The sequence below is a fragment of the Muntiacus reevesi genome, chromosome 6 (genome assembly GCF_963930625.1).
Source record: "Muntiacus reevesi chromosome 6, mMunRee1.1, whole genome shotgun sequence".
Lineage (NCBI taxonomy): Eukaryota > Metazoa > Chordata > Mammalia > Artiodactyla > Cervidae > Muntiacus > Muntiacus reevesi.
This window is the reverse complement of record NC_089254.1, coordinates 101,496,955-101,569,043: the sequence shown is the minus strand read 5'-3', so window position 1 is coordinate 101,569,043 and position 72,089 is coordinate 101,496,955. Positions and strand designations below refer to the sequence as shown.

General features: G+C 38.2%; 2 protein-coding genes and 1 pseudogene across 2 annotated transcripts; all 3 read right to left on the bottom strand.

Moving 5' to 3' along the window:
- Positions 1–7,532: 7,532 nt before the first annotated feature.
- Positions 7,533–8,465, bottom strand: LOC136171125 (olfactory receptor 2A2-like; annotated as a pseudogene).
- A 24,795-nt stretch (positions 8,466–33,260) lies between these two features.
- Positions 33,261–34,193, bottom strand: LOC136171021 (olfactory receptor 2A2-like). The gene has a single exon (XM_065939723.1). It carries the CDS (start codon positions 34,191–34,193, stop codon positions 33,261–33,263), a length of 933 nt encoding a protein of 310 aa, XP_065795795.1.
- Positions 34,194–57,254: 23,061 nt separating this feature from the next.
- On the bottom strand, positions 57,255–58,187 carry LOC136170976 (olfactory receptor 2A12-like). Its single transcript, XM_065939662.1, has one exon. The coding sequence runs from the start codon at positions 58,185–58,187 to the stop codon at positions 57,255–57,257; it is 933 nt and encodes a 310-aa protein (XP_065795734.1).
- Positions 58,188–72,089: the final 13,902 nt, after the last annotated feature.

Below are 72,089 nucleotides of genomic sequence, written 5' to 3'. Positions count from 1 at the left end.
CATTGCCAACAAAGGTCCATCTAGTCAATGCTATGGTTTTTCCAGTAGTTATAGATGTGAGAGTTGGACTATTAAAGAAAGCTGAGTTGATGCTTTTGAACTGTGGTGTTGGAGAAGACTCTTGAGAGTCCCTTGGACTGCAAGGAGATCCAACCTGTCCATCCTAAAGGAGATAATTCCTGAGTGTTCATTGGAAAGACTGATGCTGAAGCTGAAACTCCAATACTTTGGCCACCTGATGAGAAGATCTGACTCATTTGAAAATACCCTGATGCTGGGAAAGATTGAAGCTGGGAGGAGAAGGGGACGACAGAGGATGAGATGGTTGGATGGCATCACAGACTCAATGGACATGAGTTTGAGTACACTCCAGAAGCTGGTGATGGACAGGGAGGCTTGGCGTGTTGCAGTCCATGGGGTCACAAAGAGTCGGATACGACTGAGCTACTGAACTGAGATGAATTATCTACTTGCTAGATCCAAGGATCAGTTCTTAGTCATCATCTGACTTGACCTGCCTGTGGCATTTACCTTATTCACTGGCGCTCTCTCTTTGAAACATTTCTTCACTTGACTTTCATAAAATGACAGTCCTCCAGTGGTCTTTATACCTTTCTTGTTACTCCTTCTCGGACTCCTTTCCTGGATCCCTATGCCCCTCGTCAATGTAGAAACACTGGCATTGTTAAGGGTTTTTGCTTTGTAGCTACTTTCTACTCACTTTCTATAGCACCTCATGAATCCCAGGCATTTCTACACATTCCATATACTGATAACACATAAATTTATATCACAAGATTTCCTCTCAAATTCAGTTGTCCAAAATCAACATTTATCTCTTGTGCATCAGTGAATCAACAGATCCTATGACCTCCCATCTCCTAGAGTAATTCCAGTGCTCAAAAGCCACCTACAAGGAGCTGATTATAAGATTTTCTCTCATGTATTACTCTCTCCTTTGTCAAGTGAGTGTCTGGTTTACAATGTACGCCATTATTTATATATACATACATATATATTTTTAAAACTTAACTTTTATAAGCTTAATGTTTCTTTTTATTTCTTACCTTCTTTATTTTTGGTGATTGTAATACATAAATTTTTGTATTGCTAACAATAATTAAAAGAATTCATTTTCTTTTCCAATGTTGGTTGTAAAATTCATACTAGATTCCTCAATTTGTATTAGAATTTATGAGTACAGGATCTATGCTCTCCTTAAGTTCTAATCGAAACATCAAAGTTGTTTTTTTTTTTTTTTTTTAATTTTTTTTATTTTTCAGTGGGTTTTGTTATACATTGATGTGAATCAGCCATAGAGTTACACGAATTCCCCATCCCGGTCTCCCATCCCACCTCCCTCTCCACCCGATTCCTCTGGATCTTCCCAGTCCAACAGGCCCGAGCACTTGACTCATGCCTCCCACCTGGGCTGGTGGTCTGTTTCACCACAGAAAATATACATGCTGTTCTTTCGAAACATCCCACCCTCCCCTTCTCCCACAGAGTTCAAAAGTCTGTTCTGTACTTCTGCGTCTCTTCTTCTGCCCTGCATATAGGGCCATTGTTACCATCTTTCTAAATTCCGTATATATGTGTTAGTATACTGTAATGTTCTTTATCTTTCTGGCTCACCTCACCACTTCTGGGCATACACACTGAGGAATCTAGATCTGAAAGAGACACGTGCACCCCAATGTTCATCGCAGCACTGTTTATAATAGCCAGGACATGGAAGCAACCTAGATGCCCATCAGCAGATGAATGGATAAGGAAGCTATGGTACATATACACCATGGAATATTACTCAGCCGTTAAAAAGAATTCATTTGAATCAGTTCTAATGAGATGGATGAAACTGGAAACATCAAAGTTTATACCGTAACTGTGACTTTCTTTCTATACGTCATATGTATTTTGTTCCTGTAATCCTGTCTACTCCTCTCAGAGGCTTTAAGGATGCTAGTTTTCACTGTGGTTTCAGGTTGTTATTTTCTATGTTACCACACAGAGCTGGAATGATGATCAAGCAAGCAAGTCAAAACTCCACAGGGCTCATGTCTTATTAAGGGAGAAGCTTTTTGTTGGATGACCACCCATCAGATTTTTGCAAGCCTTTACTTTCTGGTTTTAGAAAAACATGACTTTAACAAATTTTGTCAGTGTTTCTTTTGGTCTTCTGGAGCAGAAAATTTTTGGAAATCTTTACTGTGATATTCCTATTGACTGTTTTTTGAAATGAAAGTATATATTCTGTCTATTTAGAGACAGCATAAACTATCTTTACAGTATATAAGCTTAGATAAAATTTAAGACTCTTTTTTAGACTTTCACCTGACAAAAACTCCTACCTTTTTAGGAGCCTGGAAAGTAGGTTCTGTGGTTCAGAAGACTTCTTACATTTCAGGTCAAATGTCCCCTTCTCGATGATTATGTCACAAATGTTGGAAAAATTTAGCAAAGAGGAGTTGTCTTTTTGCTCTGTTGAATTCAATTTGCTCGTCATTAGCTTGGTTTGTGGATTAAAGAATACACACACATACACACACACACACACACACAGTCTTTGTCCACAAAATGGTATTTATTTCCCCATGGTTTTAATTAATTTTTAAGGTGAATTTTGATTATCTGCTCCTTTTAGAGTATCTCAGAGATGTGTAGGCTTGGGGGATTGGACTTCTGATAAGGACTTATAATAAGGACTTCTGATGTGATTTATTGTGACATCTTAAAATACTAGTGGTACTGAAAATATAGTAAGATATTTTTGTGTAATTACTGAAATATGATCTTATTTTCTGGAAGATCTCATTTTTAAGATTTACAGTTATGAAAAAGAAATCTCTTCCCTAACTTGAGAAAAAAGTGTACTGTCATTTTTCATTTCAGGGTGGAAATTTTCCAATACTATATTTGATAAGTGACTTCCATATGTCATTTCTTGGCACACTTTAAACTGACAATTATTTCTTAAAGCTCTTACTGAAAGTTTCAGTTTTCTAGTGATGCTATAGCAAAGTCCTACCCTGGTGATCAGAGGCCAGTGTGTTGCTTGAACATAGAGAACATTTTCTAGAAAAACCACATGTCCAAGGTTGTGAAACATTATCAACCTACCAAATATATGGTAACAAAAACAGCAAATTGTGGAGGCAAATGTGGAGATAGAAAATATGTTCCAAACAAAGGAACAAGATAAAGTTCCAGAACTAAGTGAAGTGGAAATAAGCAATCTACCGAAGAAACAGTTCAAGGTGATGATTGTAGGATGTTCAAAGAATTTAGGAAATGATTGGATGAATAAGTGGGAAGTTTAAAGTTTTTAACAAAGAGTTTAGAAAAATGCATAAAAAACCAATTAGAAGAAAAAAAAGAGCTGAGATGTAAATACCTTAGGAACAATCGAGATTAGATGATACAGAGGAATGGATCAGGAAACTGGAAGACAGATTGGTGGAAACTGCTGGAGCTGAACAGAGAAGAGATGAACAAAAATAAATGGGAACAGAGTAAGAGACCACTGGACAGCATTAAGAGTACTAACATTTGCATTAGGGAGGGTCCCAGAAGGAGACAGGAAGAAGGTGAAGAAAAAGTATTCGCAACTATAACAGCTGAAAACTTTATGAACCTGGGAAAGGAAATACAGATTCCAGTCCAGGAAGCACAGAGAGTGCCAAGGAGAATTAACCCAAAGTGGACTACATCAAGACTTGTGAAATTGTAAGATGCTGATGAGAAACTGAAGATGACACAAGCAGGTGGAAAGATATACTGTATCATGGATTGGAAGAAGTAATATTGATAAAATGCCCATACTAGTCAAGACAACCCATAGATTCAATGTAATAACTATCAAAATACCAATGGAATTTTTCATGGAACTAGAACAAATAACCCTAAAATTCATATGGAAATACAAAAGATTCCAATAAACAAGACAATCTTAAGAAAGAAGAACAAAGCTGTAGGTATCACAGCCCCTGATTTCAAACTATCCTACAAAGCTACAGTAGTGAAAATAGCATAGCAGTGGCACAAAAAGAGACAGACACATCCATGGAACAGAACAGAAAGTTCAGAAATAAACCCAGAGTTATAGGGCCATTAACTATGACAAAGAAGGCAAGATTTACAATGGGGAAAAGACAGCTTCATCTATAAACAGTGTTGGGAAAGCTGGAAAGCTACATGCAAAAGAATCAAATCCAACTATTCTCTAGAACCATATACAAAATTAAATTAAAAATTACTTAAATAATTAAATAGGAGACCTAAAAATACAAAGCTCCTAGAAGAGAGGAGAAGCAGAATACACTCTGGCATAAATCATAGCAAGAGTTTTCTTTAAGAACTGTTCCCTAATATAAAGGAAATACAAGCAAAAATAAATGAGACCAAATTAAACTTAAAAGCTTTCACACAGAAAAGGAAATCATGGACAAAACAAAAAAACCTATGGAATGGAATAAAAGGTTTGCAAATAACATGACCAGTAAGAAACTAATATCCAAACCTCTGTTCATGGGATTTTTCAAGAAAGAATAGTGGGGTCATTTGCCATTTCCCCCTCCAGGGGATCTCCTCAACACAGGGACTGAACCCACATCTCCTGTGTCTTTTGCACTGCAGGCAGATTCTTTACCTACTGATCCATCAGGGAAGCCTCATGTATCAGCTCACTCAACTCAATATCGATAAAATGAACAATCAAATGAAAAAAATGCTGAGAAGACCTGAACAGATATTTTAAAAATGAAAATATACAAATGGTTAATAGGCACCTGAAAAAGGGCTCACTATCACACTGATTATTGGAGAAATGCAAAGAAAAATCACAAAGTGGTGTCACCTCACATCTGTTGACATGACATTATCAGAGACAAGAAATAATAAATGTTGATGAGGACCTAGAGCAAAGGGAACCCATGTTCATTATGGTGGGAATGTAAACTGTTACAGCCACTATGGAAACTATACAATGGTATATAGCATGCAGCAATAAATAGAGTGAAATAATACCACTTGCAGCAACACGGACGGACTTGGAGATTATCATACTAAGTGAAGTAAGTCAGAATGGGAAAAACAAATACAATACAGTATCACTTTTATGTGGAATCTAAAATAGGACACAAATGAACCAAACTACAAAACAGAAAAAAATTCTCAAATATAGAGAAAAGATTTGTGGTTGTCAAGCGGAAGAGGGGTGGGGGAAGGATGAAGAGGGATTTGGAAGTTAGCAGTTGGAAACTGTTATCAAATGGATAAATAACAAGGTCCTACTATATGGCACAAGGAACTATATTCAATATCGCATGATAAAACATAATGGCAAGGAGTAGAAAAAAGAATGCACATGTGTATACATGTGTGTAACTGAATCACTTCACTGTACAGCAGAAATACATTGTAAATAAATTATACGTCAATTTAAAATGTATAATAGAAAAAATAATGATCAAAAGACAAAAAACTTCTTGCTCTGTGATAGACACTGGTAAGAATATAAAAACTCAAGCTGTAGAATGGAGGAAAATCTTTGTGCATATAGGAACAATAATTTGATTCTGAAATATACAAAGAACTCTTAAAACAAAATAGTAAGAAAACAAGCAATGCTATTTAAAAATGGGCCAAAAGCCCTAACAGGTATCTATTCAAAGACAGACAGACAGATGGTAAATAACAGATGAAAAGACACTCCATATCTCTGTCATCAGGAAAACACAAATTGAAACAATGAAATATCACTATACACTTAGTAGAATGGCTAAAATCCAGAAAATTGACACCAAACAATGATTAGGGCATGAATCAACAGGAACTTTCATATATTGCAGAAGAAAATTCATTTTCATTCAAGAAAATGATATAGTCACTTTGAAAGTTTCACAGTTTCTCAAACAACTAAGCATCCTCTTAACAACAGGATCTACCAATTGCACTGCCTGGTATTTATCCAAAGGATTTTAAATTTATGTCAACACAAAAACCTGTACAGAGATGTTTAAAGTAACTTTATTCATAATTGTTTAAATTTGGAAGCAATCAAGATGTCGTTTGGTAGGTAAATGGATAAACAAACTATGGTGCATTCAGACAAAGGAAATATATTCTGCATTAAAATGAAATGACCTATCAAGCAAAAATAAAGACAGAGGAAACAGATGCATACAGCTGAGTGAAGGGAACCAATGTGAAAAAAAACTACATATTTTTCCTACCATATGATATTTGGGAAAGCCAAAACCATGGAGGGAATTGGGCTTCTCTGACGTCTCAGACAGTAAAGAATCTGCTTGCAATGCAGGAGACCCAGGTTTGATACTGGGGTTGGGAAGGTCCCCTGGAGAAGGGAGTGGCTACCTACTCCAGCATTCTTGCCTGGAGAATTCCATGGACAGAGGAGCCTGGTGGGCTACAGTCCATGGGGTCACAAATAGTAGAACAAGACTGAGTGACTACCTTTTTTCTTATTTTCTGGAGGGAATTAAGAGATGAGTACTTGCCAGAGATTTGCAATGAGGGAGGAAAGAAGAGGTAATCATTTAGGGCAGTGAAAATACTGTGTATGATAATATAATGGTGGATGTACATACTTAAACACCCATGGCAACACACAGAAGTTCAAATGTACATTATGGACTTTGGGTGATGATGATTGTTCATATAGGTATGTGAATAACACATGTGCCACTCTGAAGGGGGATATTGATAACGGGGGAGGTTATACATGTTTGGAAGCAGAGCAGAGGGTATCTGCAACTTCCACTCAATTTTGCAGTGACTCTGAAATTGCTCTAAAAAATAAAGTATTACATAACAGTGGGGGAAAGATGTAAAGAGACATCTCACCACAGAGGATAAACAGATAGCAAGGAAATAACTACTAAAAAACTCAACATTATATGTCACCAAGGAATTTCATTTGAAAACAAAAATGAGATACCAGTGCAGATTTATGAAAACTGTGAAAACCCAAAATATCCCTATACAGCTGTAAGTTTGGTGCTTGTCATCTTTCTTAGAGATCCCAACCAGGAGTCCAAACTGGCATTCCCATTGGTGCTCTGAGTCAGGCAAGACAACTAACAAATCCTCAAGCCATTCCTTGAAAATCCAAGAGTAGTCTGCAAGATCCATTCTTATTTTTTCCCTTGAGGGAGTGTTGGGAGTTGGAGATGTTCTCCTGATACTGACACATTGCCAGGAAAGGGAAGCAGGTATGGAGGGTAAAATAGCATAAACTTGCCTGAATGCTTACTGTATTTCTTCTTGGCATTGTGCTTTACTGGGGTGCAGCACTCTATCATCCAACTTCTGGTGTTTTCACAAAGGAAATTAGGTCTGTATGTTCTTGTCTCCATGGAGGAATGGAGGCTTAGGGATTCCTAATCTTCCATCATGCTGATGCTAATGTTCTTCATTAAATCATGCCTTTCTGGGGAATTCTGAGTTTTCTTGCACCAGCAATCACATCTCTGAAGGGGAATGAATGCTCTGAACCAAAACTGGACCCTGCCTCACACTGTCCTCTTTTTCTGCAATACTCTGTGGAAGGCAGCCTTCACCTGAGCATTCCTTACACTGTAGACAAGAGGGTTCAGCAATGGGTTGAATAGAGTGTAAAACAGGAAAAGGATCTTCAGGTGTTCTTCTCGTTGACTGTTGTCAGGGACCATGTAAACGACCATGGCTATGCCAAAGTAGAACCCAACCACACAGAGGTGGGAGGAGCAGGTGGAGGAGGCTTTCTTGCGGCCCTCCTTTGACTGGATCTTCAGGATGGCCCAGAGGATGCGCACATAGGAGACCAACATCAGGGCAAGAGGCCCAACTAAGATAAGAACACCATCAGCAAAGAGGAACATTTCATTGATCCAGATGTCACCACAGGCCAATTTGAGGACAGAGCGAATGTCACAGAGGAAGTGGTTCACCTTCTGGGGCCCACAGAAGGGTAATCTTAACAAGAGAAATACTTGGACCAGGGCCAGGGCAAATCCATATGCCCAGCAAGTGATGGCGAGGATGGAGCACACTCTCCAGTTCATGATAACCGTGTACTGGAGGGGATGGCAGATCACCACATACCTGTCATAGGACATCGCCAACAAAATCAGACACTCTACTGAACCAAAACTCAACATGAGAAGCATCTGCAAATTGCATGGGACAAAGGAGATGGTTTTCTTGTGTTTTGCTAGATTTGCCAGCAGATTGGGCAAATTGCTAGAAGCACAGAACATGTCATTGAGGGTCAGGTGGGAAAGGAATAAGTACACGGGGGAGTGCAGCCTGGGATCAAAGACAATGAGTCCCAATATCATGCCATTTGCCAGCAGGTTGAATGTTTATAACAGGGAGAAGATTCCAAAGACAAGCAATTCCATGTCTTCAGTGAGCTGGAATCCTACCAGGATGAATTCTGAGATCTCTGATCGGTTGCCCTCCATTGCCAGTGACAGTCTGTAAAGGGCTGATGTGTGATGGGATGGTCAGGGCTGGATAGCAATGAAGACAGGAGTTATTTATGTGAAGCAAATTCAGAGGAAGCTCATGTTGTCCCTACATCACTGAGTTTTTTTCCTCCAATGTTCCCTTGCCTTATTTTATTTATTTTTTTTTTTACTATTTAATGTGAAGTAATTCAAATTTTTAGACAAGTATCAGGGATTATAAACAATACTCATGTATACATTTCACCAATTCTTCATGTTTGCTTTATGACATCTTTTGTCTTTATAATATTAATTCTTTTTAGACCACATATGACTAAAATGCTACCATAATCACATATTGACAATTTATTCCCAAACTTTTGAATTTTTTCTCCATAACATGCAGTCACTAGTCTGTTTTCAGTATGATTACCAAAAATTTGGAAACGTAACTTTAACATGAGTCACTACACTAAATACAGCATTTTCTGCCTCTTAGTCCAAGGTTCAAATCCAATATCACATATCATACTCATTTTCTGATCTCCTGTAATCTTAAGTAGTTAGTCTTTCTTGCCTTGACTCTCATACTTCCAAGTTCTTGTTTTGTCTAATGTTTCTCAACTGTGGTTTTCCACTGATTCTCCCTATTTTGTTGAAATGAAAACTTTTGAAAGAAAAAAGTCATTTAATTCTTTCCATTAATACACAGATAATGTTGATTTGTCACATTGGTGATTTTCATGTGGATGACTAGGTCAGGATGCTCTCTCCAAGTTATTTCCATTATAAAGTTATTAATCCATAATTTTGAAGTTCCTTCTTCTTTCAGCCTTAATAAATTATTTACACTCATCTTTTAGATTTCCTACTTCAGCCTTGGAATGAGTTATTTCACTAAAAAATATCTCCTTTTATTGAAGAACCATATTTTCAAGGCAATATCTGCTTTATTGAATGTTAGTTATTTTTTATCATGATTGTTACCAAAATTCTAGTATGTTCTTTAACATGGAAATAATTTGGAACAGTATATAAATTGTTAAGGGGATAATGTATTCTCTATTTTATGGTTTAATCCTAATACATCTTTATTGACTTCTTTTAGAGAAGCAAATATATTTCACTAAATTAATAAAAGTATTAAAGAAAATGATCTCAATATTATCATTATTATCACTAACAAGATTATGACAGCATACTGGAGGAGATGGCAGATCATCACATACCTGCCATAGGACTTGCCACCAAAATCAGGCATAGTACAAAAGCAAAGTCTGTACATTTACAATTTTTCTTTTCTTTGTATTCAGAAGTCATAGACTCTTGGAAATTTCATGCTTAGAGATTAAAGTCTCAATAGTTTTTTTCATTGTGTGAGCATGTGAAAGTCGCTCAGTCGTGTCTGACTCTTTGTGAATCCATGGAATTCTCTAGGCCAGAATACTGGTGTGGACAGCTGCTTCCTCCTCCAGGGGATCTTTCCAATCCAGGGATCGAACCCAGGTCTCCCGCACTGCAGGCAGATTCTTTACCAGTTGAGCCACAAGGCAAGCCGAAGAATACTTAAGTGGGTAGCCTATCCCTTCTCCAGCGGATCTTCCTGACCCAGGAATCGAACCGGGGTCCTAGCACTGCAGGTGGATTCCTTACCAACTGAGCTATCAGGGAAGCCCATGTGAGCACAGTGACATCTATCTATGTGACATGAGATTTTGACATCAAGTTTTCTTAAGTCTCATAGAAAAACATGAAATTGGATAAGATGCTAAGAAATAATACCTAAATGAAACACACAGATAAAAGTGATCATTGTTAATAATTTATATACTGTTTTCCATTATTAGCTGTACATAAATTTTACATATGTAATTAAAATTATATGAGCAGTATTCCTTATCTATTTCTTTCATTGAGAATAACATCATGTCTATTTTCCATGACAAATATTTCTCCGCAACATACTCTAAACAGGCATACACTATTTTGCTACATATTATTTTATTTAGTATATTACCTTCTGACTAGGTTGTATGTGAGATAATGCTAGAGTGTCTAAATTTTATACATTTTTGTGTATACTTGTTTACTTATACAAAATTCCAGGATGTGGAAGTTCTTGGTCAAATCTGTTCCTTCCTTCCTGCCTTCCCCTTCTTTACTCTTTTCCTTCCTCCCTGCCTTCCCTGTCTCCTTCTATGCTTCCTTTGATTCTTCTTTCTACCCAGCTACCTACCTATCATTCTGTCAACTATCTATTTTCAGATAGTCTAAATAAAATGTCTCCTTTCCAATAGAGTCATTAAAATAATAGCAGCTCAGGAAAATATGGTATGAATAACAAGGATATGCTATTCTCTATTGGGGCAGTGTAGTAACTGAGCTAGGGCGTTTTAAGCTATTTCTCCAACCCTAGTCAGTGAACCTGGCACTCATCCTATCCTATTTTGTAGTAGGACAATTACTTCTATCAAAACAATAATCCTGAGTCTAATAATTATCCATATTGGATGACAGCATATAAAAGTTTTGGTAAGAAATGACTATATTGCAAAACTCTTACCTATTTCAAAGAAAAAAGTTTACTGTAACTATTACCAGAGTTCTGTTCTCTAGTACCTGAGGTTACTCTATGAATATATTCATCTGTTACGTTCTTTCACCATGTCAGTGCCTTATCCAGAAGAAATGCCTACATTTGAAGAACTATAGCCAGATTACTCTCAAACAATACAGTTGGGCTAACATAAAGGACCACCACTCAATCACATTAGGAAATGATGTTGAGAAAGCTGCTGAGGAATAGAAGGCCTTGAAGGATCATCTCAAAGAACTTGTCTTTATTTTGACTAACTCAAAAAAACTCTCCCAGGGTTGATGCAGCTATGCAGAAGGCACTTGTTAAAAGCATTTAAAGGCAAAAGTATCAGCTGCTGCTGCTGAAAAACAGTGAAAGGGTTAGTGGCTAGTCATGTTTGATTCTTTTGTGACCACATGGACTGTAGTCCTTCTGGCTCCTCCATCCATGGGATTCTCAAGGCAAGAATACTGGAGTGGGTTGCCATTCCCTTCTCAAGGGGATCTTCCCAACCCAGAGATCCAACTAGCGTCTCCTGCATTGCAGGGTACATGAGACAAGGAATAAAAGTTGGAGCTAACTATAGACTAACTTAAAATTCTGAGTGGAAAAACAGGAAATAAGATGATTTGGAAATAAAAGTAATTTGAATAGCTCCAAGACGCTGCTGGGAAACTAAAAGGCTGCACATTTGACCAGCATGGGGAAATTGCTTACAAGGAATCTAAAAAGATGTCCCATGTCTGTCTAAACTTCAGATTGTAGAAGCAGGAAATTGTCCAAGTTGTTAATGACCCGAATGAGGGACGAAGGCATGTCCAAAACACATAAAGAGAGTCATTTACAAAAGTAGGTAAGGAGGCTGAAAATACATACAGAGCTGCTAGATATGTATACTTATATCAGTCAATATGCTTGCTTGTTCAATGAATTACCAGAGGCTGAAATACCCTTATAAGATTTGATTCTTTATCAAGAGATCATGGAGTAGGGTGAAGAAAAATAAAAACTCAAAAACACAAAACGGCAAAAGAATGGATGAAAAAAGCCAAATTAAAATCAGATAATGTTAATAAAACTCTTCTACTCAAAATGTGCTTTAAAAAACAATTTTCAAGCACAAATCAGTTTAGTGCTAGAGATATGCAAGTTAAACAACGGAACCCTATATTTACTTAAGATGAAACTGAATGGAAGAACAGATTTACAAATAATCTAATGTAAGCATATCAAACCCAATGAAGAGGATAAAGTACTTAACATTTAAAGAGGGAAAATAATGCAGTGAAAGATTACATTTAATAATCTACCTTGATCTCAACATATATATACAAGGGATAAATTATTTGGGGGGGTGTTTTGCTCTACTATATTCTACCTATTTTTTTTTTCTAGTTGTACTGAGTTATAACTGACATATAACACTTCAAAAGTTTAAGGCATACAGTATAATCATTTGACTTGCATACATCGTGAAGTGATTACTGCAGTAAGTTTATTGAGCATCCATAATTTCATATAGATGCAGGATAAAAGAAAAAAATTACTTTTCCTTGTGAGCACTTTTGGATTTTCTCTGTTAATTTTCAGATATAATATATAGCAGTATTAATTATATTCATCATGTTGTATAATAAATTACATCCCTAGATTTATAACTGAATATTTATACTTTTGGACCACCTTCATCTCATTTCTCCTTTCGCATTGCTACTTCTAATCTGATCTCCTTTCCTATATGTTTAGTTTTTTGCTGGTTTGTTTTTAAGTTGAGGTATAGTTGACCTTCAACACTATGTTAGTTCTAGGTGCTCAACAGATGGAGAAATCCTTTAAATCTTAGTTTTATAGGCAAGAATGATAGATTGAGAAGCTAAATATAAACATGATAAAATTTCCAGAGAAAGATAAGGATGGTAAAGAGGTAGTATTAGAAGAGATTGCATCAAAAATGTTCCAAATTGAAGGAACTTGATCTCCAAACTGATAAAAATGTATTCTGAAATAGTACAATTAAGATAATGCATTCATAAGGACACTGAAGAACTTCTGATAACTGAAGATAAAATGAATATTTAGATCAAAAATTTGCAATTATGATAAAAAATAAATTTTCAATAAATATAAATTAACAATCACACATATTTGAATCAAGACAATGGTACTGGTGTTTCAATAAATAATGCTGGATCAATTGGTTATCTATATGGATAAAAGTTAAAACATGACTTCTACCAGTATACAAAAAGTTAGGTAGGTTTTAGACTATAATGATTAAAAACAAGCTTTGTAGAACATTAGTTAGTAACTAATTAGTGAAAAATCTAAGAGGGAACGGAAAATTTTTGAAACAATTAAAACAGCATTAAACAAAAGATTGAGAAAATTAAGAGCTAACTCCTGTTTATGTAGAGGCAACATTAAGGGTAAAAATGAAATCCATAGAAAGGAAGGGACTATTTATAAAAGTATAACTAATCGAGGGCTTATATTCAGAATATTTAAAGGATTCCTGCAAATTGTTAATGAAAAGATAGATAATCCAATCTAAGTGGACAAAATACCTGAACAAACATTTCACATGAAAGAACATCCAAATGACCCACGGGCTCATTAAAAGATTAAGAGGTACTAAACCAAGTCACCAAGGAGATAGAAATTAAAATGCAAAACACAATGAGAGTAAAAATCCAAAAGTCTGAAAGTACAGGAACTTGATACGACTCTGGAGCAAGGATGAGTTACTATTGAGAATGTAATTTTGTGCACCCATTTGGGAAACTCTGGAAGAACTGACTGTTTTTAACATATGTATACCAATAATTCATGGGTTCTACTTTCAGATATGCCCCAAATCAGTGCATATATATATATATATATATATATATATATATATATATAAATTTATATAAAGATTGTATATGAATATTCATAAGATAATTATAACTTCTTTAACTATCTTCAAAGGGAAAATCCTATCATAGCTCATTAAAGAAGACTGAAAGACGGACTTCTCTCTTTACTTGACCACACAGTCCATGTGACCACACAAATATTTACTGCAGGGGCTCGTATAATTAGTCTTAGAAATGTATGATTTAATTTATTCCTAGAAAAATTAACTCTCTTGATGAGAATAATCTGGTCTATTTATACATGCAAAATTTTTTCTCTAGATATAAAAGAGTCATAGGTGCATTCCCAAAACTATGTGATCGACACTGACATCCATAAAAAGTTCTTTGATTTCAAAATATTTGAATAGCAATTAACATTGTTTGTCCTTGTAATTTGAATGAAATGGTATAAATGAGAAATCTGAAAATTTACAGCAAAGTATTTTGGTAGTAGAATAACCAGTTTTCTACACATACCTTTAATATCTTTAAATGAACAATCATGTCAAGATTCTGTCCACACAAAAAACTGTCTGTGTCTGTGAATATATTTTCCCATCATGAATTAAATGAATATAAACATTGGTTCTAGTTAAAGATATATCTTGGCTTGGGTTCCCCCAGAAGCCAAACCTGGGACAATTACTCAATTGCAAGTACATTTTAGGAAGTAATCACTGATGATACAACTAGATGAGTGGAAAAGAGAGGCAACCAAGAAAAGAGAGTCACTTAAGTTTGGATGATCAAGTAAGACAAAACTGTAGATCTTAATGGAAGTTAGACCTTAATGGAAAAATCCTGGAGCCAGAGAAGAATATATATTTCATTGCTAACCTACCTGGAGAGGAAGGGAGCTGGAGTGTCTATATACAAGCTAGTATCCGTTATTGGGTGAGAGCTCTGAGGTGGGTGGACCAAGAATTAGGGCTTTTTTCCCCTGTGTGATGGGCTACTAAAGTGCTTCTGGTTTCTGGGGGAACTACAGGCAAAGAAATGTAGGTGGAGCCATTTGGAGGTCAATTCAGTGTGCGCTGAAGTGGGAGGGCCATTATGTACGGGCCACCTGCAGCATCAGCTATGAAATTCCTGTCTGTACATCACCTCTCAAATCCAAAATTTGATTGTGCGTAATCAGGCAGAGGGATAGGTGTGGCTTTCTGGTTTTAAATGAAGAGGATAATTGTCAATTTAAAATTTTAAATGAAGAGGATAATTGCCAATTTAAAATATTTTCTAATGATTTTTTAAAAAGTAAAGTAGAATAGATATCCATAGTTAAGTGAAAAGAAAGTTTAATTTAATTTCAAAAGTTGGTTTTACTTATATTCAGCATACAGGTCTTCTTTATATCACCTATCTTGTACCTGAAAGAATTTTATAAAACTCTATTTCAATAAAATATAATCTAAAGTGTATCATCTAATATTAGCTCTGTTACTTACCACTAGCAATATGAGAATTTTTTTTAAGTGCATTACTATGTGTTGAGAATAATGAGGCAAATTTATGTGAATGATGTTTCTAGTCTGTTCACTACATGAAAGGTGATCAGCAGATTTTCAACAATAGGAAGGCATATTTAGGATGAGAATATATATTGTGCATAAAGACCACTTTCAGGGCACTCGTCAAAGAAGATAGGCTTCACTCAAAGCCTTAAACTTCATAAAAGTCTAATTTTTAATCACTAAAATTGGGGTAAAACAAACAGATAACAGACACTGATTTTAAATATGAACCCTAAACAATAAATAAATATGAACCCTAAATTTAAGAAAGAGCAAATACAGCATAACACAGATACTGATTTACTAACTTCTTATAGTGACACATCTCTGTGTTTCATGCCAGGGAGACTAAACCACAGGATTTACCATTTGATAGTTTATAAGCAAGATGAGTCAGCCAGCATGTAAAATTATTCTAAGGCCCTCATCCTATTTCAGAGCATCTCTCTAAATTCAAATTTTAGTTACTAATGTTACAGTTAATGTTAACATATATATCAAATGTTATTAGCATCAGCACAAACATTAAAAGTCTACATGGTGGTTGCTGGTTTAATTGCTAGCTCTGGTCTGTCCTCCTGTCCTGCACTGTCTGTTTAGGGATTTAGTGACTAAGTGGCTAATGCAAAGAAATAGAGAAAAACAATAGAATGGGAAAGACTAGAGATCTCTTCAAGAAAATTAGAGATACCAAGGGAACATTTCACACAAAGATGGGCTCAATAAAGGACAGAAATGGTATGGACCTAGCAGAAGCAGAAGATATTAAGAAGAGGTGGCAAGAATACACAGAAGAACTATACAAAAAAGATCTTCATGACCCAGATAATCATGATGGGGTGATCACTCACATAGAGCCAACATCCTGGAATGTGAAGTCAAGTGGGCCTTAGGAAGCATCACTATGAACAAAGCTAGTGGAGGTGATGGAATTCCAGTTGAGCTATTTCAAATCCGAAAAGAAGATGCTGTGAAAGTGCTGCACTCAATATGTCATCAAATTTGGAAAACTCACCAGCGGCCACAGGACTGGAAAAGGTCAGTTTTATTCCAATCCCAAAGAAAGGCAATGCCAAAGAATGTTCAAATTGCTGCACCACTGCACTCATCTCACACGCTAGCAAAGTAATGCTCAAAATTCTCCAAGTCAGGCTTCAATAGTAGGTGAATCGTGAACTTCCAAATGTTCAAACTGGATTTAGAAAAGGCAGAGGAACCAGAGAGCAAATTGCCAATGTCCTCTGGATCATCAAAAAAGCAAGAGAGTTCCAGAAAAAGGTCTACTTTTGCTTTATTGACTACTCCAAAGCCTTTGACTGTGTGGATCACAACAAACTGTGGAAAATTCTTAAAGAGATGGGAACACAAGAACCACCTGATCTGCCCCCTGAGAAATCTGTATGCAGGTCAAGAAGCAACAGTTAGAACTGGACATGAAACAACAGAATGGTTCCAAATTGGGAAAAGAGTATGCCAAGGCTGTATATTGTCACCCTGATTATTTAACTTATATGCAGTGTACATCATGCGGAATGCCAGGCCAGATGAAGCACAAGCTGGAATCAAGATTGCCGGGAGAAGTATCAATAACCTCAGATATGTAGATGACACCACCCTTATGGCAGAAAGTGAAGAACTAAAAAGCCTCTTGATGAAAGTGAAAGAGGAGAGTGGAAAACCTGGCTTAAAAGTCAACATTCAAAAAACTAAGATCATAGCATCCGGTTCCATCACTTCATGGCTAGTAGATGGGGAAACAATGGAAACAGTGAGCGACTTTATGTTTTCGGGCTCCAAAATCACTGCAGATGGTGACTGCAGCCATGAAATTAAAAGATGCTTGCTCCTTGAAAGAAAAGCTATGACCAATCTTAACAGCATATTAAAAAGCAGAGACATTACTTTACCAACAAAGGTCTGTCTAGTCAAAGCTTTGTTTTTTCCAGTAGTCATGTATGGATGTTGAGAGTTGGACTGTAAAGAAAGCTTAGTGCCAACAAATTGGTGCTTTTGAATTGTGGTGTTGGAGAAGACTCTTGAGAGTCCCTTGGACTGCAAGGAGATCCAACCAATCCATCCTAAAGAAAATCAGTCCTGAATATTCATTGGAAGGACTGATGTTGAAGCTGAAACTCCAATACTTTGGCCACCTAATGAGAAGAACCCAGTCATTGGAAAAGCCCTTAATATTGGGGAAGATTGAAGGTGGGAGAAGGGGATGACAGAGGAAGAAATGGTTGGATCACATCACCAACATGATGGACATGAGTTTGAGTAGATTCTGGGAGTTGGTGGTAGACAGGGATGCCTGGCGTGCTGCAGTCCATGAGGTCGCAATGAGTCGGACATGACTGAGCGACTGAACTGAACTAAGTTTAATATAGAATTGGCCTTCTATACAATTCACAACTTGACATATAAATCAAATCTCCAGCAGTTTTTTCTTGTCTTTTCCTGTCACCAATAATACCCTAACAACACTGCCTGACTCTTTGACTTCCAGACTTGTGCTCTCAAATGCCTGTCTTTCTTCATCATATCTCCTCAATATCTCATATTATCTTTAGATATACCTCTCAAAAGAGTCTATGTTTCTAACCTTTATTCTATAATCCCGGCATACAAAATGCCAGGCTAGATGAATCACAGCTGGAATCAAGATTTCCAGGAGAAATATCAATAACTTCAGATATGCAGATGTGTGTTTGCTAAGCTATGTCAGTCACATCCAATTCTGTGACCCTATGGACTGTAGCCTCCCAGACTCCTCTGGACGTGGGATTCTCACACAAGAATACTGAAGTGGGTTGCCACTTCCCCTCTAGGGGATCTTCCTGACCCAGGGATCAAACCTGCATCTCTTAAGTCTCCTGCACTGGCAGGCAGATTCTTCACCACTAGTACCACCATACCACCTAATGGCAGAAAGTGACGAGGAACTAAAGAGCCTCTTGATAAAGATGAAAAGGAAAGTAAAAAAGCTGGCTTAAAAATCAATATTAAAAAAATTAAGATCATGGCATCCTGTCCCATCACTTTATGGCAAATAGATGGGGAAAAAATGGAAACAGTGGCAGATTTCATTTCTTGGGCTCTAAAATCACTGTGGATGGTGATTGCAGCCATGAAATTAAAAGACGCTTGTTCCTCAAAAGAAAAGCTATGACAAACCAGCTGCTGCTGGTTTGTGACTGCTAAGTCACTTCAGTCGTGTCTGACACTGTGTGACCACACAGACCGCAGTCCACCAGGCTCCCCTGTCCCTGGGATTCTCCAGGCAAGAACACTGGAGTTGGTTGCCATTTCCTTATCCAATGCACTAAACTGAAAAGTGAAAGTGAAGTCGCTCAGTCGTGTCCGACTCTTAGTGACCCCCCCCCCCCCTCCCATGGACTGAAACCTGACAGGCTCCTCTGTCCATGGGATATTCCAGGCGAAAGAGTACTGAAGTGGGGGTGCTATTGCCTTCTCTGACAAACCCAGACAGCATATTAAAAAGCAGACACATCACTTTGCTAACAAAGCTCTGTATAGTCAAAGCTGTGGTTTTTCCAGCAGTCATGTACAAATGTGAGAGTTGGACCATAAAGAAGGCTGAGCACTGAAGAACTGATGCTTTCAAACTGTGGTGCTGGAGAAGACTCTTGAGAGTCCCTTGAACTGTAAGAAGATACAATCAGACCATCCTAAAGGAGATCAGTCCTGAATATTCATTGGAAGGACTGATGCTAAAGCTGAAACTCCAATACTTTGGCCACCTGATGTTAAGAGCCAACTCATTGGAAAAGACCCTAATACTGGGAAAGATTGAGGGCAGGATGAGAAGGGGGCAACAGAGGATGAGATGGTTGGATGGCATCACCAAGTCAATGGACATGATTTTGAGAAAATTCTGGAAGATAGCAAAGGACAGAAAAGCCTGGTGTGATGCAGTGCATAGGTTTGCAAAGCATCAGACATGACTGAGCAACTGAACAGCAAAAACATGCCTTATAGAAGGGCTTCCCTGGTGGCTGATGGGGAAGGATCCACCTGGAATGCAGGACACCTGGGTTCCATCCCTGAGTCAGGAAGAACCCCTGGAGAAGGGAATAGCTACCCACTCCAGTATTCTGGCCTGGAGAATCCCAAGGACTGAGAAGCCTGGCAGGACACGGTCCATGGCATCACAAAGAGTTACATGACTGGGTTTAAGCACTCACCCCCACATGCCATAAAGGAAACTCAGTAAACATATTTTAAAATTCTAATTAATTTTAATATATACATAGAAATGTTTATCTAGTAAGAAAATGATAAAGAACATTAATAATGTTGTTTCATTATGTTGTTTCATGATGAAACATGTTTCATCATGTATTACATGATGAAAATTAAGGGGCTGTATCTTTATATTAGTCTTCAAACTTTCCCCATCCTACCTGGTGTCTGCAGAGACCAATCACTGCTTTCCTTTACCTGTTGCATGTATGGCTGAGTTCCTTTGCTGTCCATCTGAAACGATCACTACATTGTTAAACAGCTATACTCCAATATAAAATAAAATAAAAAATTTTTAAAAAGAAGTGAAACCCCTTGCTCGCATACCTCATACTCACTCAGTAGACTCTGACAGCTTATAAGCTTAGGTCAGGGCCAGTGAGAATCCTTTTCCAGTAACTTCCTGTTAGCAAACCATCCATTCGCCACTTTTAAACAGCAGAAGACAGATGAATATGAATATGAAAGCTCTGTTATCCTCATGAACTGTAACCTGAATTCCAAGATTAGAATGCTGAAACACGCGTGAAAATAACCAAATTGCTGCAGTGTAGAGGAAGGTATTAGGAAGCCTATCCCTCACTAACATTACAACACAGACAGGATTCTCTTTTTCTTTTTGCCTTTGGTAAAATTTAAGAACGATATATTTTCATTTATTGTACTATTTTTAAAGATTGACTTAAATAAATGTAAAGAGAATAAAAGAAAAAGTATTCACTGAAAAATTGCCATTTACAAACACATGTCAAATAGAGAAGTTGCTTTTGTAGTAGGGACATTTTACACTTTTACCAGCTAGAACTTCCCCCCAAAATTTGATCAGTGACAATGGTAGTCATGTTATCCCACTCCAGGAGATGACAAAGGTTTATCCCCAGATGAGGACAATAATCCCTGGAGAGTAAACCTGGACAGTAAACCAGGACACACTAAATTCGTACATGTACTGGCTTACTTGCTATAAAATAAATAATAAAGGGATCTTTATCAAGTAGCTAGAGCATTTCTCCCAGCCACTTATTAACACCTCCCTCCTGGGCAGCAAAGAAAATGATGTTAATGTTCCTCACTTCTCAGGCAGGAGGACATCTCCAGGATGCAGGAGAAGAGGATGGTCCTCAGCTGAGAAAGAAACGAAAGACAGTGAAGGACAAACTGCAAAATACCTCTGGCTTCATCAGCTGTAGGGTGAGGCATCAGCTTTAGATGCTCTTTCAGTTTGATATCACGACTCAGGGACATTGAGTTTCACCAGCCTCTTCCCATAAGTGCGACTTGGGCGGGAGGGTTCTGATTAGGAACAAGAAACCTATGTTTAGACAGCGTGAGTATCAGATGTTACTCAGAGAAAGGGGTCTTCACAAAGGTGGCTTTTTCCTTCTTCCTAAACCTGATGATTTGTCAGCCTTCTGTCTTGCTTTTCTGCTGGGAGCCAGCACACGAGATCCTACCCATGACAAGGCCATGAGGGAGAAAACCTGACGGGCAAGGCGGACCAGGTTTTCAGGGATTCTGAAAAGCTGCCCCCGATGCTCACCTTAAAGATGATATCTGTCTTTCTGATGCCTGCTTCAATAGACTACTCCCTAATTTCTGTGACACAGGCAGAAGGCCTTCCCTGATCTCTACCCAAATAAGAATCAATTTAGAAATTTAATCAATAAGTTTCCCAGGTGGTGGTATTTTATGAGATTATCCAGGGTGAAAGGAGTGTTTTAATTTAAACTCCTTTGCTGGTAGTTTATTTGCCAAATTCATTTATGCCCTTGGTACTAATATGCATGATTGCTTATATTATCCTAATCATAAAATAGCATAAAGAACCTGATTATATAAAAGCCCTAATAGACATAGAGCATTTTTGAGGGGTGAAGGAGTCGTATTAGAAAACATAAGAAAAATTATTCTAAAGGTGGTTATTGGGTCGACGTTTGCTTGCTGTGTTTTGCTTGCTGTGTTTTTGCTTTTAATGTGCTAAGGTCGTGTTATAGAAACCATTGTTAATATAGTTAAAGATCTAGAGAAATAAGAACTTAGCCTTAGTGTGGTAACAATGAAATGGTTGTAATTGTCAGCCAGGAGTGCTAGGCAGAAGCTGCCTCACCAAAGTCACAGAGTCAGTGTGGGGTAAACTTCTTAGATAAACGCAACTGACAACTTCTGCAGAAGGATTAATTTTTGTATTAACAAGGTTATACTTCTACTTGTACTGTTGCCCTATGAGACTGCTACCTTTCAGTTAAGGTCACAATAGAAACAGAAAATAGGTTTACATTCACCTGACTTGCATAAAATGTTAATAGGCCCCCAGGTCAGAAGATAATGTACAAGACCCTCATAAACAAAGACGTATGCAGAAAACACCCTGGTTTCGTGAAGGACAAGCTGACGTAATGTTAAACTATCTTCCCCTTAGAAATGTACTAACTTAGGGTATAAAAGTTATGGTAAAAATAAAGCATTGCCAGACTCTGCTAGACCCTGCAAACACCCTCGTCTGGTCATTCTCATTCTCTCTCTCTCTCTCTCTTTCTCTCCCTCGCAGACTTGGCCCTATCAAGGCTGGTCTCATGTGTCTTCTCTCTATCTCTCGCCAACGCCATTCATCCTGAGGGTATCCCCTGGATCCTGTCGAGGCTGGACCCCAGCACTTTTCTGTAAAAAAAAAAATTAACCAGTATAAAAATAATAGTTTGTTCAAACAGGGGGTATGGTACACTTCTGGTATATTTTTCTCAAATTGGGCTGGAATGTAGAGGAAAACTCACAGAGATGGGGAATGGCTGGAGCTGAGTCACCTGCTCTCTGGAGCCAGTGCAGGTGATGATGAGTCCCAGACACCTTTTCTGTCCTGATGGAGAAGACAGGACGCAGGAGCCTCGAGATGTGAGGGTTTTAGAGTCTGATCACTTAAAACCAGCCCATTCCCCAGAGACATTGCTGTGGGGCCCAGGGAACAAATTATTAAGTGTCTTCACCAGTCTCCATCTTTCCTAAAAAGCAGTGCAAAACTTTCCCCTCCCCTCTTGGCCTCCAGCTTTGTTATCCGTGTGTGGTGTGTGTGTGTGTGCAAGCACACACACAGTATATGTACCTGCTTATGCCAAGAAGAAAGAACTCAGAAAGATTGGCAAAGATGTCTTTACTCAAGAGGGTCTGGTATAAAAATTTTACATACGTCATGATTTATTGATTAAGTCCCAGAGCACAATCCCCAAGGATATGAAAGTATCATGTACTTGATCTTGAAATTGCTCCTGTCTCCACATCCTACTTTTGAAAATTTTCATGATTTAATAAATGCAATCCCCATGGAGCTTGTTAGTGCAGCCCCTCAAAGGGCTGTAACTTTCTAATGGAATGAATGATCTCTGTCTGCTGAAAAGTGTTAATGTGCACTAATAACCAAAATTTTCATTGCAGATGCTAATCATTACTTGGAAGCTCATGTAGACTAAATCCTATTTTATTGCCTAAACGCTTTCCTGATTTAAGTTACTTCTTCAGTATTTGTCTCATTAAAAAAAAAAAAAATTTTCCCTTAAAGGTATATCCTATATTTAGAGAGAGCATTGTGATCTCTGTATTGTAAGCACTGAATTTAGACAATGGATGGCTTTGCCTGCACCCACAGATCCACAGGAAAACACACAAACCTGATGTCTCAGGTAGCTTACAATCACAACTATACAGGTCACTTTAGCCCTTGATGTCATTCAGTCCCTCAGTCATGTTCGGCTCTTTGTGACCCCACGGACTGCAGCACACCAGGCTTCCCTGTCTTTCACCATCTCCTAGAGCTTGCTCAGACTCATGATTGAGTCAGTGATGCCATCCAACCATCTCATCCTCTGTCATCCCCATCTCATGCCCTCAATCCTTCCTAGTATCAGGGTCTTTCGCAGTAATTTGGCTCTTCATATTAGGTGGACAAAATATTTTGAGGCTCCCTGAAATCATACTATATTTCCCTAGCCTTCTCTCAAGTGATTTTTTTTTCTTATTTTCTCTTTCTTTAAACCTTCCATAAGTCCTTCCACACATTGTCTCAGTTATTGAGAACATGTAAGCAATCAGATGGGAATTTGTACAGCACTAACACACAGACTGAGTTACTGAATTTGTCCATTTGTCTCAATTTCTCCGCTCTTACTGTGAAGTTAATGAGTTTCCCCACTAACCATGGCCAGTCTGCAACTCACGCCCTGAATCCCACCTCTCTTGCCTACTCAAAAGTTTCTCTCCAGCAATTTCCAAAGTTTCTCCTATTTTGTCTACTCAGTGAGAATACTAGATTTATTTCAAATATACCAATTATGTATTTTCTAGATCCAATGATCAGTTCTCGGTTGTCATCTGACTCGTCCTGCCAAGCTTTTGACACTGTTGATTCCTCTCTCTCCTTGAAAGTTTTCTTCACCCTGCTATCAAGATACTATGCTCCTCAATGGTCTTTCTACTTTTTTTATTGCTCTTTCTCAATCTTCTTGCTCATTCCTCATTTCCTTCCTCAGATCTAAAAACACTGGTGTTCTGCAGAGTTTGTTCTTTGCATCTATTCACTTTGTAAAGGACCTTGTGAACCCCAGGGATTTCAACACATTTCTTTTGTCAGTAGCACATAAATTAATAGTGAAAACCAATTCTCTTCCCAAAATGCAGTGGTCCAGAATAAATGCTTTCTGTACATCACAATGAATCAGCAGGTCCTTTGACTTCCTGTCTTGTAGAGTAATCCCAATGCCCTAAAGCCACTATAAGCTTTTCTCTCATGCATTATGCTATCTCATGTTAAGAGGGTGCCTGGGATATAACAAATAACATTATAGACTCTGTGTGTGTGTGTGTGTGTGTGTGTGTGTGTGTGTGTGTGTGTAAATGTATTTCCATGTACTTAAACTTACCTTCACATTTTTCTTATCCTAACTGTCTTTGGTGATTTTGTCTATTTATATATATTTTTTATTGCTAAATACACCTAAAATGATCATTCTCGTCTCGGACAGTGACAATAAAATTTAGTCATGATTACAAAAGTTTTATTAGCATTTGAGTACAGGATCTGTGGTCTGCTTAGGATCAAATCTTAATGTTTTTTTGATCCTTCAACCTTGGCTACACCTTCCAGAGGCTGTAAGGATGCTGGTTCTCACCGTGGTTGCAGGGCTGTTTGTTTTCCAGAGTACCACAGAGCTGGAATGATGGTGATGGCAACAGGATAAGTTAAAACCCTTCAGACCTCATTTTTCTTAAAAAGATCAGCAGTTTTCCCTGGATGAACACTGAGATTTTTGCAAGCTTTCAACTCTGGGTTTTGAAAAAGATGATTTGGAAAAATTTTGTCAGTGTTCAGTGGGCTTTTCTGAAGTAGAGAACTTTTAGAAGTCTTTACTCATTTATTCCTACTGAACAGTACTTTTTTTTAATGAAAAGTATATTTTCTGTCTATGCAGAGATAATATAACTGGTCTTCAAAATACATGAACTTAGATGAATTTCAAGAACATTTTCTAGATTTTCATATGACAAACTCCTGCCTGTCTAGGAGCCTGAGAAGTAGATTCTGTGGTCCTCATGACTTCTTCCATTTCAGGCCAAATTGTACAGCACTGTTCCATTGTCGGGCTTTATGAAAAAATGAGGAAGATTTAGCACACAGGAGATGCCGTTTTGCTTTTTGAATCAATCTCTCATCCTTATCTTGGTTTATGGATTGAAGAATACATACACATACACACTTTGTCCACAAAATGGTATTTATTTCCCTGTGATTTTAATTAATTTTTAAGGTAAAATTTGATTATGTGCTCCTTTGAGATGATCTCAGAGAAATGCAGGCATGGGCAACTTGATAAGGAATTTAGATATTATTATTGTGACTTAGAGCTAAATTGGAATTTTTTGTGTGTCTTATTCAAATAATGATCTAATTTTCTAGAAGACCCAATTTTTAAGACTTATAATTAAGAAAAAGAAGTCTGCTTTCAAACTTAAAAAAATTATATTTCATGGTGGAGACTCTTCCAATATATTTGTAAACAATTTATTTGATAACTGACTTCCATATGGCATTGCTTGGCACTTGGTTAACTGATATTTATTTGATTATTTCTCATAACTCTAAACTAAAGTGTCAAATTTCTTGGGGATAAATATCAAAATACCACAGATTCCATGGCTTCAACAAACGAAATATACTTTCTTACTGTCCTAGTAGCTAGATGTCCAGGATCAAGGATTCAGTGCATTGGTTCCTTCTAAATTCTCTCTCGGGCTTGTAGATGGCAGTCTTTTCATTGTGACTTTACCTGGTTTTACTTCTGTATATGTCTGCGTCCTGATCACCTCTTCTATGAGGAGTTCAGTCAAATCATATTGTGCCTAACCTAATTACCTTATTTTAACTTACTGACCTTTTAAATATGCAATCTTAAATACAGACACATTCTGAGGTACTGATGGTTAGAGCTTCAACATTTACATTTTCCGGAGACAGGATTTTCCAACAACTCTTAATGATTTGTTGAGAAAGGTCAAGTTGTTAATGAAATCAGAAGAGTTTAGGCTTTGAATGAGTGTATTTTACAAGTAGATAGATAGGAGAAGGCTATAAAACTTGTTTAAAGGGAAATACAAATAAACCTCACATTCACACAGACTTTCTTCCAACAGGTATTTTCCAAACAGTGCTCAAGAAAATGAACCAAAATTTGCAACAGGGATTGGGGTTATTGGCAAACAAAAAAGAGAGGTTTAGGGATGAGATTATAGAAAGAAAGTATATGTAGAAGAGCATTTCCCAAAAATATGTGTGAGATGTTTTCTTGGGCATTGCCCAAGTCCTAACTTACAAAAATGTAACTGAAATACACATGCTTTAACAAATCTAAAACCAAGCCCTAAAAGAACAATATGATCCTCAACAAGTTTAATTGCCTTTAGAGGGGAAAAGCAAAGCCTCATTAACCTTAATATATGATAAAATATCTATAGTCTTTGTCATTTATTATTCCAAATATAAAAAATCAGGAAAAAATGATCAATAACCAAGAGATACAAGAGCCAATAGAACAGATCTCAGACATACCACAGACACTGAAGCTACAAGACTTCAAAATAACTGTCATTTATGTCAAAGAGACCAGGAACAAAGTTACACAAAATTTAAAAGCTAATATTTAAATGAAGAATCAGAATCCTCAAAAATAATCAGATATCATATGTGCACAAATAATAATAGGTGAAATTAAGAAAACACTGTGCAGATTTAATAGCAGACTAGACACTGGCAAGAACAGGATCAATGAGCCTAAATGGAGATCAACAAAAAACATTCAAGTCAAAGCATTAAAAGAAAAATAATTTAAAAAGTGGAGTAGAGTCTGAAAGATCCGTGGGGACATGGTTAAAAAAAAGTTAACCATACTCAAGAGAAAAGTCAAATAAAAAGGCAAAGCGATAGTCAAGAAGGTGGAGGAAGAAGACTCAGAGTTCATTTCTTCCCAGGGGCACACCAAAATTTTTAAGTATTTACAGAAGGATTATTGATGAGAAAGATCAGAAGAATGGCAGGAATGATCTTGTTAAACTAAAGCTAAAAAGAAGGAACCACAATGAGACAGGTAGGAGGATCTGAGTCACAGTAGAATCACCCCTTGGTGGGTGACCCACAAGAAGGATGACAATTACAATTGCAGAATTTCTTCCTAAGAAGCAAGGACTCTGAGCCCTACATCAAGCTGGATAGCTACATGCAGAAGAATCACACTGGACTACTCTCTCACACCATGTACAAAAATAATTTAAAATGTCTCAAGTAATTAAATGCAAGACCTGAAAATATAAAACTCCTAGAAGAGCATACAGGCAGAATTATCTCTGACATAAATCATAGCAATTTTTTTTTTTTGGATCTGTCTCCTAATACAAAGGAAATAAAAGCAAAAATAAATGAATGGGATTTCAACTTAAAAGCTTCTGCACAGAAAAGGAACAATGGATAAAATGGAAAAAGAAAAAACATATAAAATGGGAGAAAATTTTTGCAGACATCATGACTGACATGGGTTAATAATCAAAATATGAATAGCTCACACAAGTCAATTTGAATAAAACAAACAATCCAATCAAGAAAAAGGCAGTGGGAATTCCCCAGGGCTTAGGACACTGTACTTCCACAGCAGGTGGCCTGGGTTTGATTCCTGGTTGGGGAACTAACGCCCTGCAAGCTGTGGGGTGCAGCCAAAAAGAAAACAGAAATGGGCAGAAGACCTCAAAGGCATTTTTCCAAAGAAGATATACAGATGGCTAACAGGGATATGAAAACATGCTCAACATCACTGAGGACAAGAAGACATTTTATATATATATATATATAGTTTTAGTTGCTAAGTTAAGTATTCACTAACTCTTTCTGGGCCTTCTAGGCAAAATAGGGAGGAAGTGGTGAAAATAATAACAAAGTCTTGAAAACTTTTGTTATTGGTGAAAACAATAACAAAACAAATAATAACACAACTAACTCTTTTGTGACCCCATGGACTATAGCCCACCTGGCTTCTCTGTCCCTGGGACTTCCCAGGCAAGAATACTGGACTGGGCTGCCATTTCCTTTTACAGGGAATCTTCCCAACACAGGAATCAAACCCACATCTCTTGCATTGGCAAACAGATACTTTACCACCGAGTCACCTGGGAAGCTTATATATATATATACATACACATATACACATATGGTGATGCTGAACGTCTCTCAGTCATGTCCAACTCTTTGTGACCCCATGGACTATACAGTCCATGGAATTCTCCAGGCCAGAATACTGGAGTGGGTAGTCTTTCCCTTCTCCAGGGGCTCTTCCCAACCCAGGAATCGAACCCAGGTCTCCCGCATTGCAGGCAGATTCTTTACCAACTGAGACACAAGCAAAGTCCAATAATACTGGAGTGGATAACCTATCCCTTCTCCAGAGGATTTTGCCAACCAAGGAATCGAATTGGGGTCTCCTACATTGTGGATTTGTTACCAACTAAGCTATCAGGGAAGCCCTATATACACACACACACACACACACACACATACACATATATATACAGTGGAATATGACACAAAGAATGAAATGCTGCCATTTATAGCATCATGGATGGACCTAGAGAATATGATGCTTAGTTAAATAAATTAGACAAAGACAATATTTTACATTATCACTTACATGTGAAATCTAAAACTAATACAAAAAATGTATATGTACAAAAGAAACACTGATACAGAAAAACTACTCATTATTAATGGGAAGGGAAAGGGGAGGGGCAAAGCATGAGGAAAGGATTAAGAGATATAAACTGCTACATATAAAATATATAAGCAACAAGAATATATTGTATAGCATGGGTAACTAGAGCCATTATCTTGTAATAACTGTTAATGGGGTATAATCTGAATACTAAATCATTAAGCTGTACCCCTGAAACCAATATTGTAATCAACTATACTTCAGTTAAAAAAAACAAAAACTTCTAGAATGAAACATACCCAGTATTTTCTTGGACACTGATCCTAGTGTTCCTTTTTGTGTATATCCCCTCAGACAATGGAAGCAAAAACAAACTAAATAAATGGGAATACATCAAACTATGGGGAAAAATGGGGAGACTTCTCAAAACATTGAAAATAGAACTATCAGATGGTCCAGCAATTCAAACCCTGGGTATTTATCCAAAGGAAACAAAAAACACTAATAAAAAACACATGCACCCTAATGTTCCCAGCAGCATTATTTACAATAGCCAAGATATGGAAGTAACCTAAGTGCCTATCAACAGATGAATAAATAGAGACACTGTGGTATATGCAATGGAATATTACTCAGTTATAAGAAAGGATGAAAACTTGCTATATTTGATAACATGGATGGAACTAGAGTCATTATGCTAAGTGAAATAAGTCAGACAGAGAAGGATGAATACTGTATGTTTTTATTTATATATGGAATTTAAAAACCAAAACAAATGAACAAATATTATAAAACAGAAACAGAGACATAGAAAAGGGAACAACCAGATGAGTGCCAGAGAGGAGGGAAGAGAAAGGAATAGGTGATGGAGGGAATTAAGAGACACAGACTTCCAGCTGCAAAATAGAGTCATGGCATGAAAGGTACAGTATGGAGAATATAGCCAACAACAATTAGCAACTCTGTATAGTGATAAATTACAAGTAGACTTATCCTGGTGAACATTTTGAAATGTACAGAAATAGCAAATCACTACATTCTGCAGCATGAACCAACACAGGGTTACAAATCAACTAGGGCTTCCCAGGTAGTGACCTGGGAATCTGGTGGTGGAAAGGAATCTGTCTGCCAATGCAGGGGACATAAGAGACATGGGTTTGAACCCTGAGTTGGGAAGATCCCCTGAAGTAGGAAATGGCAACTCACTCCAGCATTCTTGCCTGGAAAATTCCATGGGCAGAGGAACCTGGCAGCTACAGTCCATGGGTGGCAAAGGGTCGGACACAACTGAGTACATAGGTCAATTATACTTCAGCAACAACCAACCAACCAAACTCATAGGATAAGGGATCAAGTTATTGGTTATTATGTATGGGGGAGGGGACTGGGACAATTGGATGCAGGCAGACAAAAGCCACAAACTTCTGGTCATAAGATAAATATATACTAAGGAGGTGATGTACAATACAACAAATATAGTTAACACTGATGTATAGTATATATGAAAATTGTTTGAAGAGTAAATTCTAACAGTTCCCATCACAAGGAAAAAATTTTTCTGTTTCTTTAATTTATATATATATATATATATATATATATATATATATATATATATATGAGATGATGGATGTTTACTAAACTTGTGATAAAAATTTACTATGTATGCAAATCAAGTTATCATGCTCTGTATTTTATATAGTCCCATATCAACTATGTCTCAATAAAGCTAAAACAAAAATAAAAATTAAAAAATGGCACAAATGCACATTTTGAGGGGACTACTTTGAAATATTTCCCAGCATGATAAAAGTTATGTTTCCATGAATGCTGACAGTCCAGCAAATAAGAGGCAAGATAAATAAAACTAAAACATCACTTGGGCATATTATAGTCACACTCAGAAGACCAAAGAGAAAACATCCTCAAATCTCAGAGAAAATAACTATACCCATTACCATCAGGGAGCACTTCTTTCAAAGGGAAAAAAAGATTTTGTGTAGTTTCTTGCAGTGCACCTACTGGCAATGAACACTTGTTTGGTTTTTTGTTTTCCTTTTTTTGGGGGGGTCTATATTGGATCCTTGGGATTTAGTCCTATCTATTATTTCTCACTTGGACTTATTTCCCAGTAAATATAGGTAAATCTAGGTTCTGAGAAATTTCCTTTAATTGACCGCTTATTCACTTTTTCTGTGTTCCCAGATATGGATTCAAGTACTAATTTCACATAAGCTAATAAGTGATGTAAAAGCATAATTCAGTGCACCAAGATGCACTGTTTCAGAGTAGGAGACTTATTTGTAGGCCTTGCCCTTATGATTACTGCTTTCAATAATCACTGTTAAGTCTTGCCGCAGGGTAAACCACAAGAGATTTTGAACTATCCACTCTTCCTCCCTCCAAAATACAAAATGACAACCCTGAACTGAAAATCAAAAATCTTCATCGTTAAAGAAAGAAGTCGATAAATTATGTTTAATTAAATTTAAAAGCTGTTGCTCTGTGAAAGATACTAGTAAAAATAAAAAAAGTGAAGCCACAGAGCAGAGATCTTTGCTCACACAGGATGATGACTGGATTCCAATATATATACAAAGAACTCTCAAAACACAATAGTAATAAAACAACCTAATTTAAAAATAGGTGAAAACTGTAATAGGCACCTATTCAAAAAAGATATACGAGTTGAAAATAAGCATATGAAAAACACGTATCTGTCACTGGGGAAATGCAAATTTTAAAAAAAATGAAATATCACTATACTCAGTAGAATGGCTAAAATCCAGAAAGAAATAACACCAAACACTGACTAGGATATGAATCAACAGGAACTTTCATATACTGCTGAGGAGAATTCATTTTCATTCATTGTGAAATGGTACAATCACTTTGAAAGGCAGTTTGACAATTTCTTAAACACACTGCTTGGTATTTACTCAAAGGATGTGAAAAGTTATGTCCACACACAAACCTGCACAGAGATGTTTTAAAACCACTACAATATTGTAAAGTAGTTACCCTCCAATTAAAATAAATAAATTAATTTTAAAAAACAGTTAAATTCGTAATTCCCTAAATGTGGAAGCAATCAAGATGTCTTTCAGTCGGTAAATAGATAAACTGTGGTGTATCCAGACAACAGAAAAATACTTTGCGCTAAAATGAATGATCAAGCAAAAGAAAAGAAAAAAAAGGCAGAGGAAACTTAAATCCATACAACTGAATGAAGGGAACCAATGTGAGAAAAAATTACATACTTTATAATTCCAACCATATGACATTCTGAAAAGCCAAAACTATGGAAGCATAAGAGATGAGTGGTTGTCAGGGATCAGCAATGAGGGAGGAAGGAAGAGGTGATTTTTTAGGGGGTAAAACTACTCTATATGATAATATAATGGTGGATATACATAATCATACGCTTGTGCAAACACAGAGAGTATACAACATCATGAGTGAAACCTTATGTAAGTGATGGACTTTGGGTGATAATATTGTGTCAATGCAAGTTGATGAATGATAATAAAGGTACCACTCCATGGAGAGAGTGATATGGGGGAGGTTATGTGTGTGCAGAGGCAGGGGGTAAATTGGCTATATCTGTATCTTCCACTCAATTCTGCTATGACTCTAAAACTGCTCTAAAAAGTAAAGTTTATTACAGTACATAGTAATGGGCAAAAGATACAAAGAAATACCTCGCCAGAAAAGATATACAGATGGTAAGGAAGCACATGCAAACACATTCAATATCATATATCAGGGAATCTCCCATTACAACGAGATAACACTACACATCTACATGAAGTGTGAATATTTAAAAATCTATGTATAAGTGTAAAAAGTTGGCGCTTGCTCTGTTTCTTTGTGGTCCCAACAAGGAGTCCAAATTGCCATTCCCATGCTCTAAGTCAGGCACGACAGAAAACAAGCCTACAGGCTTCCTGCCCGACCTGAAAAGCTAGAAAGGATAGGCATGGGCCATTCTTTTTGTCTTTCTCTCCTGCAGGAGAGCTGGGAGTTGGGAATTTTTGACAGATCCTATCACTGGATCAGGGAGGAGAAGGCGGTCTGGTGGGTCAAATGCCATATATTGGCCTAAAAACTTCACTGCATCTCTTGTTGGCTTTGTCCTAGTCTGGGGTACTGCAAACTCCAACATGTTTTCTGGTGTCCCATGACGGCAATTTGATCTATGTTGTCATCTCCATGGAGGAAGCGGGGCTTGGGGTTCCTATTCTGCCATCTTGATGATGTTACTCTTCGAGAACTCTCATCCTTAAGTCATGCATTTTGTTGGGAAATTTTTTAAACCATCAATCTGCCCTGTGTCACACTGTCCTCTTTTTCTTCAATACTCTGTGGAAGGCAGCCTTCACTTGAGCATTCCTTAGACTATAGATGAGGGGGTTCAGTAATGGGTTGAAGAAAGTGTAAAACAGGAAAAGGATTTTCTGCGGCTCCTCTCGATTATCATCATCGGGGATCATGTAAACCATGAGGACTATGCCAAAGTAGAACCCAACCACACAGAGGTGGGAGGAGCAGGTGGAGAAGGCTTTCTTGCGGCCCTCCTTTGACTGGATCTTCAGGATGTCCCTGAGGATGCGCACATAGGAGACCAGCACCAGGGAAATGGGAGCAATTAAGATAAACACGCCATCTGCAAGGAGGAAAACGTCGTTGATCCAGGTTTCACCACAGGTCACTTTGAGCACAGACCGGATTTCACAGAAGAAGTGGTTTACCTTCTGGGGCCCGCAGAAGGGCAGCCGTAGAAACAGACTTACTTGGACTATGGCCAGGGAAAATCCACACGCCCAGCAAGCGATGGCCAGGAATGTGCACACCCTCCAGTTCATGATGACCGTGTACTGCAGGGGGTGGCAGATCGCCACAAACCGGTCATAGGACATCACCACCAAAGTCAGGCACTCGACAGAAGCAAAGGCCAAATAGGAAACCATCTGCATAGTGCACGAGAAATAGGAGATGGTTTTCTTGTGTTTCACTAGGTTTTCCAGCATATTGGGCAAATGGCTGGAAGCATAGGCGACGTCAGTGATGGCCAGATGAGACAGGAAGTAGTACATGGGGGTGTGCAGTCTGGGGTCAAGAGAGATGAGTCCCAAGATCATGCCATTTGCCAGCAGGTTGAAGGTATATAACAGGATGAAGATAACAAAGAGGAGCAACTCCATGTCTTCACTGAGCTGGAAGCCCAGCAGGATGAATTCTGCGATCCATGACTGGTTGCCCTCCATCCCCAAAGGCAGCCTCTAAGGGGCTGAAGTGTGATGGGAAGGTCAAGCTGGACAGCAACGAAAATCAGAGTTACTCATGGGAAGTGAATTTGGAGGATGCCTGTGTGCCTGACACTCTGTCTCTGAGGTTTTGTTTTTTTTTTTTTTTTTTTTTTTTTTTTTTTTTCAGTGCTTCCTTTGTTTTTTATTTTTTATTGCAAAGTAATTCAAATTTTCAGAAAAATCAGAACATATAAACAAATCTAATATACACATTTTATCATTTTTTAATGTTTCTTTTATCATTTCTTTTACATGTATGTGTTTTGTTGATTTTCTGTGGACCACATAAGTGAAACCATAATGCCAATGCATCCCTAAGCTGTTTATTATTCCCAGAACAAGGATATTCACTAATCTATTTTCATTATCTTTACCAAAGTCAGGAGATATGACATCAATGATTCCCTATTCTAGGTACAGATTTCAGCCTCTCTGGTCTAAGATTCAAATCCAGTATCACGTAACATATTTTATCTCCTCTAATCTGAAATAGTTACTCTTTCTGGCCTTGACAGTGATAATTTTGAAGAGTATGAGCTCTTGTTTTGTATGTCTCTCAATTATGATTTTTCCAGTGATTACCCATATTTTAAGTTCAGATTATAAATTTTTGTTAGAAAAGAAATGTCCCTAATCTTAAAATCTTTAATGAATACATCTGCAGATGATGTTAATTAATCTCAATATAGGTGATACTAATGTGGGTTAATTGGCTGAGGTGGTGTTTCCAAATTATCTTTATTATTATAAAGTTATTAGTCCATAATTTTTAAGTTCTTTCTTCCTTCCGGCTTAACAAATTATCCTACACTCATCTCTGTGGTTTCTAGGTGAGCATCTTCTATCACTGCTGTCTGTTGATCAGGACATGAGTTTAATGTTACCAGAAAAAAGGACACAATTAGAAATTTTAATAATTTGAAAATTGCTCTCTTACAAAAAATACTAGGAATAATCCATGCAATTCAAACAAAGGGTTTCATCTGGGTGTTCCTGACTATGCATAAAGTCAGGGACCATAAAATATATGTTGAGAAAATGGCAACACCTAAATAAACGAATGTCTTATACCTGCTTTGAAGTGACGCTTACATGAAAGTTTCAGGGAAATTCTCTATGAAAAAGTTAAATTTACCAGAAAGTAAATAAACTAAGAAGGAATTCTGAAGAAATATTTGGTAGCATTTTCAACTTTGCAAAGTATCAATGAAAGGGAGGCAACAATTAAGAGGACCATGGCCCTTTAGGAGCAGCGGCTTGAACAAAGTGGCGGGACAGTCCTCGATTCCTGTTTCTATGATGTGATTTCATTCGGAAGGGCTTGTATAAATATTAAGTTGGCAATATTATGCAATGTTGCTGTAACTATGTGGGCTCACTCAGTCACGTCTGACACTCTGCGGCCCAATGGACACAGCCCACCTGGCTCCTCTGTCTGTGGGGTTTTCCAGGCAGAGTGGGTTGCCGTTCCTTCCTGCAGGGAATCTTCCCAACCCAGGGATAGAACCCACCTCTCCTGAGTCTCCTGCATTGGCAGGCAGACTTTACCACTGTCACATTACATGGTGAAAAATGAATAGGGTAACATCTTAACTATTTAGGATGATTTTTTTGTCTGAATAAACTTTATTATATTTATTATATCTTCATCTGTATTACCATCATTTTCAGTTCAACTAAAAGTTTTAAAAAATAATAGTGAAGATAGATTAAATTTCTTGAATAATACAGCACTGAAATAGAAGAAAATTTTGATACCAAAAATAGAATTCCTCCTTCCTAATAGAGCTAATAAAATAACAGCAGCTCAAAATAAGAAGTTTTCATTGGTCACTATGTACAATTTTCTACCCAGGCCATCCTATAACTGAGCTAGAGAGATTTATGCTATTTCCTCAACACTAATCAGTGGAATTGGTACTCATTTTAACATATTTTGTGTTAAAACAAATATTTCTCTCAAGTACAGTAATTTATAATTTTAAAGATTATCCAGATTAAATAACAGCTTAGGGGAGAGTGAGTAAGAAATAACTATAATGCAAGTTTGACAATGTAAAAAATAGTTTACAAAAATCAACTAATAAGGGAGAAGAATTATGAGAAGGAAGAATAAGAAAACAATTTCCCACATTTTTGAAGTGGGAAGTTAAAGGGTTGAAATTTGAAGTAGATTGCTTATAGACATGAAGACTAATTGCCAATTTAAGGTGTAACCAATAAGTACTTTCTGCTGCTGCTGCTGCTAAGTCGCTTCAGTCGTGTCCGACTCTGTGCGACCCCATAGACGGCAGCCCACCAGGCTCTACCGTCCCTGGGATTCTCCAGGCAAGAACACTGGAGTGGGTTGCTATTTCCTTCTCCAGTGCATGAAAGTGAAAAGTGAAAATGAAGTTGCTCAGCCGTGTCCAACTCTTAGTGATCCCATGGACTGCAGCCTATCAGGCTCCTCCATCCATGGAATTTTCCAGGCAAGAGTACTGGAGTGGGTTGCCATTGCCTTCTCCGAAGTACTTTCTAGCCATATGCAAACTTTATTAAGGTTTTTCTAAATAAAAGATGGATGGGGGGCAATACAGGGATAGGAAATTAGAGGTCAAGGCTATAATACACAGGTAAAGAAGATACACTGTACAGCACAAAAATATAGTCAATATTTTATAACTTTAAATGAGGGATAATCTATTAATACAAAATATTGACTCACCAGGTTGCACGCCTGAACCTAGTATAATTGTAAACAAACTATATGTCAATAAAATAATTCAGAAAATAAATTTCAGTTTTTATTGACAACACACTAATGAATGCTGAAAACATTAAAATCTCTGTAGATGACCTATTATAATAAGCAAATATCCAAACTCTGGAACATACATAACATTTTATGGAATAAATGAACATTTTGTAAAGATTTCAGATCTCTTCACATTGATCTGTAGGGTCAATGAAATCCAAATCAGAATTTAAGAGAGGTTTTTAATGTGCAGAAATTGATAATCTTACTTATAAGTTTCATGAGAAAATACGAAAGAGCAAGAAAAGTGAAGGAAATGATAAAGAAAAACGAAGTAAAAGGATTTACTCCATGAAATACTGAGACCTATAAAGTTACAGTCAGGCAATGTTCTGCTGGGACAAAGATAATTAAGTAGACTCATGAAATAGCATGATTAAACCAGAAGTTTAAAAATGTACATTCCCATCAACCCACAAGAACATCTGAACCAAGACAAAGGCGCAGGTGTTTTCAATAGTAATGATGGATCAGTTGTCTCTTTACATGAAGAAATAAAATCAAACCAAAATAGAAATACAGGTAGGTAATGATCTATATATAAAAGATAAAAACAAGCTTTGTAGCATAGTTATGACCTTGAATTGAGTGGAATATTAAACAACATAACAGAGTGATAAAACTAAGAAATTAACTGCTATTTATCTAGAGGCATCATCAAGAAAGTATGAAATATTCATAACAGGTACAATAAATTCAGGACCCATATTTGGAATATAAAAAAATTTCTGCAAATCACTAATGAAAAATAGTTAATCAAATGGCAATTGTGCAAATATTTACTTGAACTTACTTCAAATGAAAAATAAACTAAATGATCTACAAGCCCATTAAAACGTAAAGGGGTAGTAAATTTTCTGCAACCAAAGATATCAAAATAAAAATTAATTCCCTTGTGGCTCAGCTGGTAAAGAATCTGCCTGCAATGCAGGAGACCTGGGTTCGATCCTTGGGTTGGGAAGACCCTTGGAGAAGAGAAAGGCTACCTACTCCAGCATTCTGGCTTAGAGAATCCCATTGACTGTATAGTCCATGGGGTCGCAAAGAGTCGGGCATGACTGAGTGACTTTCACTTTCACATAGATTTATAAGATTATATATATAATAATTTTTCTACCTTCCAAGTAAAATATCTATCTTAGCTTATTAAAAAAGGTTGAAACATAGAGTTATCTCTTCGCTTGAGCTTATAATTCATGTGAGCAAAGAGATACATGTTGCAGGGGTTCTTATAATTAGTTTTAGAAATGTATGATTTAATTCACTTATTCCTAGAAAAATTAAGTTTTGGGAACCTCACTTGATGAGAATAATCTGGCTGGTATCTCTTTACAAAGTCATTTTTTAGAAAAAAAAAACTAAGAGTCAACTCACATTTCAAAACAGTGTGATCAACACTGAATTCCATAGTAAGTTCTCTGATTTTGAATCTATGGACATTAACAGAGGAATGGAAAAGTGACACAACCACATACAGGCAGCTGCTTAAGCTTGGATGCTGCACTAGGACAAAATAGGAGTAACTGAAATTAGATCCCAATGGAAAAATCTTAGAGCCCGTGTAGAATATGTATCTCAATGTGAACCCACTTGGAGTAGAAGGGATCTAGAGTGTCTATGTACCAACTAGTATGCATTCTTGGGAGAGAGCCCTGAGGTGGGAGGACCAAGTGTTCGGGCTCCTTTTCACTGTGTGAAGGGACAGTAAAGTGGCTCTGGTTTCTGGGGAACCTGCAGGCAAGGAAATGCAGCTGCTGGCCTGCGGAAACCAGGCCAATGTGCTCTGAAGTGGGAGGGCAAGCTGTTATGCATGGGACATTCAAAGCATTAGCTTCAGAGTCCCTTTTGGTATATCACCTATGAAATCTAAAACCTGATTGTACATAATCGGGCAGAGGGATGAATGTGGTTTTCTGGTGTTAAATTGAAGAGGATAACTGACTATGAAAAAATTCAATAGATACTTTCTAATGATTTTATAATTATAGTAGTATAGCTATTAATCCACAGCTAAGTAAGAAAGAAAGCTTAATTTCTAATGTCAAAAACTGCCTTTACTTATACTCAGTCTACTAGCCTCCTTTGTATTATGTATCTTGTACCCGAGGAAATTTTATAAAACAGTTCTCTTTAGATATAATAGAATCTAAGCAATACTATCCAATATTAGCTCTATTATTCACCATAAATAATATGAGAAAAATAGTTAAGTGCATCATATGTATTAAGAATGATGTGACAAAGTTATGTAAATGAATTAAAGTCTCTTGTCGGTTTACCACATGAAATGTGTTCAGCAGATTTTCAAAAATAGGAAGGCATGTTTAGGATGGAATATGATTATATACTGAGTATAAAGTCCACTTTCAGGAGTACTTACCAAGGAACAGAATCACCATTCAAAGCTTGAAACTGAAGAAAAGTCTAATTTTTAGTCACTGCCATTGGGGTAAAACAAATAGATAATCAGACACTGATTTCAAATAAGAGCCACAAATAAAAAATCAAATGAGTAAGTACAGCATATTGGAGGAAGTGAATTATTAACTTCTTCGAGTGACACATATTTGTGTTTTGTGGCAGGGAGAGTAGACCAGAGGTTTTTCTCTTTAGTCATAGTGTAGGATAGCATCAGGTTCTACAGCAGGCTGAGTGAGACAGCTAGTGAAATGATTCTAAGGCTCTTATTCTATTTTGGTGCATGTCTCTAAGATATTAGTTTTAGGTACTAATGTCACAATGAATGCTAGCAGAAACTTCAAATGTTACTGATGTCAGCACAAGCATTCACCGCCCCCATGGTGGCTCCTATTTAACTGTTGGTTCTGGCCTGCCTTCCTGACCTGACCTGTCTAGTGAGGGACTTAGCAACATATTCAATGTAGAATCAGCTTTCTACACAAGTTGAAAATTTACACATAAATCAAAGCTCCAGTAGCTTGTTGCCTTTCACCATCAGTACCCTAATAACACTGCCTGACTCTTTGGCTCCCAGACTCATGCTCTCTAATGCCTGTCTTTCTTCCTCATCTTTCCATGGAGCTCCTGCTTATCTAATGTTAGCTTCTAAGTGCAGCTCTAAAAGCCTGAATATCTAGGAAATGTAATCTGCGTTCAGATGTGTTTTCATTACAAGTTAAAAGAATACATTTGTCACACTGTATATAAAATAAGAATATACCTTAAAGGACATTCACTTAATATATTTAAATTTCTGCTTAACCTTAACAAGTACTTAGAAATTTTTTTCTAGTTAAAAAATAATGAAATGCATTAATAAACAGTATGCTGTAGGATGATTATCAGAAGGCTTTATGAGTCCTAGGACGTCTCCTATCCTGCTTTGTGTCTACAGAGTGATCACTGCTTTCTCTGACCTGTTGCTAAAGTGAAATCTTTTGCTCCAACACCTCATACCTCTGTGGACCCTGATGGTTTATAAGCTCAGGTCAGGGCTGCCTAGAATGCCTTTCCGGTAATTTCCTGTTAACAGATCATCAACTCTCAACTTTTATAAAACAGAAGTCAGATTATATGAATATGAAAAAACTGTTAGCTTCATAAATGATAATTTGAATATTAAAAATTAGAATGCTGAAATATTTATGAAAATAATCAAATTGTTGCAGTTTAGAGGAAAGTATTAGAAATCCTATGCATCGTTACAACAATAGAGATACTATGGATTATCTTAATTTTCTTTTTCAATGGCAAAATTTAGAAATGACAGATTTTCATTTATTCCACTTTAAAAGGTTGACTTAAATGTGAAGGGGTAAGATAAAAATATTCACTGAAAACTTGCCAGGCGCACAGACATGTAAATAGAGAAACTGTTATTACAGTAGAGACATTTGACCATATTTTCACCAGCTAGAACTTCCCCCCAAAACTGATAAGTGACAGTGGTACTCAGGTTATCACACTCTAGAAGATGACACAGGATTTCACTCAAATGAGGACACCCACCACTGGAGAATAATTCTGGACAGCAAATCAGGTTAAACTAAATGGAACCTTTACCAGCTTCCCTGCTGCAAAAGAAATACGAATGGGATCTTTATCAGGTAGCTAGAGGATTTCTCCCTGCTCTTTATTAAACACCTTCCTACTGGGCAGCCAAGAAAGGAGCCCCATTGCTCTCACTTCCTGGCATGGCATCTCCAGGATTCAGTAGGAGCAGATGGTCCTCAGCAGAGGAAGCAATGAAAGACAATGAAGGACAAGTTACACAAGACTTCCGGATTCATCACTGGCAAGGAGAGACATCAGCTCTAGATGTTCTTATGCCCCTTGCAGTTTGCCACCGCGACTCAGGGACACTGAGTTTACCAGCCCCTTCCAATAAAGTGGGCACCAGCGAGGGGCTCCGAATAGGAGTGAGAAACCTACGTTTAGACAGCGTGGCTCTCAGATGTGACTCTGAGACCCCAGCACAGAGCAAGAAAGGGGTCTTCAAAAGGGTAGCTTTTTTCTTTTTCCTAAACCTGATGATTCTGCCAGCCTTCTTCCCTGCTCTTCTTTAACCATTAATCAATGTGTAAATAAGGACTTATATAACTGGGAGCTGCTACTATTCCTGATCTTTTCCTCAACTTAGACTTGAATGTAGAGGAAAACTCACTGAGATGGGGAATGGCTGGAGCTGAGTCACCTGCTCCCTGGAGTGAGTGCAGTGGATGGTGAGTCCCAGACACTTTTTCTGTCCTGATGGAAGGACAGGATTCAGGGTGCTCAGGAGTCTCTAGGTGTGATGGCTTTAGAGTCTTATCACTTAAAACCAGCCCATTCCCCAAAGACATTCCTGGGGAGCTCAGGGAACAAATGACAAACCATACTCTCACTGTTCTATGTCTTTCCTACAAAGGAGCGCAAAGCCTGCCTGTTGTCTCTTGGGTCTCCTGCTGTGTTATCTATGGGAGTGTGGGTGTGCATGTGCACATTTGTGAACCTGTTTATGCAGAGAGATAAGAACTCAAGAAGAATGGCAAAGAGGTCTGTACTCAAGAGAATCTTGGTATAAAACTGTTACAGATAAGTCACACTTCAGTGCTTGTTGCATAAGTAATACCCCCAAGGATATGTAGTATGCACTTGCTCTATCTCGATATTGTTCCTGCATCTGTTTCCTACAGTTGGAAAGATTCATGAAGTAATAAGTGCAGTCCCCAAGGAGATTGTTACTGCAGCCCCTCAAAGGACTGGATCTTTCTTGGGGAGTGAACAATCTCTGTCTGCTGGGAAGTGTTAATGTGCAATAATTATCAAAATTTTCCACTGCAAATATTAACAATTACTTGGAAAGTCTTTGAGATGCAACCCTATTTCCCCAGGGCTTCCCTGACAGCTCAGTTGGCAAAAGAATCCTCCTGTAATGCAGGAGACTCCGGTTTGATTCCTGGGTCGGGAAGGGATAGGCTACCCACTCCAGTATTCTTGGGCTTCCCTGGTGGCTCAACTGGTAAAGAATCCACCTGCACTGTGGGAAACCTGGGTTCGATCCCTGGGTTGGGAAGATCCCCTGGAGAAGGGAATGGCTACCCACTCCAGTATTCTGGCCTGGAGAATTCCATGGACTGTATGGTCTATGGGGTCGCAAAGAGTTGGACATGACTGAGAGACTTTCACTTCACTTCCCCCACTTTAGATTATTCCTTAAGTATTTGTCTCATTCTGATAACACTTTTTCCCTAAATACATGTCCTATATTTAGAGAGATCATTGTCTCCTCTCTGTTGTGAGCACAGTGTTGTGAGCATTAAGTTTAGATGATGGATGGATTTGCCTGCACACACAGATCCACAGACAGCACACGAACATGATGACTCAGACCTCTTAAATTCACGAGTATTCACAGCAGTTTGGTCCTTGATTCTCCCAGAAATCATTGTTTCCTTAGTCTTCTCCAAGATGATTTTTTAAAAATTTTCTTTCTTTAAACCTCCCATAATTCCTTCCACGCATAGCCTCAGCTAGTGAGTAAGTAACTGAGAACATGAGAGCAATAGGACGACAGACAGCACTAACGCACTGAATGAGCTACTGGATTTGAACGTTTATCTGAATTTCTCTCTTCTTACTATGGAGCTAAGAGTTTTTCCCCAGAGAAGACGAGTCAAAAACTTACTCTATAAATTCTACCACTCTTGCCTACTCAAGAATTTTTCTCCAGCAATTTCTGTCTGGAAAATTTCTGCTCCTATTTTGTCTTGAAAACATCTGGTCAGAATATGAAACTTCATTTCAGTGATACCAAATTATCTCTTTGCTAGGTCCAATGATCAGATCATAGAAGTCATCTATTTTCTGTTCACTTTCTATAGGACCTCATGAATCCCAGGGATTTCAACACATTTCATATGCTGATAAAATAGAAGTAAATACAAGCCAAGCCTCTTCCCAAAATGCAGTGGTCCAGAATAAATGCTTATCTACTGCACATCAGAGTGAATCAGCAAGTCCTCTGACTTCTGTGTTGCAGGATAATTCCAGTGTCCCAAAGCCAGCTGCTGCTGCTGCTGCTAAGTCACTTCAGTCGTGTCTGACTCTATGCGACCCCATGGATGGCAGCCCACCAAGCTCCTCCGTCCCTGGGATTCTCCAGGCAAAAATACTGGAGTGGGTTGCCATTTCCTTCTCCACAAAAGCCAGCTACAAGGAGCTGATTATAAGCTTCTTTCTCATGCATTACTCTTGCTTGTTGTCAAGAGACTGCCTGGTTTATAATAGTAGATACTATTCTATTATATATATATATATATATATATATATTTTTTTTTTTTTTAAGGATTAACTTGGCTATGCTTAATGCTTCTCTTTATTTCTTACCTTCCTCTAGCTGTCCTTGGTGACATAAGTATATATACATGTATATAAAATATACATGTATATTTTATACATGTATATACATGTATATTATATATACATACATACATGTGTATGTATATATAATATATATGCAGTATATATACACATATATATTTACATATGTATTTTATATTGCAGTTATAAATAAAAATATTTGTATTTTCTAACATTGGTTATAAAATTCAGTCATGATTCAGCAATCTGTATTAAAGCTCAAGTCCAGAATCTCTGGTATGGTTAGGTTCTAACCCTGGTCTCAAGTTTCATACTCTAAAGGCAATTTCTTTTCCACATATCATAAGTTAGTTTGATCCTTCGACCTTGGCTACACCTTCCAGAGGCTGTAAGGATGCTGGTTCTCACCATGGCTACAGGGCTATTTGTTTTCCAGGGTACCATGGAGCTGGAGTGATGATGATGGCTACAGAATAAGTTAAAACCCTGCGGACCTCGCTGTTCTTAACAAGGTCAGCAGTTTTTCCTGGATGAACACTGACATTGTTGCAAGTCTTTAACTTCTAGGTTTTGAAAAAGATGATTTTTGACAGATTGTTAGTGTGCTTTTTGCTTTTCTGGAGCAGAGTTTCTGGTGGTCTTTACTCAGTTTATTCCTAGTGATCAGTGCTTTTTTAAAAGTAAAAGTATATTTTCTGTCTATGTAGAGATAGCATAAGCTATTCTTTATACAATAGAAGCTTAGATAAATTTGAGGAACTTTTCACATGACAAACTCCTGCCTGTCTAGGTGTCTGAGAAGTAGGTATGTGGTCTTGATGACATTTTGCATTTCTGGTCAAATTGTATAGCAATATCTCAGTGTAATATTTATGTCACAAATTTGGGGAAGATTTAACACAGAGGAGATTTATTTTTTAAATTCATTTAAATTTACTTTTTAAGCTCTGTTAAATTCAATTTGCTCATCTTCATCTTGGTTTGCTGATTGAAGAATACACACACACACACACACACACACACACACACCCGCATGCACTTTTTGTCTACAAAATGGTTTTTATTTCCCCATAGTTTTAATTTTTAAGATAAATTTTGATTATATGCTACTTTTAGAGGACCTCAGAGAAGTGCAGGCTTAATAAGGGCAACTTAATAAGAAATTCTGACATGACTACTGTGACTTCTTAAAGTGAGAGTTCAACTGGAAATACCTAAGAGATTTTTGTGTTAGCATTCAAAGGAAGATAGCATTTTCTTTTTTTTTTTATATCTAAAAATTTTATTAGTCATTTCTTTTCTTTTTTTGTTAGTTGGAGGCTAATTACTTCACAACATTTCAGTGGGTTTTGTCATACATTGATATCAATCAGCCATAGAGTTACACGTATTCCCCATCCCGATCCCCCCTCCCACCTCCCTCCCCACCAGATTCCTCCGGGTCTTCCCAGTGCACCAGGCCCGAGTACTTGTCTCACGCATCCCACCTGGGCTGGTGGAAAGATACCATTTTCTAGAAGACCTCATTTTCAGAACCTTTAAGTAAGAAAGAAATTTTTCCCAAACTTGAAAGCAATGTACTATTTGTCATTTTTTCTTCAATTATTTCTTTAATAATACCTTTGATAACTGACTCCATACATATTGTTTGGCACTCTGTTACTTGACATTTATGTGATTATTTCTTATACCTCTGAGCTAGAGTGTTAGTTTTCTAGGAGTGCCATAACAAAGCGCCACAAACTACATGGACTCAACAACAAAAATATATTTTCTTAATGCCCCAGTGGCTAGATGTCCAAGAGCAAGGAATCAACAGGGTTAGTTTCTTCTGAAGCCTCTCCTTCGGCTTGTAATGGCAATCTATGACTTCACTTGGTTTTCCTTTCATGTATGTCTGCAGCCTAATCATCTCTTCTAAAAGAACACCAGTGGTATCATATTAGTGCCCAAGCTAATGATCTCATTTTAGCTTATTACATTTTAAATATGCAAGCTTAGTTATGGACACATCCTGACAGTTAAAACCTCAACATTTACATTATGGCGGGGGGACACAATTTAGCACATAATAACTACCCTGATTTTACCCTAATCTTTTTTTTAACAGCCACAAATCAACTTGCTTAATATTTACTTCTCAGGCTTATGATTTGATATTTCTTTTGGTTTTTGGTTGTGGCACATGACATGCAGGATCCTAGTTCCCCCTAACAGGGATCAAACCCATGCTCCCTGCAGTGAAAGTGTGGAGACTTATCTTAACTGGACAACCAAGGAAGTCCTTGATTTGATCTTTCAGATTAATTATATCTTCGAAGATAAAACTCAGCATTATATTGTCCTTGTAACTTACCCACTCAAACAGGCATCAAATACAAAGAAAACTGTTACCTAATATGGTTGTTGGGTGTGTAATTATGTACACGTGCCCTTGCCAAACCCTCCTCAAACTGATGCAATCTACTGTTTTCTTCCTGATTTAGCTATTAATGAGTTTTAAAAATACTTATTAAGTGCAAAACATCAATTTTCCAAAATATTTTTTCCTCAAAACACTTTGTTGAGAAATATAAAATTGTTAATGCAGTCAGAAGTGAATTGAATGAGTGTGCTTTTTAAGTTGGGGACTCCCTAGTAGCTCAGCTGCTAAACAATCTGCCTGCAATGCAGGGGACCCTGGTTTGATTCCTGGGTTGGGAAGATTCTGCTGGAGAAGGGATAGGCTGCCCACTCCAGTATTCTTGGGCTTCCCTTGTGGCTCAGCTGGTAAAGAATCCACCTGCAATGCGGGAGACCTGGGTTTGATCACTGAGCTGGGAAGATGCCCTGGAGAAGGGAATGGCTACCCACTCCCATATTCTGGCCTGGAGAATTCCATGGAATGTGAGTGCAAGTAAGTTTCACAGGCACACAGGCTTTCTCCCAAGGAGTAGATAGCTGAAATCTCCAACAGAGATTAGAGTTACGGGCAAATAAGAAAGTTAGGAGTTTAAAGGGTGACATTATAGAGAGGAAGTATGTGTAGAAATATATTCTAAAGATATCTGTGGAGGTTTTTGTAGGCATTGCCTAAGTCCTAACATGAAAAACCATAACTGAAATTTGTCTTAAATCTATGAGGAACAAGCCCTAAAAGGAGCAAGGTGAACAACACGCTTAATTGTCATTAGGGAGAAAAAAACAAAGCTTCACTTCATTAATCTTAATATATGATAAAATAAGCTATAGTCTATGATTTATTATTACAAATATTAAAAAGCAAGAAGACTTGATCAATAACCAAGAGATAAAAGAGCTGATAGAAGAGGTGTCAGATATACCACAGAAACTGAAGCTCAAGACTTCAAAATAACTTATATCAGAGAAAATGGGGGAAAAGATACACAAAATAGAAAAACCAATATTGCAATGAAAAATTAGAACCTACAAAAATAATCAGATATTCCTTTTTCTGTCTGCCCTCTGGGGGATGAGACTACATCTAAGAGGGTTGTACAAGCTTCCTGATGGGAGGGACTGCAGATATTCCATCTTAAGGAACAAATAATAATGTGAAATTAAGAAAACAGCATGTGGATTTAATAGCAGACTTGATCCAGTCTAGCGCAAGATCAACGAATTCAAACAAAGATCAACAGGAAACACTCAAATAAAAACATTAAAAGAAAAAAAAGAGAAAATGGAGTAGCATATGGAAGACCTATGGGAGTGTGATTTTTAGAAGCTAACCATCCTGAAGAAAATTGCCAAATAAAATGGGACAGGAGTGGCAAAAATGGTAGAGAAGGAAAACCTTGAACTCACCTCCTCCCACAGTCACAAAAAATTATTAAGTATTTATAGAGCAGCTATTAATACAAAAGATCAGAAAAGTAGCAGAGATTTTCTATAAGTAAAGATGTAAAGAAGGAACCACAGTGAGACAGGCAGAAGCGGTAGTGACACGATATAGTCAAGACTTAGATCCTCCGGTGGGTGACCCACAAATAGGAGGATAATTACAATTTCAGAGTTTCCCCTTGAAAAGCAAGGGGTCTAAGATGGACCTCAAGCTGCTCCTCAGCCTGGGATTCCTGTGCCAGGAAGAAGAGCACGAGAACATTTGGCTTTGAAGGCCAGCAGTGCTGAATTTGGGGTGAGCGATAGGGGCTGTGGGATTAAAAAAAAAAAAAGACTCCACTCTTAAAAAGCATACATGAAATCTCACCAAAGCTCTGCGGCTCAGAGTAAAAGCAGTTATTTAAATGGGACCTGGGTGAGACACACCTCAAATCTTGCGACATCTCCTGGAGAGGTACGAGGCAAATAGAACTGACTTTGGGGACACAGACCCTATAAACAACCATTTTGGGGAGCTCATTCTTATATGAGGATGCTGGTGCTGGCAAGCACCATTTTGGAATCATCCCTCTAGCTTTTAGTCCAGGGAACTGGCTCTACAGCCTGCCAGTAGCACCAGTCCTTAGATGCTCAGGGCCAAGCAGCGAGCCAGGCAGCAACACCGGGCCACTCATGAACAAGCTGACTGCCTCAAGACCCTCTGAACACACCGCCACCCTGGAGCCCAGCCTTACCCGCCAGGGGACCCAGGACCTGATCCCACATCCCAGAAAGCGGCCACTAGCCCTGGGAACCACCTCCTCCACCAGTGTGCAGGCAGCACGCCCAGGATCCCCTGGGCCACAGTGTTACACACCAGCCGGCCAATGGAAGCTCTGTGACACATGTGAGCCTACGGCCAGCTACATCAGTAACTGGCTCCACCCGGCAGCAGGGTGACACTAGATTTGGGATCCCTGGTTCCGCAGCTACCCATCCTGGAAACTGAATAGACATTTTCTAAAGAATATGTGTGAATGACCAATAGGCAAGTGAAAGGATGCTCAACACTGCTAATTATTAGAGAAATGCAAATCAAAACCACTGCGGCATTACACCATACCAGTCAGAATGGTCTTCATCAAAAATCTACAAATAAGTGATGGAGGGAATGTGGGGAAGAGAAACCCTCCTACACTGTTGGTGAGAATGTAAACTGGTGCAGTCACTATGGAGAACAGGATGGAGTTCCCTCAAAAAACTGAAAATAGAATTACCATGTGATCCAGCAATTCTCCTGATTCTGTATCTGGAAAAAAATAAAAACACAAATTTGAAAAGAAGCATTCATCCCAGTATTCATAGCAGCACTCTTTATGATAGCCAAAATAAAAAAGCAACGCAAGTACCCAAACAATGAATAAGAAGATATGGTAAGTACATGTAATGGAATATTACTCACCATAAAAAATAATAAAATTCTGTCATTTTTAGCATTATGGATAGAACTAGAGACTACTACACTTAGTCAAATAGGTTAGACAGAAAAAGACACATATTGTACGTTATCAATTACATGTGGAATATAAAAAATAATACAAACAAATATATATGCAGAACAAAAACTCACTGATACAGAAAACAAACTAGTGGTTACCAAGTGGAAAGCAAATAGAGGAGGGGCAAATTATGAATAAGGGATTAAGAGATAACAAATTACTGTATACAAAATAGATAAGCAACAGGGATATATTGTACAGCAGAATATTCTGCTATAGCAACCATTATCAAAATGATTTTTAATGAAATATAATCTGTGAAAATACTGAATCATTATGCTATACATCTGAAACTAATTAATATTGTAAACCTACTATACTTCAGTAAAAAAAGAAAAAACTAGAAGAAAATATATGCAATACTCTGATGTTCATCTTACTGATTTTTTGAATGTTGCTTCAGGCAAAGGAAGAAAAAGCAAAAATAAACAAGTGGGAATACATCAAATGAAAAATCATTTGCACAACAAAGGAAACTACCAACGAAATGAAAAGACCACATACTGAACAAGACAAAATATTTTCAAATGATCTATCTAATTATGAATTAATATTCAAAATTTACAAAAAACTCATACATCTCAACCTCAAAAAAAAAAAAGAAAAAGAAAACTACAACCTCATTAAAAAATGGCAGAGTCTGAATAGACTTTATTTCCATAGAAGACATACAGATGGTCAACAGGCACTTGAAAAGAAGCTTAACATCACTCAACAGAGAAATGCAAATCAAAAGCACAATGAGATATTGCTTCACACCTGTTAGATGACTATCATCAAAAATACAAGATATAACAAGTGTTGGTGAGGATGTAGAAAAAAGGGAATACTTGTTCACTGTTGGTGGGAATGTAAACTGGTATATCCATTGTGGAAAACAATGGGGAAACGTCTCAAAAAGTTGAAAACAGAATTACCATACAATCCAGCAATTCCAACTCTTGGTATTTATCCAAAGAAAACAGAAGCACTAGTTAGAAAAGATATATGCACCCCTATTTTCACTACAGTATTATTTATAATAACTAAGATATCCAAGTAACTTTAAGTGCCCAAAAATAGATGGATGGATAAAGAGTATGCAGTGTATATACATGATAGAATTCTACTCAGCCATAAATCTTGCCATTTTCAACAACATGGATGAACCTAGAGCTATTATGCTAAGTGAAATAAGTCATAAAAAGAAAGATAAATATTGCATGTTTTCACTAAATAACAAAATAAATGAACTAACACAACAAAACAGAAACAGGGACATAGATACAGAGAACAAATACGTCATGGCTAAAGGGAAGAGAGGTAGGGAGGAGGAAAGAAAGAGGAGAGGGAGGGAGATAAAGACATACAAACTTTCAGTTACAAAATAAGTGAGTCACAGTATGAAATATACAGTATGGGAAATATAGACAATAACTATATAATATCTTTGAATAGAGATAAATACTAGCTAAACTTATCATGGCAATCATTTGAAGATGTACAGAAATATCAAATTGCTGTGTTGTATAGCAAACGTTAACAGTGTTATAGGTCAATTATACTTCAAAAGCAATCAGACTCATAGAAGAAGAAATCAGGTTTGTTATCAACAGATAAGGGGGCAGTGGAAACTGGGAGAATTGAATAAAGGCAGTCAGAATTACAAAATCCTTACTATAAGATAAATTATAACTAGTGATATAATGTACAATATAATAAATATAATTAACACTTGTGCTCATGTGTGCTCAGTCATATCTGACTCTCTGAGACCCCAAGGACTGTAGCCCGCCAGGCTCCTCTATCCACGGAATTTTCCAGGCAAGAATACTGGAGTGGGTTAGTTATTTCCTTCTCCAGGGGATATTCCCAACCCAGGGATTAAACCTGCATCTCCTACATTTGCAGGAAGATTCTTTACTGCTGAGCTACCAGGGAGTCACATAATTAACACTACTATGATTATATAGGAAATTTGTTAAGAGAGAAATTTCTAAGAGTTCTCATCACAAGGGATTTTTCAATTTCTTTAATTTTTTATCTATATGAGATGATATTTATTAAACTTACTGTGATAAAAAATTTACTTTTTATGTAAGTCAAATCATTATGTTCTATCACTTATACAGTGTTCTATGCCAATTATATCTCAATAAAACTTGAAGAAAAATTAAAATTAAAAACCAAAATGGCAGAAAAGCAAATTTGGAGGAAATTACTTTGGAGTATTTCCCAACATGATAAAGTTATGTTTCCATGAACACAGAAAGCTCAGCAAATTGGAGGCAAGAAAGGTGGAATTAAAGTGAGAACAGCATCGAAACACGTATATTATCTATGGTGAAACAGATCACCAGCCCAGGTTGGATGCATGAGACAAGTGCTTGGGCCTGGTGCACTGTGAAGACCCAGAGGGATCGGGTAGAAAGGAAGGTGGGAGGGGGGATCGGGATGGGGAATACATGTAAATCCATGGCTGATTCATGTCAATGTATGACAAAAACCACTACAATATTGTAAAGTAATTAGCCTCAACTAATAAAAAATAAATGAAAAAAATAAAAAATAAATAAATAAATAAAGTGAGCTAAAACACTGACCTGTCTCTTGAGAAATCTTTATGCAGGTTAGGAAGTAAAAGTTAGAACTGGACATAAAAACAGACTGGTTCCAAATAGGAACAGGAGTACACCAAGGCTGTATATTGTCACCCTGCTTATTTAACTTATATGCAGAGAACATCATGAGAAATGCTGGGCTGGAAGAAGCACAAGCTGGAATCAAGATTACTGGGAGAAATATCAATAACCTCAGATATGCAGATGACACCACCCTTATGGCAGAAAGTGAAGAGGAACTAAAAAGCCTCTTAATGAAAGTGAAAGAGGAGAATGAAAAAGTTGGCTTAAAGCTCAACATTCAGAAAACTAAGATCATGGCATCTGGTTCCATCACTTCGTGGCAAATAGATGGGGAAACAGTGGGAAAAGTGACAGATTTTATTTTTTCTTGATCCAAAATCACTGCAGATGGTGATTGCAGCCATGAGATTAAAGGACGCTTACTCCTTGGAAGGAAAGTTATGACCAACCTAGATAGCATGTTAAATAGCAGAGACATTACTTTCCCAACAAAGGTCCATCTAGTCAAGGCTATGGTTTTTCCAGTGGTCATGTATGGATGTGAGAGTTGGACTATAAAGAAAGCTGAGCACCGAAGAATTGATGCTTTTGAACTGTGGTGTTGGAGAAGACTCTTGAGAGTCCCTTGGACTGCAAGGAGATCCAACCAGTCCATCCTAAAGGAGATCAGTCCTGGGTGTTCATTGGAAGGAGTGATGCTGAAGCTGAAACTCCAGTACTTTCCACCTGATGCGAAGAGTTGACTCATTGGAAAAGACCCTGATGCTGGGAGGGAATGGGGGCAGGAGGAGAAGGGGACCACAGAGGATGAGATGGCTGGATGGCATCACCGACTCGATGGACATGAGTTTGAGTAAACTCCGGGAGTTGGTGATGGACAGGGAGGCCTGGCGTGCTACAATTCATGGGGTCGCAAAGAGTCGGACACGACTGAGTGACTGAACTGAACTAAACTGAAAACATTACAATATTCTGAAAACCAAACAGAAAATATTTTCAAATCAGGGAAAATATTTATACCTATTATCATCACAAAGCATTTCTTTCATATGGAAAAACAATTTTTTTTTGTTTAGTGTTTCTTGCCATAAACTGACAATAAACACTTAATTTTTTCCTTCTACACTGTATCCACCAGATTTAGTTCTATCTATTATTTATTACTTGGATATATTTCTCAGTAAATATAGGCAAGTTCAGACTCTCAAAGATTTCCTTTCATTAACCATTCATTCACCCTTTCTCTGTTCCAGATATAGATCCAACTATTCATTTTGTCTAAGTTAATAGTAAGTTACATAAAAGCATCAGTCTACCAAGTTGCCCTGCTTTAGAGTAGGAGAGTAACTTGTAAGCCTTGCTCCTCTGATTCAGTTCAGTTCAGTCGTTCAGTTCTGTCTAACTCTTTGTGACCCCAAGGACTGCAGCACGCCAATTCTCGGAGTTTACTCAAACTCATGTCCATAGTATTGGTGATGCCATCCAACCATCTCATCCTCTGTCATCCCCTTCTCCTCCTGCCCCCATTCCCTCCCAGCATCAGGGTCTTTTCAAATGAGTCAGCTCTTCGCATCAGGTGGCCAAAGTATTGAAGTTTCAGCTTCAGCATCAGTCCTTCCAATCAATATTCAGGACTGACTTCCTTTAGGATGGACTGGTTGGATCTCCTTGCAGTCCAAGGGACTCTCAAGAGTCTTCTCGAACACCACAGTTCAAAAGCATCAATTCTTCAGCACTCAGCTTTCTTTATAATCCAACTCTCACACCCATACATGACTACTGGAAAAACCACAGCCTTGACTAGATGGAACTGTGTTGGCAAAGTAATGTCTTTGCTTTTTAATATGCTGTCTAGGTTGGTCATAACATTTCTTCCAAGGAGCAAGTGTCTTTTAATTTCATGGCTGCAGTCACCATCTGCAGTGATTTTGGAGCCCCCCAAAATAAAGTCTGTCACTGTTTCCATTGTTTCCCCATTTATTTGCCATGAAGTGATGGGACCAGATGCCATGATCTTAGTTTTCTGAATGTTGAGTTTTAAGCCAACTTTTTCACTTTCCTCTTTCACTTTCATCAAGAGGCTCTTTAGTTCTTCTTCACTGTCTGCAATAAGGGTGGTGTCATCTGCATATCTGAGGTTATTGATATTTCTCCTTGATTCCAGCTTGTACTTCATCCAGCCCAGGATTTCTAATGATGTACTCTGCATACAAGTTAAATAAGCAGGGTGACAATATACAGCCTTGATGTACTCCCTTCCTGATTTGGAACCAGTCTGTTGTTCTGAAAATCTATGGACGGAGGTTCGTGACATTGTACAGGAGGCAGTGGTCAAGAACATCCCCAAGAAAAAGAAATGCAAAAAGACACAATGGTTGTCTGAGGAGGCCTTAAAAATAGCTGAGAAAAGAAGAGAAGCTGAAGGCAAAGGAGAAAAGGAAAGATATACCTATTTGAAAGCAGAGTTCCAAAGAATAGCAAGGAGAGATATGAAAGCCTTCTTCAGTGATCAGTGGAAAGAAATAGAGGAAAACAATAGAATGGGAAAGACTAGAGATGTCTTCAAGAAAATTAAAGATACCAAGGGAACATTTCATGCAAAGATGGGCACAATAAAGGACAGAAATGATATGGACCTCTGATTACTGCTTTCAATATTCACTGTTAATTCTTGCCTCAGGGTGAACCACAAGAGATTTAAAACAACTCCACTCTTACTCCCTCAAAATACAAATGAACACTCTGAACTGAAAATAAAAAACTCTTCAGCATTAAAAAAGAAATTGATGAATGGCATTTAATTAGAATAAAAGACTTCTGTGGTGTTGAAGAAAACTCTTGAGAGTCCATTGGACTGCAAGGAGATCCAACCAGTCCATCTTAAAGGAGATCAGTCCTGAGTGTTCATTGGAAGGACTGATGTTGAAGCTGAAACTCCAACACTTTGGTCACCTGATGTGAAGACCTGACTCATCTTAAAAGATCCTGATGCTGGAAAAGATTGAAGGCTGGAGAAGAAGGGGACAACAGAGGATAAGATGGTTGGATGGCAAACCAACACAATGGATATAAGTTTGAGTAAACTGCGGGAGTTGATGATGGACAGGGGGGTCTGGCATGCTGCAGTCCATGGGTCGCAAAGAGTCGGACATGACTGAGTGACTGAACTGAACTGAAAGACTTCTGCTCTGTTAAAGAAAAAAAAAAAAAAACACTGGTAAAATATGAAAAGATAAGCAACACACAGGCTGGGGAGAAAATCTTTGCATGTGTATGACAAAAGGACTTGATACTAAAAAATAAAAAAAGGACATTTACAACACAAGAAGAAGGTGGCTCAGTGGGTAAAAAAATCTACCTGCAAAGCAGGAGACACAGGAGATGCAGTTTTGATTGCTCGGTTTGGAAGACCCCCTGGAGGAGGAACTAGCAACCCACTCCAGTATGCTCGCCTGGAGAATCCCATGGACAAAGGAGCCTGGTGGGCTGCAGTCCATGGGGGTCACAAAGAGTCAGACACGACTTAGCGACTAAGCACACACACAAAAGGAAAACAAACAAGCCAGTTAAAAAATGGGCAAAAAACTCTGACAGACGCCTGTTCAAAGAAGATACACAAAGAGCAAAGAAGCACATGAAAAGAATGTCCACATCTGTGTGATCAGAGAAATGAACATTAAAACAACAGTGAGACATCAGCGTACACCTAGTAGAATGGCTAAAATCCTGACCTTTGACAACACCAAACACTGATTTGGATGTGGATCAACAGAAAGTTTCATATACCGCTGAGGGGAATTCATTTTCATTCACTGCAAAATGGTGCAGCCACCTTGAAAAGACGGTTTGAAAACGTCTTAAAAAAATACTCTACTATATGAGCTACAAATTGCACTACTAGGCATTTATCCAAAGGATTTGAAAACTTATGTCCACATAAAAAACATGAACAGTAATATTTAAAGCAGCTTTATTTGTAATTGTCTAAACTTAGAAGCAATCCAGATGTCCTTTGGTTGGTAAAGGATAAACTGTGGTGCATACAGACTATAGAACAGTATTCTGCACTAGAAAGAAATGAACTAGCATGTAAACAAAAAACAAAAAACTGAAAAACGAAAAACTTAAGTGCACACCACTGAAGTCAATGTGAAAATACTATATACTGTATGATCCCAATATTCTGAAAAGCCAAAACTATGGAGGCAATCAAGATATCAGTGGTTGCCAGGGACTAGTAGTGAGAGAGGAAGAGGGGACTCTCAGGACAGTGAAACTACTCGGTATGAAAATATAATTGTGGATGCACGTAATTATACACTCATCCAGTACACAGAATATACAACAGCACAAATGAATCCTCATGGAAGCTGTGAAATTTGGGTGATAATGATGTATCAGGACAGCTTTATGAATGATAACAAATGCACGACTCTGTAGGGGGATGTTTATAATGGGAGAGGTGATGTATGTATGGAGACCAGGGGGTATTGGGGGTATCTCTGTACCTTTCACTCAATTTTGCTTTGATTCTAAAGTTACTTTAAAAATATAGTTTATTACATAAAAATGAGTAAAGGATGTAAAGAAACACCTTGTCAAAGATATGCAGATGGTAAAGAAGCACTTGTAAAGAAACTCAACATCGAATATCAACAGGAAATTTCATGTTAAAACAAGAATGAAATTCCAGTGCAGATAGGTCAGAACTGTGAAAATCCAAAGTATCTCAGGATATCCATAAAAAACTGGGTGCTGGCTGTTTCTCGGTGGTCCCAACAAGGAATCCAAACTGCCATTCGCATCAGTGCTCTGAGCCACAGGCAAGACAACTATCAAACCCTCACACTATTCCCTGAAAAGCTAAAGCAGTCTGCATAGTCCATTCTTCTCTTTCCCTCTTGAGGAAGGGCTGGGAATGGGAATTTTCTCCTGATCCTGATACCCTGGGACAGAGAAGAAAAGCAGTTGCTGCTGCTGCTAAGCCACTTCAGCTGTGTCCGACTCTGTGCAACCCCATGGACGGCAGCCCACCGGCTCCCCGTCCCTGTGATTCTCCAGGCAAGAGCACTGGAGTGGGCTGCCATTTCCTTCTCCAATAGAAAAGCAGTTATGGACGGTCAAATGCCATAAGTTTCCCTAAAAGCTTCACTGCATATCTTCTTGACTTTGTGCTAGTCTGGGGTGCTGCAAACTCCTGTGTGATGTCTGGTGTTCCATGAAGGCAATTAGATCTTTATTATGTCATCTCCATGGAGGAAGGGAGTTGGGGGTTCCTATTGTACCTTCTTGCTGATTTTACTTTGTAGAATCCTCATCTTAAGTCACGTATTTTGATTGGAAATTTTCTTGACTGTTAAAAGAAATATTTACTACACCATAATTCTGCCCTATGTCACACTGATCTATTTTTCTGCAATACTTTGTGGAAGGCAGCCTTTACTTGAGCATTCCGTACACTGTAGACAAGGGGATTCAGTAATGGGTTGAAGAAGGTGTAAAACAGGAAAAGGATTTTCTGCTGTTCCTCTCGATGACTGCTGTCAGGGGACAAGTACACCATAATGGCTATGCCAAAGTAGAACCCAACCACACAGAAGTGGGAGGAGCAGGTGGAGAAGGCTTTCTTGCGGCCCTCCTTTGACTGGATCTTCAGGATGGCCCTGAGGATACGCACGTAGGAGACCAGCACCAGGGAAAGAGGCCCAACTAAGATAAACACGCCATCGGCAAAGAGGAACATTTCATTGATCCAGGTTTCACCACAGGTCACTTTGAGTACAGAGCTAATTTCACAGAAGAAATGGTTCACCTTCTGGGGCCCACAGAAGGGCAGCCGTAGAAACAGACTTACTTGGACTATGGCCAGGGAAAATCCACACGCCCAGCAAGCGATGGCCAGGAATGTGCACACCCTCCAGTTCATCATGACTGTGTACTGCAGGGGGTGGCAGATGGCCACAAACCGGTCATAGGACATCACCACCAAAGTCAGGCACTCGACAGAAGCAAAGGCCAAATAGGAAACCATCTGCATAGTGCACGAGAAATAGGAGATGGTTTTCTTGTGTTTCACTAGGTTTTCCAGCATATTGGGCAAATGGCTGGAAGCATAGGCAACGTCAGTGATGGCCAGATGAGACAGGAAGTAGTACATGGGGGTGTGCAGTCTGGGGTCAAGCGAGATGAGTCCCAAGATCATGCCATTTGCCAGCAGGTTGAAGGTATATAACAGGATGAAGATAACAAAGAGGAGCAACTCCATGTCTTCACTGAGCTGGAAGCCAAGCAGGATGAATTCTGCGATCCATGACTGGTTGCCCTCCATCCCCAAAGGCAGCCTCTAAGGGACTGAAGTGTGATGGGAAGGTCAGAGCTGGACAGCAACGAAAATCAGAGTTACTCATGGGAAGGAAATTCAAAAGAAGTTTGTGTGCTTGTCCCTACTTCAATGAGAGTTCTCCAAAATGTTTCTCAGCATGTTTGTTTTTCTTACTTTATAGTGAAGTTATCAAAATTTAGGATAAATATTGGAAATATAAACAATATTAGTATACACACTTTACCAATTTTTTCATGTTTGCTTTATCATTTCTCTCCCTCTCTCTCATTAATATTCTCTGAACCATATAATAATTAAGTGCACCAAAAAGCCAGTTTATCTCCAAACTGTTTGATTTTTTTAAGAGCGAGAATCATGAGATAATAACATGATTCACTATTTTAGGTATAGCATTTCAGCCCCGCTGGTCCAAGATTGAAGTCCAATGTCACATTTAACATTTTACCTCCTCTAATCTGAAAGTTAATCAATTTTCTTTCCTTGACATTGATATTTTTGAAGAGTATGAGTTCTTATTTTGTATAATATCTCTCACTTGGGTTTTTCCATAGATTTCCCATGTTTTATTTAATATTATAAATTTCTGGTAGGAAAAAATGTAACCTTGTTAATATTAAAACATTTCATGAATACACAAATAATGTTAAGTAATCCCAATATAGGTGATGCTACTGTGTATTACTTGGTTAAGGTGGTATCTCCAAGTTAATTCCATTATATTCTTAAAGAGATGAGAATACCAGACCACCTGACCTGCCTCCTGAGAAATCTGTATGCAGGTCAGGAAGCAAAAGTTAGAACTGGACATGGAACAAACAACTGGTTCCAAATCGGGAAAGGAGCACGTTAAGGCTGTATATTGTCACCCTGCTTATTTAACTTACATGCAGAGTACATCATGAGAAATGCTGGACTGGATGAAGCACAAACTAGAATTAAGATTACTGGAAGAAATACCAATAACCTCAACTACGCAGATGACACCACCCTTATGGCAGAAAGCGAAGAATTTAAGAACCTCTTGATGAAAGTGAAAGGGGAGAGTGAAAAAGTTGGCTTAAAACTAAACATTCAGAAAACTAAGATCATGGCATCTGGTCCCATCACTTCAAGGCAAATAGATGGGAAAACAATGGAAACAGTGATAGACTTTATTTGGGGGGGGGGGGGCTCCAAAATCACTGCAGATGATGACTATAGCCATGAAATTAAAAGACACTTGCTCCTTGGATGAAAAGTCATGACTAACCTAGACAGCATATTAAAAAGCAGAGAGATTACTTTGTCAACAATATGGATGTGAGAGTTGGATTATAAAAAAAGCTGAGCACCAAAGAATTGATGCTTTTGATCTGTGGCGTTGGAGAAGACTCTTGAGAGTCCCTTGGACTGCAAAGAGATCCAACCAGTTCATCCTAAAGGAAATCAGTCCTGAATATTCATGGAAGGTGAATATTCATTGGAAGGTGATACTGAAGCTGAAGCTCCGATAGCGTGGCCACCTGATGCAAAGAACCAACTCCCTGATCCTGGGAAAGATTGAAGGTGGGAGGAGAAAGGGATGAAAGAGGATGAGATTGTTAGATGGCATCACCCACTCAATGCACATGAGTTTGAGTAAATTCTGGGAGTTGGTGATAGACAGGGAGGCCTGGTGTGCTGCAGTCCATGGGATAGCAAAGAATCAGACACGACTGAGCGACTGAACTGTACTAAATTCATAATTTTAAGTACTTTGTTCCTTCCAGCTTAAATTACTCTGTACTTATCTTGCAGATTTTTTACTTCAGTTTTGAATCAAGTTATTTCACTAAAAACATTCAGTTTCTCCATAATTGAAAAAGACACACGCACCCCAGTGTTCACCACAGAACTATTTACAATAGCTAGGACATGAAAACAACCTGTTCATTAACAGATGAATGGATAAATAAGCGGTGGTATGAATATATACATACAATGGAACATTATTCAGTCATGAAAAGGAGTACATTGGAATCAGTTCTAATGAGGTGGATGAATTTAAGAGTCTATTATACAGAGTGAAGCAATTCAGAAAGAGAAAAACAAACATTGTATATTAGTGCATATATGCAGAATCTAGAAAAATGGTACTCACGAACTTATTTGCGGGACAGCAAAAGAGATGCAGACATGAAGAACAGACTTGTGGACAGAGTGGGGGGAAGGAGGGGGCAGGACAGTTTGAGAGAGTAGCACTGAGGCTTATACACTACCGTACATAAAATTTGCTGTATGATGCAGGGAGCTTAAATACAGTTCTATGCGACAACTTAGATGGGTAAGATGAAAGTTCAAGAGGGAAGGGACATGTGTATACCTATGGCTGATTCGTGGTGATATATGGCAGAGACCAAGACAATATGTAAGCTAATTATCCTCCAACTAAAACTTCTAAAAAGAGGGGAAAAAATAAAGTACATCTATATGAGTAAAAAATAAATTTGGTTTATTATTGAGGAATCATGTTTTTAAATCAGCATCTGAATTTATTGGCTATTAAGTTATTAACATTTTTATCAGGATTGTTGCCAAATTTCTAATATTCTCATTCAACAGAAACCATATACAATTTGGGACAGTACCTAAGTTGTTAACTGAATAATGAATTCTCAGCTTCACTTGTCTAATCCTAACTCACGTTTACTGACTTCTTTTGGAGAACATCACTAATTTAACACTATTAAAGAAAATGATATAAATATTATATGGAAGTTTACCTTTTAGGCAAAAGTATATTTAGAATTAAAATTATTTATACTTTTTGGTTTTCTTTGTATTTAGATAATGATAGGCTCTTAGAAATTTTAGAATTACAAATTAAAATTTCAATGGTCTGATTCATTCTGTGAACAAATTAGCATTTACCTCATAGGAAATTTTGACATCAAGTTTTCCTAAGTCTTAGTAAAACATGACATTCCATAAAAAGCTTAAGGGATAATACGTGTGTGAAAACTATGGCCAAAAGTGATCATTGCTAATAACTTGTACATATAGTTTTGCACTATTCACTGTATCTATGTTTTTAAAAATATAATTAAATTATATAAACAGTTTTATTTCTCTCACTTAAATCATGCCAGGTACATTTTCCATATCAAAATGTTTTGATGCAATATACTTTAAACATTTGCATACTATTTTACTGCATACAAATATTTTAATTGATTTAATACATTACCTTCTAACCAGGTTATATGTAATGCCATTGATTCAATTTTATACATTTTTGCATATACATTTTATTATTTTCTTATTGCATATTCATGGACATGGGAGTTCTCAGACTTCTATCATATTTCTACCTATATCCATCACCATCATCATCATTTATAAAAAGCAAACAAGTCAAAAAAATCAAAACATATCAGCACTAGAAGAAACCATTCCATGAGAAAAGATCCTAATTTAACAATCATAACTGTAACCTCAAGTTCACCTTTCCTGTGAAGTTGTTCCACTTCAACTTTTCTACTTTCATCATGTTGATTCTCACATTTTAATACGATTTAGCCAAACCTGGTATAAAATACATTTCTTGAGGTTCATTCTACAGGCATTTTCTCCTTAAGACATCTTTTTACATATATGGTTTTAATTAACCCTAAGATATGAATTTTTTATTTTGCTTCTAATCTATAGTTTCTTCTTAATCTCACTTTGGGGCTCAAAGAGGTACGCCTGTTTCCTAGATGAATGACAAGAAGGAATGACTTGTCATTTATTTAAGACCTACACCATACATTATACAGAGATATCTTTACCAACATCGTTATTACAGGTTAAACAACAGTATTATATAATTAACATCATAATTTTCCATTACAAAATGTTGCAAACTATGATGTGACTTTTATCACTCAAGGCCAAAGCCTGGTTTCTAAAAAACTAACATATTCCTCGATAATATGAGAAAAATATCTAAAGATAGATGATACATATAGTTTTAATTCCTATGCTTGGACTTTATATCATGGAAGGAATTAGTAATTAAGATATTCTGAAAATTATTTTATATCCTTGTGAAGAATATCAGGTTTAGTTATCCTCAGATGAAGACATCCATTTCTGAAGAGACATTCTGGAAGCAAATCAGGGTAAGCTAAATTGGTACAGGTACCAGTTTCCTTGCTACAAAAGGAAAAATAACAGATCTTTATCAAATGGCTAGAGGGTTTCTCCCAGTCGCTTACTAACACCTCCCTACTGAGCAGAAAAGATAGGAGCTCCAGGGTTCTCACTTCCCTAGCAGGAGGACATATCTAGGATATAGAAGGAACAGATGGTTCTCAGCCAAGGAAGAAATGAACGACAGTGAAGGACAAGTCACATAACAGCTCTGGCTTCATCACATGTAAGGAGAGGCAAACGCTCTAGATGATCGTATGTCCCTTTTACTTTGATACTACGATTCAGGGACATTGAGTTTCTCCAATTTCTGCCCACATGTGGGACATCAGCGAGGGGCTCTGACTAGGAGGAGTGAGAAACCTACCTTTAGACAGCGTGGGTATCAGAGGTGACTCTGAGACCCCAGCACAAAGCAAGAAAGGGGTCTTCAAAAGGGTGTTTTTTTTTTCTTTTTCCTAAACCTGATGATTCTGCCAGCCTTCTCCCCTGCTTTTCTTTAACCATTAATCAATGTGTAAGTAAGGATTTATATAACTGGGAGCTGCTACTATTTCTGGTGTTTTTCTCAATTTGGGCTGAAATGTAGAGGAAAACTCACAGAGATGGGGAATGGCTGGAGCTCAGTCACCTGCTCTCTGGAGTGAGTGCAGTGATGGTTGAGACCTAGACACCTTTTCTGTCCTGATGGAGAAGAACTCAGGGTCCTCAGGAGCCTCTGGATGTGAGGGTTTTTAGAGTCTGATCACTTAAAACCAGCCCATTCCCCAGAGGCATTCCCCAGAGTCCAGGGAGCAAATCACTAAGCGTCTTCTCACCATTCTGTCTTCCCTACAGTGCAGAGCAAAACCTAGCCCTCCCCTCTAGGCCCTTCGGCTTGTGGTCAGTATGCATGTGTGTGAGTGAGTGATGAGTGCATGAGTGTGTGTGTGTGTGTGTGTGTCTGTGTGTGTGTGTGTGTGTGCGCGCGCGCGCGCGCCCGCTTATGCTGAGAAGTAGGAACTATGTTAGAACTGCAGGTTGTCCTTCATCAAGAGGATGTTGATATAGGAATTTAATAGATCTCAGCCTTACATTATGAATCAGGTACCACAGTACAGTCCCCAAGGATATGTATGTATTGTGTACTTTTTCTTGAAACTGCTCCTCTCCATATCCTACTTTTGGTAAGTTGCATGATGTAATAAACGTTACCCCATGGAGCTTGTTAAGCCAACCCCTCCAAGGACTGTATTTTCCTTCAGGAGTACAGTTTTGCTAAAAAGTGTTAATATGAAAATGTCTGTTAATTCCCATTGCAAATACTACTTTTTAGTTGGAAAAAAATGGAGATTGAATCCAGCCCCTCAGTGCTTTCCTGACTTCTTTTGGTTTCAAGATACTTCCCAAGTATTTGTCCACTTTCTAAAACATTTTCCCCTACATACATATCCTATATTTAGAGAATCCATTGTAATCTCTCTGCTTTAAACATTTAGATGTTAAACTTGGTGATGGATGGCTTTGTCAGATCTAGAGAAAGCATGCAATCATAATGCCTGAGATCCCTTCAAATTCATGAGTATTCACATTAATTTGGTTCTTACTGCTATGCTGCTGCTACTGCTAAGTCGCTTCAGTGGTGTCCGACTCTGTGCGACCCCGTAGACGGCAGCCCACCAGCCTCCCCCGTCCCTGGAATTCTCAAGGCAAGAACACCGGAGTGGGTTGCCATTTCTTCTATAAATCATACTAAATTTCCCTAGTTTTCTCTCCCAGATGAAAATGCCCTATTTTCTCACTCTTTAAATCTCCCACCTATTCTCTCACTCACAGTTTCAGCAACTGTATGATAGTAGCTGAGAACATAAAAGAAATCACATGACAGTGTTCACAATCTCTACATCACATTCACACTTTGCTGCTGTTCAGTCGCTAAGTCATGTCCAGCGCTCTGTGACACCATGGACTGAAGCATGCCGACTTCCTTGTCCTTGGCTATTTCTCAGAGGTTGCTCAAACTCACGTCCATTGAGTCAGTGATACTATTCAACGATCTCATCCTCTGCCACCCACTTCTCCTTTTGCCTTCAATTTTTCCCAGTATCAGGGTCTTTTCCAATTAGCTGACTCTTTGCATCAGGTGGCCAAAGCACTGGCGCTCTCACAGTTACTAAATCTATGCATTTATCCCAAGAGCTCTGCTGTTATTATTGAGTCACTAGTTTGTGCTTAACAAAGGCCAGCCTTTCACTTATGTGAGGAATCCCATGCAATTGGCTATCATCAAGAAGATAAGAGATAACAAGTGCTAGAGAGGATGTGGGGGAAAGAAAGGAAACCTTTGTATACTCATGGTGGGAATGCAAGTTGGTTCAACCATTATGAAAAATCATATGGAGGTTCCTTAAGGAATTAAAAATAGAACTATGATATGATCCAGCAATTCCTTTTCTGGTTATAATACCAAAGGAGATGAAAACAGGATTTCAAAAAGACACACGCACCCCCATGTTTACTGCAGCATTTTTCTCCATAGCCAAGACAGGGAGACAACATAAGTGCTCATCAGTGGATAAATGGATAAAGAAGATGTCATATATATACATAATGGAATATTATTCAGCCGTGAAAAAGGAGAACATTCTGCCATTTGCAACAGCATGAGTGGACCACGAGCATATTATGCTAAGATAAACCAGACCAAGACAGACAAGTATGGTATCACTGACATGAGGGATTCTTGACAAGACAGACTTGATGAGAAGAGAGTAAAATGGGGGTTACCAGGGGATTTGGGCGAGAGGATAGGATCAATGTTGTTTAGGGTACAAATTTAACAGTGAGTAGTAAATCAGCCTTAGAGACCTAATGGACAGTATAGTTAATACAGACAACAACATTGTATTATAATCAAACTTGGTAAGCTACTAGAATTTAATTACTCCAACCACTATAAAAAAAAGGATAATTATGTATTGTGAAAGAGGTGCTAATTATTGTTACAGTGACAATCACATTACAACATATAAATATAATAAATGAACACTGTACACCTTAAATTTACAAAATGCTCTATGTCAAGTGTATTTCAATTTAAAATATAATGATTGTTGTTTGGCAGAAACCAGCACACTGTAAAGCAGTTATCCTCCAATTAAACAAATAAATACGATGAAAGGCAAATTATTTTAGAAAATTATAGCAAGTAATACAACCTCAAACAAAGAAGCTTATGAAAATAAATCACTAATCAGAGTTGGAAGAGCTTTTAATCTCATTTACTCCACCCTTTATTTAAAAAGCTTCTGTTTCAGTTCCTATTGCATGTATAATATTATGCAAAGTAATATCAAGGGTTGTAAAACTTTAGAAACAGTGTTTCTATTTTTGAAATTAATAATCCAGCTAGGGAATATTTTCTAGATATTACTATAATAACATTTTACATTAAAAATAAACTCTTGATATTTGCATTTTCTTTTTTCTCTCCTCAGGATGCTTAGTAATTTCAATGAAAAAAAGTTGCTTTCTATAGGACAGTAGATATGTTTTATTGTTTGAAGGACTATTGATAAGTAATATACATCAAGCTGCCTCCTTCACAACTGATAAGCATTAACTATAATGTCCATCAAAACGGTGAATTAGAATTGCAGATATACAACACCATATTAGCCTTGACAGCTGTTCAAATTCTATTTTTATTCCTCCTCCCAAACTCCTAACACTTTCCTATTGATAAGTCCTTTTCCTCATTTATAACATATATTATGATTACTTCTTCATTCATTCAGCCATTTTTTCATACCTGTGATCATTCAAAAATATTTAGTAAGACTTTACTATAGGCCAAGCACTTGTGATTACTTATTCAAACACTAAAGATACAGATCAACTGATTAGGATAACAGACAGAAATATTGTTTTCTAAGAATATTTACAAATTCTTTAAGTTTTAAAAAATGTAAATCATTTATGTGAATATTTGAACTATTGAAGTTGCACCTAATAATGTATAAGGGATATTAAGCATTCTATATCATGACTAAATATTGCATATGCAAAACAACATGGTAATGTGGCTAGCTTTGTTCTCACTGCCCTTGAAGATGAGTATGATCATACTCAAACACATTTATTGACAGGACATTGTGTGTTTATGCTTAGGTTCAGTTTAAGGTTTATGGATATTTTAAAAGGAAAAGGAAGTGGAGAGAGAATAAGGGAGGGAGAAATAGAGATGATAGAGAGGAAACACAGGGAGAAAATAAGAGAAGATACAGCGCCCCTCCCTTCAGTTCCTCACCGTGACGTCACAATTCCTGCAGGGGGAGTAGGGGTGTGTAGGGATGAGTCTGGGGGTGGGGTGGTGTGAGGTATGTACCACAGGAAGGGGGAGGCTGAGTGCTGGGTAGCTACAGAGAGGTTGGAACCAAAAGGACTTCTGAGAAGTTGAAGGAATTTAGGTGATTGTTGTCAAAGGCAGAACTAAGTCTGAGACACAATTTTTGAAAGTGTGAGCTTCCCTGGTGGCTGAGACAGTTAAGAATCTGTCTGCAGTGCAGGAGACCCGGGGTTTTAATTGTAGACTTTCGGCCAAAATCCATCTGCTGTTACCTTTATGTCAGTAGAGGTACAGTAGCAAGGACAGTAAGTTTCTACAGTCAAAAGAGGAAACACGGAGACAAGTCTCTGATTGGCAAACATTCTACCATGGCAGGAATTTTTTTTTGAAGTGGAAAAGTCTTTCTAATTGCTCTTTAAGGACATTTGGCCATCCCTGGTTGGCTACCAGGGGGCAAGGGAGCATGTTAAAGATGCTCAAAGGGAGAAGTTAGTTAAGTCGCTCAGTGGTGTCTGACTCTTTGAGACCCCGTGGACTGTAGCCCACCAGCTCCTCCGTCCATGGGATTCTCTAGGCAAGAATACTGGAGTGGGTTGCCATTTCCTTCTCCAGGGGATCTTCCTGACCCAGGGATTGAACCCAGGTCTCCTGCATTGCAGGCAGAGGCTTTAACCTCTGAGCCACCAGGGAAGCCCCAAAGGGAGAAGGGTTGCCAGTATTACAGAGAAGTATTTTCTGTATTCCATTTCTTGAAACAAGTGGGTGGTTTAGGTGGTTTGGGGTGGGGGGCTGTCCTGATGGGGCTGGTGGCAGCTACGGTGGGCACCTGGCATGGAAAGCAACAGGAATGAAGGGATAATGAATAAATAAGGAGTATTGCTATTTAAACACTGAGCAGACCATCCTAGTGAAAGATCATGAGAAATGAAACTTGTGCTACCAGAAGATGAAATGTAAATGCCTATAATTAGAATTTGGATTTGACGGACCAGAACTAACTTTGGCTACGTATCATTTACAGGGTTTTGAAAAGAAATGTGAATTAAAAAAAAAAATTTAAAGAAGGTTATGTGAGAGACTTATAATAGAGATCAACTGCCTTATAAATGAGTCACTTCTAGCATAGAGATGTTACTTTGAAAAAAATGTTGGTCTTGATAATTCACAAGTTCTTTGTGAAAGTTGCTCAGCTGTGTCTGACTCTTTGCAGCGTCATGGACTATATAGTCCATGGAATTCTCCAGGCCAGAATACTGGAGTGGGTAGACTATCCCTTCTTCAGGGGATCTTCCCAACCCAGGGAACAAACCCAGGTCTCCCACATTGCAGGTGGATTCTTTATCAGCTGAGCCACAAGGGAAGCCCAAGAATATTGGAGTGGGTAGCCTATCCCTTCTCCAGCAGATCTTCCCAACCCAGGAATCGAACTGGGGTCTACCTGCATTGCAGGCAGATTCTTTACCAACACCGCCATCGGGGACGCCCTCATGTTCTTTGTGGGGAGGGCGGGGTGGTGGGGGGAACTTCCAAGCATTTAAGCCTTTGAGGAAAACACACATGTACACACACACACACACACACACACACACAATTTCTGAGTACCAGAGATGGAGGGGAAATTCTGACCATCACACGCACACACAATTTCTGAGTACCAGAGATGGAGGGGAAATTCTGACCAACACACACACACACACACACACACACACACACACACACAATTTCTGAGTACCAGAGATGGAGGGGAAATTCTGACCAACACACACACACACACACACACACACACACACACACACACACACACACACACACACAATTTCTGAGTACCAGAGATGGAGGGGAAATTCTGACCAACACACACACACACACACACACACACACACACACACAATTTCTGAGTACCAGAGATGGAGGGGAAATTCTGACCAACACACACACACACACACACACACACACACACACACACACAATTTCTGAGTACCAGAGATGGAGGGGAAATTCTGACCATCATAATTAGTGGAAAATACAAAGCTACCTCCAGGAGTGAAGAGTTTGTACAGATTAAGAAAAATACTTAAGCATTATATGTTATCCATAGGAGCCCGGTTTTTAAGAAATTTTATCCAGATTCATTGAGTCAACTAGTCAAAAACAACTACCCAAGAAAAAGACATTAGAAAAGAAATAGTTTCTTCTACAGTTAAGGATGTGGAGTTTATTTACAAGGTGAATCAGTGAAATTTAATTTTTTTTTTAACTTCTTGAATAAGCAGAGACTTTAACCAAATATTTTGGATTTGTGTTCTATTCACCAGGTAAGAGGCACAAGTTACCAAAGTTACTATCAATGCATCCCATTTCCCTCCAAGACAAATTCAAACCACAACTCTTAGCAAAGTTTTAAAAAACAAACACCTTGTGTCACATGAAATAACCACTGTTCCCTTTTTTTCAGGCATCCTCCAAGCGCTGATCCCTTTAAGTGCCCCAGAGCGGTCTGCCGGTTATAAAGAAGCCATAATTAGGGTAGCCCTTTGAATAACACAAACTCTGCCCTTAAGTAAAGGAAGACTGGAGGTAAAAGCAGCTTCAGGCCCTTACCTTCGGTCTCTCCCTCACTCACTGCAGGTTCAGAGCTGGAACGGAAACTCAGTGGACTTGGGAAAGCTGAAGTTTCCTTTGTTGTGTTTTTCAAAGACCACAGTTGATTGAAGACTCTGGTGACTTTCAGCAGCAAATTTTAGTACAATTCTAAATGTTTCTACCAAAGTTCCTTGGTCAGTAATGGCGGCTCCTTTGCAGAAGAGCTCTCCTATTACAGTCTTACTTCTTTTTCGCTAAGCTCAGCACCTCCTGCGGCCCTTCCGCTGCTTAAACCGCCCGGTGGTTGAAGCCTTTCTCCCCTACCCAGATTAAAGGCTTCAGAGAGCAGTGACTGCCTACCGGGTTTTTTTTTTGGCGGGGTGGGGAGTTGGCCTTTTTTTTTTTTTTTTTTTTTTTTGACTTTTAAAAGGCACAGTAAAATCACTTGGGAACTTTTAACAATTCTGATGCCAGACTACAGCGTCCTCATTCTGAGGACGGCCGGCTAGTTTGTCAGGCTGTCCGTGTGATGCGGTGACAAAGGTGACGCTGGGAACACTGGTTAAAATAATTCCAAAGATGTTACTAGATGCTGGGGGCGGGGGCTGGGAGCGATGTTTTTGTAAAACAAACCAAATTTCATTCTGTTCACCAAGTAACCTCTAAATCGGAGAACATTACGGAGGATCGTTCTGATTAAGAGAACCTGGCCCTTCTTAGATCTATCCCACCTGCAGGAAGTTAGAAGGGGGAGAAGGAATCCACATGACAATCAGGTTGCATTCCTTTTCCCCACCCCTTTGTCCTGTAGAACAAGGCCTTCAGGGCTGGCGGAGGGGACTCCGGATATGAGGAACCAACAAAGATACTTTCCCCTGCAAGGAGATCCAACCAGTCCATCCTAAAGGAAATCAGTCCTGAGTGTTCATTGGAAGGACTGATGCTGAAGCTGACACTCCAATACTTTTGCTACCTGATGGGAAGAACTGCCTCATTGGAAAAGACCCTGATGCTGGGAAAGATTGAAGCAGGAGGAGAAGGGGGATAGATGATGAGATGGTTGCATGGCATCACCGATTCAATGGGCATGAGTTTGAGTAAGCTCCAGGAGTTGGTGATGGACAGGGAGGCCTGGCGTGCTGCAGTCCATGGGGTCGCAAAGAGTCGGACACAACTCAGCAACTGAACTGAACTGAACTGAAGAATGGATCTGTCTCCCCACCACTTTGCCTATGAAGCTCAAAAGAGGAGAGACTTGACCTTTTCCTAAGGCAGTTTCAAAATACCTTCAACCAGTTCTTTTCCCAGTTTACATTGATACAATCCAGTCCTTACAGAGTGCCAGATGGTAGAGAATCAGAAGCGGCTTCTTAGGGAGAGAACCTGACATGGAACTTCCCATAGAGGTCCTCCAGGAATCTTCCTGACACCCTCTCCCACCACATCCTTTAACCCTCCGTCTACTCAGCACCTTCCCCTCCAGTCCGAGAGTCTCCCAACATCATGCCTTGAATTATACATCTCTCTCAGTCCACCCCCTCTCTCAGGGATGATCAAAGAGGGATTTTCCTTTGAGGTAGCTTATCTTATGGGCTATTCCTTCAACATCTGGAAACTTGGAAATGCAAAATCTCAGACGTCACTCTAAATTTACGGAATCAAAGACCGCAGAATGAAGCCCAGCAATCAGAGTTTTAAAAATTCTCCAAGTGGTTCTGGTGCAAACTCAGGTTTGAGAACCACTGCCATCTCATGCCTTCTCTTGTCTTAAGAGAGAAAGAAAGAGAAGGAAGAAGACTTACTTTTACCTGGAACCTGTATGGGAAAGGGAAGGACAATAAACAAATAATAAATAAATCCACTGAAAATAGAAAAAAATTTGCCCATATAAAAGATAAATAATGGCTTATTCATGATATTTACATTTGGTTAAAGATCTCTTTGAGTCTCCATGGCTGCAGTTGAGAAGATGCTTATGCTTTCAATGAAAAAATTTGGCCAAGTTGATCCTTAATATTTCTTCCAATTCAATGGATCCATGAGTTTTAGGATTAATAAGAAGCAGCAAGGAGTAAAAATCATTAAGAATATAGAAAGGAATGCTATATTAAGTCAGGAAATATATATATATTTAAAGACAACTTCTCAGATAAAATAATTTTGTGCCCACATCACAGTTTCATTTCAAATATGCTGGTAAATGAGAAGTTGCTGGGCTTCCCTGATGCTTTAGACAGTAAAGAATCCTCCTGTCAATGCAGGAGGCCCAGGTTTGATTCCTGGTCGAGAAGATCCCCTGGAGAAGGAAATGGCAACCCACTCTAGTATTCTTGCCTGGAGAATCCCATAGACAGAGGAGCCTGGCAGGCTACAGTCCTTGGTGTCGCAGCATTGAGTGACTGACACTTTATAAGCCTCACTCAAAGATGCCCCCTGCTGGTAAAAGCATTTTGTAGGAAAAAAGGGAGGCAATAACCATAAAGAAATGTCTGGTTAAAGATGATTAGATTAGTCTCAAAATGGACTAAAATGTAAGTAAGTTCCAAAATTGATAGTCAGCTGAGTGGACAACCCTACATTCCCATAAAGGATCTTGAAAGATTATCAAAGTGTCTTAGAAAACTGTTGAAATTTTATCAGAATTCTAATCACTTTCAGCAGGGGCTGTGAATTGCCTCTTCCAAAAAGGCCTGTCTCCCCATGGGGTCACTAAGAGTCAGACAGGACTGAGCGACTTCACTTTCACTTTTCACTTTCATGCACTGGAGAAGGCAATGGCAACCCACTCCAGTGTTCTTGCCTGGAGGATCCCAGGGGTTGGGGAG

Excerpts from the sequence above, each read along its gene's own strand:
- LOC136171021 (XM_065939723.1), bottom strand. The coding sequence starts at position 34,193 with ATGGAGGGCAACCAGTCATGGATCGCAGAATTCATCCTGCTGGGCTTC.
- LOC136170976 (XM_065939662.1), bottom strand. The coding sequence starts at position 58,187 with ATGGAGGGCAACCAGTCATGGATCGCAGAATTCATCCTGCTTGGCTTC.